The sequence below is a fragment of the Simochromis diagramma genome, unplaced genomic scaffold (assembly GCF_900408965.1).
Source record: "Simochromis diagramma unplaced genomic scaffold, fSimDia1.1 OVJJ01000321.1, whole genome shotgun sequence".
Classification (NCBI taxonomy): domain Eukaryota; kingdom Metazoa; phylum Chordata; class Actinopteri; order Cichliformes; family Cichlidae; genus Simochromis; species Simochromis diagramma.
In genome coordinates, this window is record NW_024386772.1 from 7260419 (window position 1) to 7332507 (window position 72089).

The window sequence follows — 72089 nt, forward strand, 5'->3', positions numbered from 1 at the left end:
TTGTGGTGGAGAAGCTGCACTATCTGATAGCTTCAGAAGGCTTTGACCCTTTGTTACTGTATATCCCTGAGTGGAATGAAGAAGTTAGCTTTGTTTGAGTGCTGAAGGAGTGCACACACATATTTAGACAAAAATCCACTCACAGACGGGCTCTGTCCTTGAGCGTTTAAGAGAGCATCTCATTGATGGGTGGAAAATTTATTTTTCTTATATGTCTATAGTAGTTTTCAAGCATTATTATTATTATTTTTTTTAAAAAAGGGTTGCCTTTTTTTTTCTTTTTTTGCTGCATATATTTGTTATTTATTTAATTTTTTGTTTTTACAAGGTTGTACACCAAATAAATATCCTGTAAGGTTTGCAATGTAATAGAAGAGCTGAACTCAAGGGTGCTACAGAGATTTAATTATGTGAGCAGAATGATCTTGAAAACCAATATATATACTTTTTAAATACACAAGAGGGGATATAACTCATTTTGTTCATTTTTTCAATTCAAATTATGACATCATCCCCTTTATTGTAGGATAATTGTTTTATACAGATTCCTTTTTTTGTTTATTAACCATTTTTATTTCAAACGTAAACACAGAAAAATTAAAAAGAATAAGTGTTTTGACACAAGCATAAAAGCTATTCTATCAATGAAGGCACAATTAATTAGCAAAGGCTTAATGAATAAATGCATTCATTATGAATGATAGCATTCATGAAGCATGTATCCTCACACGCGCTGGAGAGAGAAAAGTGTTGCAGACAAAGGTGGGCACAGATTATCTGCTTGTACAATGAGCTTACATCCTCAGAACACTCTGCAGCCATCCTGAACAGGTGTTGTTGCGGATTTCTACAAAGACAGCTTAATGATGCAGTGAAAGCTTATCCATGCTATCACCTACCTTTTTTCCTCCCCACCCTAGTGAAGTTCACCTGCAGTTCTTTTTGGAAAATGAGCATCCTGTCTGTACTGGATCTCTCCAGCATGAGTTTGCCCCAAGCAAACAACAGGGTTTTGTTTGTTCGTACCCTCTTGAAGAACACATAGATGCTTTTTCAAACATAATTTCTCGGTGTCTTTCAAAACTGTTACAAGAGTCTGTGTTGGGAACAAAAATGTCATGTATTCATCCAGTTTCTTCTGCTTAGAATCTCTAATTAACCTAAAATATATGTTTTTGGACTGTAAAGGATCTTAAGTTACAATTCCACAGCCACTAGAGGGCTTTGGCACTTCACCTTATGCATTTGTCATTCAGTGGCTCTTAGTGAAACAGCTAATGTCATTCTCACCTGCTAATATTTTCACTTATATTTCTCTTTTTGTGTCTTTTAACAGTAATACATTATTGTTCATGTAACTGTTGCTATATTAACAGAGGATGGTAAGTATTTCTAAACAATGGTACCAGTGCAATTTAAAGTCCAAATCTGAAAGATTGAACCCTGTCTCATTCTCTCCTGTGTGAGCTTTTATGTTCAGCTTTGGTTTGGTTTTTTAAGGTCTTTACAGTCCTGCTGTTGTTACGATTAGTCTCATATTTTAGTGCTGTGTTAGCACTGCGGTACATTGAACAGCAGTGCTGCTAATTCAAGTGCATAATTCTCCCACGTCTGGCTATGAAAATGTATAGCGTCTCCGAGCATGAACAGTCATTCTTATGAGATGCAGTCTCAGTTGTTTGACCATTATTGTGATGGGCACGGTTAAGAGATACAGCTGTCAAGAGGCCAAATGGAGAAGCTAAGTTCAATACTAGGTCAGCCTTGAAACAATTCATGGTAAAGTGACAGTGCTGTCATCAGTAGCTGCGTTTCAGTGACACATTGCAGAGAATCATTAGGGAGTCATGGAGAATGTCATATTAGAAATCCTTGTGCGCAAAATTCATTAGTGCTTATTGTTGTTGTTGTCGACGTTTTACCTTCCTCGTGGAGCCATAGTGTCTCCCTGATGACAATAAAATGCCTTGTTCGGACCTGCTAACCTGCTATTAAAAAATAACATTTAGTCAACAATAAGTTCCTTTTCTTTTTGAATCATAGACTGTAGGTCCCAGCAACTCTTCCACATATTGTAGAGTGTTAATGAATACCCTTCTGTCCCCTGCATTTTCAGCTCAAATTATAGGAAAGCAGGCCAACTCTCTTTTCAGTGAAGCTCTACTTAGTTTGTGGTTGTGGAATTAGAAAAGCAAATTTATAATTTTTTTTTGCAGCAGTTAGGGAGCACTGGTAATTAGTTTAATTTGTAACACATTCTAATCCTGATCACGTCTCAAATTTGAGACACAGTGGGTACTGTTTTTGCAGAATAGTGTCACCGGGCCTGTCAACTCACAAACGCAATGACTTATATTTAGATGTTTCTGTTTTACTCCCAACATATGTTGCCACTAACGGAGACAATGAAACAAGGGGTTTGAAGATAACCAGAAAGCAATCAACGTTTGGCAGCAGTTGTCAGCCACTGAATGATTTATGTCCGATCGCAGTTCTGGTTTACCTCTCTTCCTGCCAGTCAGCGGCCGGTGTGTTGTTGTGAAGCAGAGGTGCTGCTCGCAGTTTGATTGGAGTGGCGTGGAGCTGCAGCACATGAAAAAAGAGCCGGTGTCACCTTGTCACTCCTGGGCACGCCGCCAAACTGCCGGTGGGGGGGTTGGAGCGGGCATGTTGCCGAGGAGGGATGTGTGTTGAGCACGTTGGTGATGAATCATTGTGCTGCTCGACTCTCTCCTCTACCCCTTCTCTCCCCCAGCCTGTCCCATACCCCACCCTCCACCTCTCCCCATCACTAACACTGTAATTATCCGCCTACAGAGGGTGGGACATCTGCAATAACACTAGAGTTTGATCATTTGTGTGTGTGTTGAAGACCATAGTGACTCACTGCAAAAAGGAGCATGCTGAAGAGGGTAATTTAGGATTGAATCTGTCGTTTTCATAAGTCATTCAGTGAGTTTCGGTCTCTGTATGTCAGAAAGTTGGCAGCAGATGGACTACATGTTGTCAAGTCGGTATGGTCGGAGGACCTATGTGGTTTATTTCAAGCTTGCACATTAGAGGCCCAGGACTGCACCTAGTCAAGCTCCTGCAGCTGATCCATCTGGGGGTTTATGTGTGGCACATCTGATTAGAGACCGAGGGTCGAATGTGAAATCACTCAAGATCAAGGCTTGTGCTGAAATAGATGCTCTCATGGTAGCAGGGCTGTCACAACAGCTGAAGCTCTGTGGTGGAGAAGAAAGGTGGATGGAGGTGACGCTGGAGGGACTCTGGGTTGGTAACACACATGCTCAGTCACAGCAAATGCTTCTGGTGATCGGAAGTGATTTCCTCATATTTGACCATCCCACATCTGTGTAGAATCAAAGTCAGTGGCTCACTGATGAAAAAATAAATATATTTGTTAATATAACAACACAAGTATTTGACTAACTGAAGAGAATATCAAATAAAGTACGCAGTGGATTGTGTATTTATTGTATTTATTTATAGCTCGACATGTGGAAATATATGTTAAGACATCAACTTGTTGAAGGTTTCATTAACCTAACACAAATTTCGATGAATTCATAGTGTAGCACATCATATTCTTGTATATTAGCTACCACTAAGCATCCACATAATGAGAGGGCAAACTTGTTATTAATTTTAATAACAAGTGATTCGCTCATTATATTATATTTATAACCAATACTTATAACATTTTTAGAGGGTCTCTCTTTTTCACCTTTATATTAACTTTATATTACAAAAGGTTATTTAAAAACACAATCGCAACACAAACCTCCCATTGCCTTGCATGCTGTTGAGCTTGAGGTTTCATCATTATGATATAGCGCTTTACTATTATTCCTCCTCTTGGCTTTATTTCTGTGTGTCAAGACAAAAACTGTCTAAAATTTCTGCAACTTTTTTTTTAAATTTTTTTATTTCAAGAGGAAAATTTCAGGCTAAAACTTCCATGGTTCCTACCTCTCCCGGCTGTGGCCCAGCAAGGTCACTGAACTGCACACTAATTATCACCTGAGGGTGTGTAGTCTTCTCAGGGGTCTGGGAACCCCACCCCCACCCCAACCCACTCACCCAGTTTGAGCATTTAAGGACTTGGAGCAAGTGTTGCATGGGTACACATCTGTGCCTGCTGCATATGTGTTTTTTATGCATAAACTGTAATGTTCACCATTATCTATGCTGTGTGTTGTTTGTGCATGCGCGTGTGAGAGAGACAATGGGTGATCCCTCTCGGATTGTCATGGTAGTGAAGTCTGGTTAAGCACCTCTTAAGACAGCTGTGCTATCTGTCTTGTCTCGGTGGATTTCCTCCCAATTTCTGTGAAATGAGACAATATAAGAGACCAGCCAACATCTCATTTGAAGAGTAATTAGGTTATTCAGAAGGCGGGCGAGGGCGTGCGTTGCATTAATGGTTTAATATGTGCTCTTTGAGATGATGAATATTGAGTCACATTTATATTGCATGGGTGAGTGAAAATACATAATGTTATCTGTTATTTAGATCCTTGTAGAAGCAATCTGCATATCTCAGCTTTTAAATTCTCACAAGATAATTAGAGAGATAGACTGTATGTAACACTGCAGCATGTTTGCTGGCACACAGTTGATTTCTCAAAGTTGGGGGGGGGGGGAAGACAACTGTGAAATGTGTTTGGACAGCAGAGGCATTAACATCTGTGAAGTCAGGAGTGTGAAAATGTCTGAAAAAAATCCGAGTTTTTATCTGTGACTCTTCTTTTTTACCTCCTCTTATATAGACATGACAAGGTTAAGAAAATGTATAAATTTAGTGCAGCTGTAATGTGATATCTTTTTCCAATTAACACATGAGATGTTAACCGAGCAGGCATCTGAGCGAAGATGACATTTTATGCAATCCCTGCACAGCTTGCCCAAGAAGCAGGACTTGAGGGGGTTTAACTCGTGTCAACATATAGAAAAAGGGAAAGAGAGTATGATATGAAGCAGAGAGAGAGAGAGAGACAATTCCCTTAACAAGAGAAGAAAGAGCTTTCACATGACCTCCATGTACATCCACTGGTGCTACCTGGAGCACAAACACTGGGATCCAGAGGATATGGAAATTTCCCCTTGTCATCCATTATCGTTTATGGCAGCTCATGGATTTGATATTTCTAGTCAACTGAGATCGTCTTTCATCCATGAACACCCCTTGGAGAAGAAAAGCCTCAAATAGAGATTAAAAAAGGAAAAAGTATGGGAATTAGGAAGGATGAGGGAGAGCTGGACACTCATAACCTCACCTTATAACCTTCTCTGTTAAGCCATCAGTCTTTCTGACCCTTGTAATTAACACACAAAGCACAGGGATGGAAATTGGTCCCTGTGAGACTCTGGTCTCAGCCTACAAATAAGATATTGCCGCATAGGCAGTATTTTACAGAAAGCAGAGAATAGATTTGTCTCCTGGCAGACACAGCAAATATTTCATCCAGGGTATGCCTGCGGCTTAAAGCCTTGTCGGTATTAGCGTGCCTAAAAGTTGTCGGGAGCTTACAGTCCACATGGGAATGCTTTTACAATATCAGTTACTTCAAACACACACAGGCATTCAGAGGGATTTACACACACATTCGTGTCAAGTGGAGGAGAAAAAAAAAGCGAAAACAGCTGGAAATGACATAACAACTTCCTCTTGTTTTTCTAATTGGCTTAATCTTTAATTCTGTACTGTTACAGTGCAAAATGACGGTGATTTTGCTCCACGCAGCACTCCCATCTTCCTCTGTACCCCCCACTAGCAGCCCCAGGGAGTGGAGGCCAGCCGGATATAGTAATTGAATCACTAACGGCAGATCACTTTTTGGCTGACTCCAGCTTGTGGGGTAGACAAGGATGCTTCGACAGTGTTGGCTGGCAGGATGAACAAATAGTGGACGATGTGGATGCATGCTGAAGAAAGCCCGAGCTCAAGAATGAGAATGATTGGACTGCACATGTTAGCTACAGGGCTGATGGTATAAGAGCAAAGGATAAGGCTGTGCCAGTGTAATCTCACAAGGGACCACTTTAACACCATTTCTGAGTTCTTCTTATCATGTAGCTTAATGACTTTAATGACTTGTAGAAAAATTCTGAAAACTGTTAGAAGGCTTTGAAAATCAAAGAAAGGCTTTATGAAGTCAGGGATTTTTTTTTCAAGCGCAGCAAAAGCCTGTACAATCCGGTCTGTGTAGAGTCCGCTCAGGACTCTGCAACGCCTCATTTCAACTCTTTGTCTTTGTTCCTGTGAAGAGGACAGGAAGTGTTGCAATGTGGAGGAACTAGTTTACTTATTCATCAGGTTTTCAAGTTCTAGCGGACACAAGGTTTCTTGGGGATGATAAATGGCATTGGAAGGCCCAGGTGGATGGAGAGGGGGAGGAGGTAAATAATGGAACAGCCTGACAAACAAAGGGGGCTCCATGATGCATTGTCTGAATGTGAAGCAAAGCTACAGGTGTGTGTGTGTGTGTGTGTAGAGGTGTGAATGTGTGAGCAGAACTGATGGTTGTGGAAACTTTATCGTCTCTTTCTGTCTCTCCCTGATCCCTGTAGGTGTGTTTAGGCATTTTTTGAAGTGAGCCTTGCAGCGCCACCTCTGTGAAGTGACTGTGTGGATGAAGACGGCAGGGATAGAAAATAGAATAAATAAATATATAAAAGAGAGAACATCCCCCCCCAGAGTGGAAATGTAACTCTAATGCAGCAGGAGGAGGTGGACAGGAAAGCTATTAAGGCTAAGCGAGGGCCTGGGGTCCACTCAAGTTTTACATTCCTACTCTGGGCTGCACCGTGTGTTTCACTGACACAGTCTCTCTGTCTCAAACACACACACACACATAGACACACTTAGACACACATCCTCTGAACCTGCTCTTCCAGCTCTGTTCCATCTGAACTCTTTCTCAGCGCTGAGCTGAGCAGACTCAAGGAAACGGTTCATTTAAATGTACATAATTTGCTCTCCGAGGCTTACTCTTGGTCTTACTGTTCCCCTGTGGCGCCATAGAGAAACAGCCCAGGAGAGAGACACAGAGAGAACAGATTTTATCCTGGATGAATCCGGTGGCCTGGACAGAAGCACAGACTGGTAAAAGCCAGGCAGTGTGAGAGCTTCAGGTACACTGGACATTTATCCCCTTGAGGCTTTGACGCCAACACGTGTTTTCGTCTTGTCTCGCCACCAGATTCTGTGTGCTGGAGAAGCCCAAACACTATGCTGCACAGTTAGTTATTTACTCAGTAAGGTGCTCAATAGCATAGATTTTCATACATGTCACTATACAATATGTTGAGAAAATTATGAACAATAAAAAGAATCCTGACAGCGGACTAGCAGGAATTGGCTTAGTTGCAGTGCTCTCATTCTGAAGCAACAGGCCAATGAATAATAAATGTAACGTTCCAAAACCAGATGAAATGAGGAAGGCAGGAAAGAGACGGATTGAAAGAAAGGGAAAAGCGGTTTGGCCTTTGTCAAAGTCAACACTTGACCTTTTGCGGATCAGAAGGTGATTGTTTTGACTGTGCTGCACAAGCTGGTGTGTTGTCAGAGTGTGTAAGATGCACACCAGGGCAGACTTACTGTGAGGCGTCACAATATCACTCATCAGGCTGTTTGCTTATTTCGGTGTGTGAGAAATTTCTTAACCTCTGGATTTAAACTGGCTCAGTCTTTACACTAAGCGTTGAAGCTCCGAGCACATGTCTGTTCTCCGTGAATAAAGTAAACAAAGCAAGCAAATCCACATAATTGATTCCATTTGGTCTGAGTCAATTCATATCAAATAATGGGTAAACAACAAGAGGGATAAAAGGGATAAAAGACATGCTTTTTTTTTGCAGAGGGACTTCAAGTCACTACAGTAGGAATGAAATAAAATTAAAGATTTAAGATCACAACAAAAATAGTTTTTGCAAAACAAAAGCTTAATTAGGTGGTTCATTCAACATCACAGGTGCATTTCTTTGACTCAATTTTGACCTGAAAAAATAAATGAATTCAAGAGTTTAAGAGCTGATGGGCGGGTATACTCTTGACTTGGTTGCAATATACAGCTGAAATAAAACTGCTGGCACACTGGTTCCCTTCTGTACTTATCATTAGTGCAGAAGATGCATTATCATCCATTCTAATCAATAATAAAAAAGAAAGCAGTCCAGATTATGAAGAAGACTTCATCCCTTACATAATCAGTGAGTGTAACTGATGATGAGGTAACTTTTGATTGCTACTGCTAAATTGCTCTATATTTGTTCTTTGCAAGGCTTTCAAATGTTTAGATTAAAGGGAAGCAAACGATCGTTTACATGTGTTCGTTCAAAGATGTTCTTTAAAACAGCAGCAGGCAAATAACTGCTCCATTACTTCTTAAGTTCCTCAATCTTGGATTTCAGACTGTTTGCATTTGTTATTGCACATATTTGTTAAAATCATAGCAGCCTCTTTTAAAGCTCTTTAAAATCCATACTTGCTCAGAACTTACCTGTGATTAATTACAGAGCAAATATACTGGAGATCTGAGGTTTAATTATGACTTAACTTCATTTAAGCATTATTTTTATGTGTAAAGCAAAGTCTTCACAATATACTCCTGTGAAAGATGCCAATTATTATAAATTTAATTTCCTCTTAGGACCACAAATGGTGGCTGTTTACCCTCTAAAAGTAATAATAATAATAATAATGACATAATTTATTCAGTCAAGTCAAATAATCACTAAGAACAAGTTCTATGTAAATTCATTTGATTGCTGTATTAGTGCTTACGTGTATTGTCTCAGTAAATTAAACTAAACAAATAAAAGCAGTCATGAATTCCATTTCCAGACTTCTTATTTTGCATGGCACCATGCACTGGTAGATCTGGTCTTTTATCAGTGTGTCAGTTTACAAAAGACCATAACGCCCACACTCCCACTGGGATAAATCTGCTGCTCAAGCACACACAAATGAAAATATTTAAGAAGTATTTCTCAAGAATCCATATGGTGTAGATGTGTAAATGTGTCTCATAGATCACGGGGCTCAGTTGTTATTAAAGCCACAATAAGCAAAGCATTCACATTGAGTGTTGTTAGTTCTTGCTCCTTAATTGGTTGCATTCACAACCGATTACTAGATTACATTTCAAACTAAACAACACCTAACGTTAGCCTGAGATAACGGGAACTTGTAAATTCTTTTGTAGAAGCGGGTTGCTTACAATGCTCATCACTAATTTAAAAAGCAACTCCAAAAGGCATCAATGTATGGTGCTGTGAAAAAATATGTGCCCCTTCCTGATTTTTTTATTTTTTATTTTTGGCATATAGTGTCACACTTAAAAACAAACATAACCCAAGTGAATACAAAATAGATTTTTTAAATGATCGTCACATTTATTAAGGGAACTATCTGGCCCTATAAGAAAGTGTAACTGTGAATTAACTATAATTACAAACTTCTTTTGAAAACTGAGTTCAATTTCACTGGCCACACACAGGCCTGATTTCTGTCAGGGATGTTGAATGGAATAAATCACTTAAATAGAATCTGTCTGGAAAAGTGACGTAGGTTAAAAGATCTCAAAAACACCATGTTTTGTAGCATCTAAAGAACTAGATGAGAAACAGCCAACTTTCAGTCTGCAAAGGGATACAGCTGCATTTTTAAGGCTTTGAGACTCCAGAGAACCACAGCGAGAGTCATTATCCACAACCGTGGAAAAGTTGAAACTGTTATGTGAAGGGCTGTATGCAGGCAGGAAAAGGACCGAAAGTGCAGACTCCGGAAACAGACGTGAACTCAAAAAACAGCTTTAATGCTGATTTCAAAGTTAAAAAAAACTTCCAAAATAGAAAAACGATAAACGCAGGCAGGCAGCACACACAGCATACAACACCAACAAACTGAAACACAGGGCTTAAATACATAGAGGGAGCAATCGGGGAATGGGCAACAGGAGGGAAACACAGCTGGGGCAAATCAGGCCTAACGAAACAGAGGAAGCAAAACCAGATACATTAACATAAGACATGCACCTCCAAAGTAAAACAGGAAACATAACACAGACTGAACTACAGACACAGACAATTATGGAACAGAACAGAAACCAGAAGACACAACTCCGACAAGGAAACCAAAAAACTAGAAATGATAAATAATATAATAAACTCAAAACTCTGGGTCAATGACCCAGGCATCCTAACAGCAACAGTGGTGCACCATTCCAGGAGGTCGCAAAAGAAACCAGGAAAACATCCAAAGAACTACAAGCCTCACTTGTCTCAGCTGAGGTCAGTGTTCCTGATTCAACAATAAGAAACAGACTAAATGTGTTCCAAAGTGAAAACCATTTCTGATCAAGACTTGTCTTAAATTTTCCAAAGAACATCTTGATGATCCCTTCTGGAATGACTTTTGGAAAACTATTGTGAAGACTGACAAGAGCACAGTTGAACCATTTAGTAAGTTTGAGTCCCGTTACATATGGTGTAAAATTAACAAAGCATTTCATAAAAAGAACATCATACCAGCAGTTGAGCATGGCGGTGGTAGTATGATGGTCTGCCGCTGCTTTCCTGCTTCAGGACCTGGACAACTTTCCAGAAAGTACTGTAAGAGAATGTCTGGCAGTTTATGTGCCCTGAAGCATAAGCTTACTTTGCTTATGCAACTAGACAATGATCTGAAACAGCAAATCCACCTCTGAATGGCTAAATACATAAATAAATTAATTAATTAATTAAATAATAAATAAATGTGATGTTGTCAAATTCCAGACTCAAATCAGGTTAAGATGCTTTAACATGGCCTTAAACTGGCTATCAAAAACCCTCCAGTGTCTCGGTCTTGCTGTCTCAGATCGACATAGTGGTCGGGAGATTTGGAGTCAACAGTATCCATGACACACAACATAACGTTCGATAATGTGTCATGTGCAAAAGCATCAGCTCTAAGAACCGTGCTTAGAGAGTGCTTTGTAGTGAATCAGAAGAGTCGAATCCCATTGAGCGAGAGCCGGCTCCTCACTTCATTTGCTTTCGCTGCTCAGCTCTCACACAGTGGCTCTGCTATGCTCCAATCCCTCCATATTGTGGCCAATCACATGCGAGGATATAGGATAATATCATTATGTGAAAAACAGAGAGGGTGAGAAATGCGACAGTCAAGTGGAGCATGCGTCTGTCCTCTCCGTAAGTGAGTGAGACAGTAGACAGCGGTGAGGAGGGCTGTGCGAGTGCATCGCAAAAACACATAAATATGCCTGACACCCGTAAACGAAGCAGCATCTGGCTGCAGTTTAAAGACTTTTTTGTCTCGGTCTCAGTCTTGGTCTTGTCTTGGTCTTGACTCGGTCTGTCTTGGTCTTGGTCTTGGTATTGGTCTTGGTATTGTCTTGGTCTTGGTTTAGGCAGTCTTGACTACAAGTCCACCAATTACTTCTTCAAAAAAGGCCAGTCAGGTTTGGATGACTTTTTTTCACCTTAATAAATTAAATCTTCATACAAAAACTGCTTTTTATATTTAGTTATGTTACCTTTTGATTTGTTTGATGATCTGAAACATTTAAGTATGACAAATATGTAAAAAAAAACAACAACAAAGAAAATAATAATAGTTTGTCACAGCACTTTATTATAAAATATGTTTGTGGAGTCTTACTCTCTGCAGTCTGGTCAATGAGCTTTTTTAAATGACTACATACACTCTTTACTTTGAACCAATATTGGATACATGTACATTGCTGGAGCTGACGATACAATAAGGCCTTGTTAGACATATTACAAAGGAAACTATGACAGTATGATCATTAATTAAGATACGACTTCTTTCAGCTTTCAGTCAAATTCATATATCTTTATCACTTATTTGCAAAGGCACACATTTTCTGTTCTGTCTTCTTCTCTTCAAACCTCATCTTAATATGTTAATATGTTGTTAATATTTTAAGCTGCTGTAAACTTAGCACAAACCTCTAACCGCTGGCATCCACTAGGTTTTAGTCAAGTATAGTAATTTATCACATTTCCATAATAATTAGTCAACAGTGAGCTCCATAGCCGCCTCCAGGAACACAATCGGCAGCTGCTTCACACAATCGGGGTGCACCAGGAAAACAATGGCTGGCAATTGTCACTTCAAAGTAATACTATTTATCAAGTGAACAATAGCAAAGACTACTGGTTGTATACATAGATACTTTAGAAAATATTATAATTTGCAATTTGTTTTTATTTACAGAAGATTATGCCAGATTTTTATTTAATGCACAAAAATAGAAAACAGTTTTCACTCAAAGGACGGTGTGTTCTAAAATCATGTGCATGTATGCACTTATTAGGAACAAGTTATATGAAACAAGCATTTAATAACAAAAATGACTACAACTAAAAGACGTCATCAAATGGAGTGCAGAGTTGTGCTTGCCTTTTTTGTTTCATGGAGAATTTAGACCTTTGTATTTTGGCAGAAAATAAATGCCTCTGTTATTTCAACTGACACAGTGCCAGTGCTGGTGCCCAGTCAAGAACCAGTTACGCCTATTTCCACCAAAAAAAGATTGGTGCCAGTGCTAAATAGCTGGCAACAGAACAACACCACAAAATTGCTAGGTCCAAAGTTGGAAGCACTGGTGTTAGCAGAATTTCACCACAATGAATTCATCAATGATTGGCAGATGTAGCTATCAAATTGATGATTTTCTTTCCATGGAAATGATCCCAACCTGTTTGATGGCTGGTTTGATGGCTCTTTCCAAGGTACCATGTTGGTGGAAAAGAGACACAAGTGTCAGAGTTTATGTGTAATGTTATCTTGCTTCATTACAGGCCCGTGTTGGAGTTGATGATTTTTGAAGATGAAGTTCATTCATAATCATGGAATTTATCACAGTATTTAATATTACTCCTTGTAAAACTTCAATATGTTCATACTCAGTCTTAGTTTTGAAAGTTTGGATTAACATTATATTGGATTGCACTGTATTGAAATTAATTGAAGCTTAAAGAATAAAATGAATACCTATCTGTTTGTGCACCATTCTACATTTATTCAGCATTTCATATTAATCTTTGGCTCACTTCCACTGTGTTTCTTTTGTTCTGTTTCCTTCACATAACCCCTAACTTGTTGTGGTAGATGGGTGCCCTTTCCTGAGCCTGGTTCTGCCAAAGGTTTCTAATTTCTTTCTGTTGAAAGGGAGTTTTTCCTTTCTGCTGTCACCAAGTGCTTGCTCAAAGGGGGTTTGTCTAATCGTTAGGGTTCTTTTTTATTATTGTTGGGACTTATAAGTTACCCCGAAACAACTGTTGTTGTGGTTTTGCGCTATTTAAATAAAATTCAATTATATTGAAACTGAATGCTGTATGTCTGGATTCAAAACAGCAACATCACCATTCAAACAGCTAAAATAATGTTAGTTTTTGGGTTATTTTTTAAATCCTTGCTTCTGCTTACTGCAAAGGTTCTGCAATGTACATTGTACAACTGGCACTCCTGGAAAACAAGTTTTAACTTTTCATTTTGTTTGCAGTCTCTCCAGAGACAGCCTAGTTTTACTTTGGACGATCCAATCTGCAGTTCAAGGTTTTACCTTAAAAACTGATAAACATGAGCTGTTTTCTTAAACACCTTTTACCTAGGTACTCCCCTTCAGTTCTTAGCGAGCACTCTTTCTAAAAAAGCAAGCAAACAAAAAATACAACAACTGTATTTTGATTTCGTAAAAGCTTTGGCATCTGAATGATCACTGTCACTGGTAGAGTGTAATTTGGATATGTAGCGGGGTTATTTTCTTTGTTTTATATTTATACAGACAGATTCAGATTTTCCTACATATTTTTATCACACTTGTATACAGTCGTCCTACAAACCCCAGGCTCAATTAGTTGAAGCAAATAATCTGGCCTTTGGCAGACGCACTCTACTTCTTGCCAAACTTTGCCGGCTGTCATGGCAACAGGTGACACTCTGACATTTTCAGTCGGATGCGTTTATCACCTCACACCCTCCCTGCTATAAACACCTCTGACATTTTGGAAGGGGTGGAGCTGGCACTGGGTACAGCAGCTCCACTGCCTCAGGAGCCTCAGTTGGTGTCTTTATGTGTCCGTTTGCAGAATACAGAATACTACATGCATATATACTCATGTGTATGCATGTACGTAAATGAATGCCACGATGCCTTTATTTCATTCAAGACCTGATGTCTCACTGAAGAATTTCGGTGCATTTCATGCCCACGGTGGAATAAATAAAAAAAGAAAGAAATCTAAACAAGCTGTGGTGCCATGTAAGTTATCCATTATGAAAACATTGTGAATAACACAGCCTTGTTTCAATGATTCATCTCATCCCATATTGCGTACATGAGTGGAAAAGTGTTTTTCTATTAATGTGTGGAAGTGCTCAAAAATGAGTCTACAGACCTCGTGCTTAGGCCTCTAGCCCAATAATTGAAAATTGAATAGAACAGTGAAGTCGCGGGCTTGTGGCTCATGGCCTAATTTGGCAGATGGCTCACTGAATCTCTCGGTGGAACCAATCCCTCAAGTGTGTGTGTGTGTGTGCGTGGTGTGTATTTCTGTTTGTGTAACTCCTCAGAGATAACAACTACTCAAAGTGTCCTCTTAACGATTCAAGTTTACATCAGGATCAGCAGTTGGAAGCCATTTAATAGTTTGGGGTATTGGCGTTGGTTTGGCTTTATTCTCTCTCAAACCTCTGTTGCCCCTCTGTCCTCCCCTGCGGTCTCCTTCACCTTGCAGGGGCTCATTACCTCCTCTGTTTGTTTGAAAGCTAATCTAATTCCCAGCCAATCAGAAGTTTAATGTATTCAGTTTACCAGATGTCATTCTGAACATTTGTTGTTGTACTTGTCTTTACTGTCCAGGAATATGTCTGCTAGAATAATGTTAATATTATTCATAGGAATGGCAGTCAAGGCTAATGCTCTAATGTACCGGTACCTCAGTGTACAGTAACTGTGATGGTAACGATTATTGTTAGGGGGACGAAGGTGCTATCTGAACATATGGCGCTGGGAAAGGATGATTAAATTGTTGCTCCGAACCTCCAATCCTCCTAAAACTGGCACATCTCCAGAGGTCCTTTCATGTTTCTAAATAACACTAAAAACAATTCGTTGCGCTTCCAAAGGCAGGTGTTAAATGCACACATGTGGCTCTATATATGCATACAGCACATACTAATTTCTCTTGCACTCCACGTGAAATGCATTTTTCACTCAACATATTAATTATATTCTGCTCGTGTAATTTAATCCTTTGCGAGTCTATCGGTGGGCTCATTGTGGCCTCCCAAGAATTTCTCATCCTTTCATCTGTGTCTTTATTTAGTCAAACTTTTGCCGTCAGGAGCAGGTTGTGTGTGAGTGTTTCCCAGCGCGCCTCCCCGCAAATCCTCCACACTGACACGTGTCTGTATGTGTTAATCACAGATGTCTATTTCACCCCCACTCTGGCCTCCTCCAGACCTCCCATGGCTCTTCCCCTGTTTCCCTGCCCGGTGCAAGTGCAGCACAGGTGACACAAGGCAGCATGACTAGCGTGCCACACATCCATCAGTCTGCAAGAAGCAGCAGGAGAGAGCAAACTGAGCTAAATTGGGAAGTTATTACTCACTACAAGCAGCCTGCTCAAAGTTATCCAAGAATCTGGTGGCTTTTATATTTTATTAAAGGTTTGGCAGAATTACCATTTTGTGGTTTCACTGTCTCCCTCAGACATGTTGTTAAGGTTTCATGTATTATTCACAATATCTTAATTTTCCAGCGAATACGTCTCTCACTAGTCAATATTTGTCTTATCTGCATGCTACTGTCTGAAATACAACATGTAATGGCCTATCCTGTTTGAGTGGGAGTAATGTGGGGGGTAATATCTCCTCTTTGACATATGCCCTGTGCAATTCTGAGCTTATCCACCTCGCCGCGGTTTCCTGCCGTAGGCCCTGTAGCTCCGTCTGATGTCCGCTCACGCAAACACGACTGCGCTCCGCGCACATAAGCATCCATACACGCACAAACACACTCACTGCAATTAGAGTCATATGGTGTGAGCTTACTGCCTCCCACGATACTACCCAATAAGGTCATTTTGTAGATGAAGAAAACAAATACTTCCATTTCTGCAAGAAGCCCGTTTCGAATGTGCTCTCCAGCCTTTCTTTTCCTTGAACCAAACAGTAGATTATATAGTTGTATTTACAGTATCCTGGTGTCTTTCCTCCTCCATAGTTATTGTTTCTTCACAATCCTAGTCGTCTGATTCCCATTTGTACAAGAAATAAATGCGAAGCAGCTTAGCACGGATATTGTTTTACCTAATGAAATAGAACCACAGCGTCATCCAAATGGTTGAACAATAAGTCAAGGCAGCACTAAATAGTAACACAGCATTTTATTTTTGCGTGCTTGTAGTCCTCACCCAGCACAAACTTTCACTCATTTGGCTGCTGTTTCTGTACAAAGATGTTTGTTTGTCTTGGCTACATAATTGAATAGCATTAATGTAGCAAGAGCTGCCTCATAGCCAAGAAATTGTTTGATCTTTGTTTAAAGTGTGTCAGCTCTTTAGCCCTATTAGTAGTTTGTTCTTCTTTGGGGTGTGTGCAAAGCGCTAGGGAGGCTGCACTTTAAAAGGTCACTAATGCACTCAGCCTGCTGAAGGGGAAAAAAGGCATGTTGGATGTTTGTTTGTGCTTTTTTATCTCTCTTTACAGTGAGTTCTCTGGAGATGTGGCACTACAACATGTGAGAATACCACAGTAGTTTTACAGTGAGGGAGCGGGAGGAAAAGAAAGCGAGAAATATTTACCGCATTGCATCCTGTCGTTCCTGCCTGGAGCTTCTAATATCATGGTCCCAGGGTCTTGGACCCAAGGCTTTTGCAAGTTTCACAAGTTCATGGTTCCTTTTTATCTTGAGCATGATTCATATTTGAGTTTGTTCCTTGTTATTCTTGAAATTTTGTGTTTTTGTACTCTGAGTTTTGATATTTTGGTCATCTTTTTGGTATTTTCCTTATGTGCTTAGCTATTCACATTGATAGTTGTAACCTTGAACCTTTTAAGTCTTAGCTTTTGAGTCTGCATCTTGTTTCCTTTCCCATAGTTTATTTGCCTGTATATATTTTATTTGTCTGTATTTATCTTTAGTGTCACAGAAAGGTTTGCCTTTTTGTGCTCTTAATAAATGTGTTTTGGTTGAGTTTCTTCTTAGATTTTATGCTTATACAGTGTTTTGATTTATATCCTAAGTTATCGTGAACCCCTTAGTTCTTTAATAGTTAAGTTAAATTCCTCTGAATTCTGTCTCATCTCTCCTTTCTTTTGTCTTTTGGTGTTTCTGTCTTCCCTGCATTAAGTTACTTTACTTGCTCTTTTCGTTACTTCTTTTTGTTATTGTCTTGGTCGTATTAAGCTGTGTTTGATTTCCCTGCTATTTTCACTTCCCTTGTTACCGTTTGTGTTTATATATTGTCTCAGCCTTCCTTTATCCTTTCTCCTGTTGTCCATTTAGCTGTTTGTCTCCAGGTGTATATCCCCTGTATTTCCCAAGCTTCTGTTCCAATCGTTTCCGGATATTGGGATTCCCTGGCTTTGCTCTGTGTGTATTCTTGGATTTGGACTTTGTAAATCTTTGGACTTGATCAGCATTAAATGCTTGCTTTGTGTTTGACTTCTGTCCTGCTCTTTGGTCCTTAACCCTGTAAGACCCAACCGATCAAAACATAGCCAGAAAATTCAGATCTTTTGGAACTGAGATGTTTATTAACCCTTATAAGAAAATCCAAAAAATTTTTTCTATATCATGTTGTGTGTGATAGATTTATAATATATATTTATTATATATTTTTTTTTCACATTTGATACATTGGGTGTTTTTTGACAACTTTTTGTTAACAACAATGTTAATTTTAAGGAAAAAAGGAGTTTTGTCCATAACATTTTGAAATTATGGCAAGTATTGATCATGTTGATGAGATAGCGGTCTCAGAAACTCACGTATCAAATATGATACAAACGGAATTATAGGGTTAAAGTAACATTCTACACAGCTCATTATGATAACTAACACAGAAATTTAGAAGGAACAAAAATAAAAGACAGACATGGTGAGTTTAATGAAACAAATGAGGGTTATCAGTGTCTAAAGTTCTGTGGATCAGTGTGTTGTTGCAGTGTTAAATTAGTGCATATAAAGCAGCAGAGTGGTGAGCTGGGGTCAGAATGTCACAATGAGCGAGGGTGGGTCTGCAATAAGCGCCTGGGCAACTCAGCTCGGCCAGCTCCCACAGTGCAGGGAGTGACTGCAGAGTACACCTGGCCTGGCAGCTTCAGAGCATACAGGGACAACTGAGAAAGGCTTCTTCCTCGGCCGCAACCCAAACTGACAAAGGGAATCATGCGCTGTAGTTGAAGCAAATAGAGCAAGGGTGGCAGTGTTAATGTGTGACTGTGCTATCATGCAGAGGTTTTTCCACGTATGCTTATGCATGTGCGTGTATGTGTGCGCATATAGTAGAGGCTCAAGGGTGGCGGGAGGAGCCCCGTCTACTAACAGCTGTCTGCTTTCCTAACCTTTGTGTTTGTCATACCAGGTTAAAAGCAGGGCACAGTAAGGAGAAAAAAAAAGTGAGGGAAAAGGTCAAACTGAACCAAAAAATGATGGTGCTAGAGTGCATGCATGTCAGATTTCTAGAATGTATCACTATATGAAAGCAGCGTTTTGCAAGCTTGAACTGGCTGCCAAACCACTTATGAAACCGTGTCGGGAAAGTTGCTAAAAACATTAAAAAAAAACCCAAACTGTGAAGCTTACGTCACTCAACATCTTAGCACTGAGAAAAATAACAGACTGTGATTTAGCAGCCTTTTTTCTTACATAAATAGTGTAACTTATTGATTCAGATTCCGTTTCTTGAAGAGAAAATTAATAATTCAAGAAAAAACATGCAGTCCACTAATATACATTCAAAATACTCCATCTAAACATGCATATATATATATATATATATATATCACCTGATTGCTGGGAAGGGCACACTGCCTATATGCATCTATAAGAGATCATGTCGATATGGATGCATAACCGAAAAGAAAAACAATCAAATAAATAAATACACTCTGGGTATCGGTTTTATATAGGTAATGCTCTATTACGCACAGCAGTAATTTAGGATTTATTGAATATAACACAATGCATTGTGGGATTCAATCGACATTGTTTTTTAATGAAAGACCGTTTAGTCCTCAGCTGCCAGTCTTATATATAATGCATATTATTCACACTTATGACTCGAACACTCAAATCAAAAAGAAGCCAGTAAATGAATGCGTGTTATTCTGGAAATAGACTTATTCTGTGTTTGCTTGTTTGCAAGGGCAGAGGCTTATGCAGCAGGGCCCCTTTAGCAGCATGAGAAACATCTGGGCTCAGTGTTCTCTCGTGATGATAAGCAGGTGACATTACCAGTGCAGACATTGCTACAGTTGCACCTCAGTAATTAGTTAAATAGGCAAACAGTCAACATGTTTCAGGTGCATTCACAGGGCAAAACATCGGCAACACTGCTGACGTAATCAGAAGCTTCTGTGAGATCCACAGCACAAAAACAAACAAATAAATAAAAATCGAGAAAGGGCGCTCATACAAAGGTTTCACAAATTTGGGCATTTCACAAACAATAGAAATAAATGAAGCATCTCATTTTTTAGTGCTATATCTTAATTACAAGTAAAATGTCTCACATTATTTTCACAATCCTTCATAAATCATCTTTCACGTAACCTTTTAGCATACATCATACTATAACATATTCTGATTGTGTTGATGCATGTTATCAAGTTATCACAGCACACACTGTTCATTGTATTTGCAGTGATACTGATTTGAGTACAGTGTTATGTTGCATTAAAAATGAATGAAAAATTTAGTGTTTCTTTAGTAGAAAAACAGGTTGAGTTCCAAAAATATCTCCTCCTTGCACAAATTAATTCATTAATTTAGAATTAATTATTTTGGTTGCTGTTTTCACCATCTAATCACTACTCTCGTTATTTATAGCTAATCTTTCCTGCAAAAAATATATATAATTACATTTTTAGAAGTTTTTTTAGTAACATTTTTTTAGTTTCACCTATTTCTCCTGAATATAATGCTACATGACAGTGATAAATATGAAATAAAATTGTCCTTTTGCTACCTTTTTACCTTCTGACTGTGAATTGAGATTTGATGTTGTTTAGTCTATTTGTGCTGAAGTAAATCTCAGTTTTACTTGGCACAGAATTTAATCCTGAAGACCTTTTCTTTTCCCCTGCTGATGGCAATGTCTTTAAAATTAAACCTGGAACAATTACAGCTGTTAAGATGCTCAAGCACTCTCAATATCACTGATGTGTTTGGAATAAACTTGCTATATGCTTGAGGAAATTTCATAAAATGATACAGAGAGGGGTGAATGCCCCCTTAAGAGCAAAGTAGTGCAGGCGAGCATGGCAGCCAGTGTCACATCCCATTCCTGCCAGGTCTGAGGAATGTCCAGTCCTTGACACTTGTCCAATCTAAGCTATCTCAAGCTCTCTCCTCCAGCTTCACGCTGGCTAATCTCTCCTGACACCTCACACAGGCCCGACAGGGAATCACTCTACCCTGAAAACAATCCACCCCTCCTCACTCTTCACCCCAAATCAGTACCACCCCCTTTTATTTCTGTCTTCCTTATATTTCCCTTTACCTTCTCCTTCCCTATCTATCCATTCCCCATTACTTCTCTGTGGCCTGCTCTTTCTCTCATGTTTCCATCTGTCTTTGTCAAACCATATTCTGCTCCTTTTCTATCGTTCTCAATCTTTCCTCCCCCTGTCTTCTCTTCTCCGTCCTCACTTCCTCGCTAGGTATATCATACCCCTGTTGATGTGAATCTGTGAAAAGAAACTGTGATTGCAGATTGAGGAATAGCCTGCATTTCCCTAAGGGCTCATCTGCATTCAAAAAAGGCATTTTACTCCACTGGAGGATGTTGCTAAAGTTGGAGAGTCTTTATCTCCAAGAGCACCTTTCCAGATGGAGAGAAGCACCACAGGATCACTTCAGGATGGGACGTGGCGGGGGGAGCATAAACACAGACATCTCTCCCTGGATGCTCGTCATCCTGGATACACTTTGCATTCTCCAGAGAAAAGAGAGATAAGGGATTTGCTGATAGGATCTTTTTATTGTTTGCACTGAGTGTCCATTATTCGAATTCTCGCTTCAAACAGAACAAGAAACGCACATTTCCAGTCATGTTTTTTGCTGTCGCTGCAGTTAGTCTCACAGAGCGAATGAGCTCTTTTACAGATAATTTGCCTTAATTAGTGTATTTGGGATTCAAAAATTCTCCTGAGACAAGTCACTCAAAAAAATCCCATTTATTATTGAAATGTATTCAACAATTCCAAAAGATAAGATAGACAAACAAGTCATAGATTTCAATTACAAGCTGTTTGTTCTTCTCATCATATCTATAGAGGCTCCACCCTACAGAGCACAATCTCATTGGCTGCTGCGTAAAATATATGTCATTGGCTGTAGCACAGGATAACTCTGAAAAATAACAATGTAATTATGGCACGGCACATGCTAGGATGCAGACACTCACTGGTATGCACAGAATACACACATACGCGCACAAACGCAAACACGCATACACTCAAACGTGCGGTCATAATAGGCCAAGTCACTCACCCAATCAGTTTCATTCTCAAGCAAGCCATCAGGCAGCCATGTCGAGTAAATATTACCATAATGCCTGTGTGTCATTGAATATGCAGCTAATGAATGGATGACATCCAGTGAAGACACTGAAACATAAAAATTGCCCACTCACTTTCACTGTGCTTGAACGCCTCCTCTACCTTCCCATCTCACTCACTTCTGACTCTTTCTCTGCATTTGTGACTTTCTTTTCCTTGCTCGCTGCTTCTTCTTCTTCTTCTTCATTTTTAATACCTCGCAAGAAACCTTGGAGGTCGGCATAACAGAGAAGAGGAAAGGATTGGCGTTCTTCAATTGGGTTACCTCTGAGTTTGAAAATTTTCTGTATCACATAACTAGTTGTGCTGAGTGGAACATCTACATGAAGCTAGAACATTGAAAAGATTATTTATGCCCTCCTTTAATCTGAAGAGCAGCAGGACATTTGTGACAGTGCCAGAAACAGTGTGAGGTGGTTTCTGGATAGGGTATTGTCTATATTAGATGTTTTCTTCTTCAGATACACTGGAAGTGCAGAATGTATTGTTATTCTCCACATGAATAATAGTTACCTTGTTTTACCTAGAAATGAAGAAAAACACACACTGCTATGAAATAGTGAAACTCTTGATTTAAAGATTTGTTTTCCAGCTGTTAGAGCTCTGAGCTGCATCACAAATAACATCTCTCAGTCAAACAGGATATCTTCACAAGGGACAAATATATTCTCTTTTATTTATTATTTTTTTAAAATCTTGCTCGTGTTGAATATTATGCATGTCTACAAAATGAAAACACAATCTAAGGAAAATTTCACGGAACAACACTATAAGTTTCAGTCACTTCAGTCCACTGATACTGCAGCTGACTGCTGCCGCTGTGGAGAGAAGAGGTGAGATCATCCACTTAGCAGGGTTTTCATATTTGTTGATATTTCTGTGCAATGGAGCAGGGCTAAAGAGGAGAGACACTGAGAGTGAGGAGCTTTTGACCAGTGGCACTGTGGCAAGGAGTGTGGAAAAACCGGCCCACCTCCACCTAACATCCCACTCCTCCCACACACGCCCAACCGAGCTCCTCTCAGTCCTCAGGAGCTTTGCATCCAGACTTGGCTACAGAACCTGGATGTCTTGACTGATGGATACGAAGCAGAGGTGTCCGTGATGATGGAGAGAATTAGGAAAACTAGAAAGCATTCCAGGCTTTTAACACATACACCCCCTCCCCCCCGTCATACTACACTTAGTCTGAGTCTCTTCCTGTCTGACTGTCTCTGTGTCTGTGTGTTCTCAGTCTGCGTAGAGGATGAAGCCAGAGAAGGTGCTGTACTTGTTGTTGTTGCCACCGTGGGCTTTGCCTCCATCCAGTTTGATGTACACTTCGTCTCCTGCATCCAGATGGAGGATGACACTGTTGGAGGCGTAGTCATAGTTCTGGTCAGCATCTTGGGCAATGGCACTGGCACGAACCTGCAAGGCCAGGAGCAGATAAACACGTAAAGAAGAGGTAGCCTTCATAGTTGCTAAAGGTATCAGTACATTAGCTTAATGTATTTAGCAAATGCTATGAATCAGGTGTCAGTCTCTCATGCTAAGACAGATAGACAGATATTATATTCACTCTTACATGTCTATATTACTGTAAATCTAAACTAAAAGCACTTAGCGCATGTAAGTACTCATATATCTCCGAGGATGCACAGACATTACATTTGCTATTTTGAGCAGGGAATGTGTTTGGCATTTGAGCATAGAAGCTTGTAAGAAAATACACATAGCAAATACAGTTTTGATTACAATGGTGAATATATTCAGGAAACCCCAAGCTTACAGTATTAAAATTACATTATTTTTAAAGTCAACTTAGATTAACATTTAAAATAAAGCTAGCATCCTCTTCCTGTCTCCATGGTCTAAAGTTCATAGAATTTTTTTTATTGATATTCTACTAATTAAGAAGCAGAACTGCATTATTTATGACATGGAATAATGAAAGTGCAAAAAAGAGAAGCTTTTTTTTTTTATCATAAGAGAGCAATAATGTTTATTCAACAGGAAGACAATTTATCATTTAGGACATACATTTCGATTTGGTTTCATTTTGAAGAAGTTTTTTTTTTTTGACAAATATATCTTTTTAATATTGATATTAAACCTACAAAACCGACCCAAAACTTTAGCCTCTGTGTCAGGCAGATTTATGGTTTCAATCAAGCCAGGGGTCTTTTGCAGAGCTATTGTTCGACCTTGAAGCAAAATGCGCTCCAAAAGTCTCAGAAATGCAACAACAGGGCTTACTCTGGGGGGGTCACAGTGTGGAGGAAATTAGAAGAAACAAAACATAAAAGATGTTTACTGAGTATAAGCAGAAATATCTGATAACTAAGAGGAGTGATGGGAATCGCTGGAATGAGTTTGCATCAAAAAGAGGAAAAAAGAACTTTGTTGTTGTTGTTTTTGGGTTTGCAGCTTCTGTCTGGCCACATGTGTGTATGTGTGTGTTTGTGTCCCTGCGTGCCTGTGTGGTTTGGCACTCTGTCTGCAGGACATTTGGAGCAGTTTCTAAATAACCTGTCCGGGGTAATTAAGACATCCACTACAAACGTGCTGTGTTTTTAAGTGTAGGTGCAGTCCCACATGAGTCTTGAAACAATAGCTGTGGTTTATCGCATGTGTGTACTTGTGTGTGTGGCAGAGAGCTGTTCTAACAGTGATTATTTAAGTAGGAATGAGTACTGCATAATGCTTTTCAATTCAATTCAATATTTATATAGCTAAATCACAACAAAAGTTGCCTCAAGCTGCTGTATAGTGTAAAGTAAAAACCCTACAACGATGCAGAGAAAACAGAGAAACCCCCAACAACCATATGACCCCGTATGAGCAAGTGCTTGAGCAACAGTGGGAAGGAAAAACTCCCTTTTAACAGGAAAGATCCTCCAACAGAACCAGGCTCAGGAAGTGGCAGCCATCTGCCACAACCTGTTGGGGTGAGGGAGACAGGGTATAGACACGCTGTGAAAGGGAGCCATACTAATAATAACTAATGATTACATGCACAGAGATGTATAAACACATAGGGAGTGGAAAACGTGACTGAAGAAGAAATACTCAATGCATCATGGGAATCCCCCAAGAACCTACACCTACTGCACCGTAACTAAAGGAGGATTCAGCGTCACCTCATCCAGCCTTAGCTACATGCTTTTTTTTTTAAAGGGACAGTTTTAAGCCCAATCTTAAAACCAGAGAGGATATCTGTCTCCCAAATCCAAACTGGGAGCTGGTTCCACAGAAGAGGGGCCTGGAAGCTGAAGGTTCTGCCCCCATTTTACTTTTAAATACCCTAGGAACCACAAGTAAGCCTGCCATCTGAGAGCAAAGTGCTCTGTTGGGGTGATCCATAGCTATGAGGTAAGATAAGATGGGGCCCGATGATTCAAGAACTTTCTGAAGCTACATTTTAAAGACTAAAATCTTTAGCCTCCCTGTTTTCCAGCTGAAAGGTAAAGAGTGAAATTAAAGGCAAACCAGCTGAATGAAGATCCTAAGTTGGTCAACAACAGCTTTTATGAAAGCCTTATTCTCAATTCTCACTTCAGTCTGGCAGTAGTGCCATGCATTATTTTGTGTTGTTTTGCTTCTAGCACATTCGATTTTAAATTAAAAGAGTGCTCATCCAATTTATTATTACACTCCTACAGTGTCATTCTCATGATGGTCTTTTTTATGTCTGCAGCAGTAGCAGAGATATTGTTTGTTTTGTTTTTTTGTTGTTCACTCAACAGAGTCTGCTTCCTTGACAAAAATCTGGCACCAGTTCAGCTGGAGACAGTGGTGTGTTGCACAAGTAGCAGCTAATATAGCCTCGAGCTGTAAGCTTTAAGCAGAGATGAGGAGTGGGCTCAAAGGCTCTAGTATTCCAACTTCTTTCTAACTTCACACCTCCAAATTATTTTTCAGGTTTAAACTTCATTAGTGACACCAGTTGAAGAAACATAAGGCTTTATACAACCTTTTAAAAACACATTCAGAAATTATTCTCAAGATCTGAAAGTGTAAAATTGGCTTTAAACAATGAATATTAGCTCAGAGGAAGCGTTCGCTTTAATGTGGAGTTAACAGACTCATTGCTCTTCTTCACCCTCTTTTATTTAGGACTAGAGTAATAGGCTGGCAATCCTGATATACAAATGCAGACAACCATGTGGATTTTACAGCTTAATGGTAGGATGATCAGTCACGATACAGGGAACAGCCAAGAAAAGGAAAAGAAGAAGAGGTAGGATGTTCTTTATGGGACAAGTCTGTAGCTTCAATTATACCAAATGCTGAAAATCAAACTTAAGCCAAAAGGCAGAGAAGGAAGCATGAAGTGGATGTGGATTCAGTAAATATACATAAACCGGTAATGGTAATTAACAGCAAAGGAACTGGAGCCAAATATTCTTTTTGTTTTACGCTAGAGAAAATAATGACACCAACACAATCAGCATGTCCTTGATATATGACACATGCCTCAAACAAGGAAGAACCACATCACTGGTAATCTGTGTTTGTCTTTCATCGCTTTCTTTTCTAGACTTAATTGTTATGTACATCACAAAAACATCACAAAAGCTACGATGTGATGGCCTTTCCACCATAGACCTCAGAGCTGGTGTAGATCCCCATGTAACACTCTGACATAGAGGTGTGCCTATAACAAATCATTTTGTCGGTGTTTAAATGTAAAAAGTCTGTGATCTAAATATAAAGACAAAAAAAAAAACAGCTTTAATTTTCATTGCATATTTACCACATATGCATATTGTCGACTTCGTATCAGGTAAATTCTCCACTATGCTCACCAGCTAATTGTGCAAGAACATGTCTACTGTTTTTTAGAAAACAGCTGCTTCTTACCTGAAATGGCAATAAGAAGGCAGTGTGGGTGAACTAAAACAGTAGATCTGAGGCCAGAAAGCTAAACAATGAACTGTAACTAAGTATAACACTCTGTAAAGCAGAAGTCAACTAAGAATTCTCCGCATTTTCATTGTTAATTACGCTTGTCGTGGTTTTTAAATCGCTATCGTTTATAATCTTTTTCACTCAACCAGTGTTGTGCTTGGTGTAGAGGACAAAAACAAAGACAAAAAGCAAAACACACACAAAAAAAGTGTAACTCTCTACTTAGCGTCTGCATCGTGTCTCAGTGCTATTAAACAGTTACTAACTAGACAAACTGCATCATATGTAACTCAAATGGAGCACAATCGAACAGGAAGATCATTAATTCTCTAGAGATGGAAAAAAAGAAAGCACTGTACATCCTTAAAAGTATCTTGTGGTTAAATAAGCCTATTAAGCACTTAGTCTGGTCAGTAAGGTTGAATCCAAATCAATAGTTCGTGTGCATTTGCAGTGTTTCTTGTGGCTCATTATGGGGTCTCCAAAGTCTATTTCAGGCCTATCTTTAACTCAGTGTCCACAAATCTTTAAATCTGGGATTTTTGAGTGGGAGTCGACAAGCAGCTCAACAGGCATGCCCAATAATGCCGAGAATGCCCAATAATTAGTTGCCCTGTTTAAAGGGAACACACACAACAGGCATATTGACAAATGTTTGGGCAAGCCAGCTACTGACAGAGCTCTCCTGCACAGAAGGTATCACTGGTGCCAAATCTAATGAGGAACCTAAAACAGATTTTCTTTGCATTTAAATGTATAAAATAATAATAATATATAGATTATTTGTGTAATTTAAATATATACCATTGACTAATGAAGCATTTTTTAAATTAAAAAATGTTTTTCTATTGTCTTTCCTGCTACAACAGCTAATGCTGTCAGCACTAAACTCTTAGCTCATCTTCTGTTGATTTTTGAAAACCTGCTGTTGGAAACATAAAAGTGTGCAGAGGATGTGCAGAGGCGTACAAGTCTTATTAAAATAGCAAATGTAAAGCTTTCATGAACTCAGCATTCAGTAGTTTGAATAACTGTTACACGAGCTCGACCTGACAATTACGTGTATTTATAAAATGATTTATTTAAAATTCTGCATTTTTAAACTTTACATGGTTCAAGATTGAAAAGCTTCTGATAGAAACCACAAAATTCTTTCAGGGAAGCTTTTTGGAGCCAGTAAGTGCTTCTCTGCTGCAGCGATACAATGATGAACAGCCCGGCGTACACAAAAGGCTACAGTGGGTCGTGAAATCAAACACAGAGGTGTTCTTTAACCGCAACTGTAAAAAGCATTTGAGTCTCAAGATGTCCTATTTAGGACACCGTATTTACAACCTGTTTTGTATGCTGTTAATGCTACATCTTACTTTAGGTGCAGCTACATTTCTGCTAATACCTCGAGAAATAATAATAATAATACCCCCACAGTGAGAGAAATGGCTTGGTCAGTATTAACATGTGTGATAACGATTCTGCTATAGAGTCAACATAATGCAAAATCTTATACATTGTTACTTGCAGATGTGTTTTATGAACTCTTCTTTGCATTACCTTTAGCTCACTGCTTTAAATTCAAGTCAAGACTGACACTTCTTCAGCTTTCCACTTTTAAAAAAAATGTATCGATTAAACAAATGCTTGATAAAAGACTGTGAAATTCATAATTAACAAGTGAGATAGACGTAAGAAAGGTGGAAAGTTGTGGAGGGCCTGACAAGTTCTCTAACAGCAGTGTGGACAGTGTCACACTAGTACGAAATGTGCAAATAATGTAAAGGCTAATTTTGGATAATGAAATTCCGAGGAGAGGTTTTAAGATCCAGAAGTAATATATGGAATATTGTACATTTTTTTTCTTATTGTTTATCCTCCTGATTAAATCTAGCGCAGCTCATATCGATGTGCAAACAAAACCTCCTGTTCTGATTCTAAGATGCCAGCGTCCGGTGCATAGTAATACGAAATGATATGCAATGAGTGTGCAAAGTCAACACCATCTTATTAGAGGGTTACCGCCTTGGATTGTAGGGGAAGCAGGTGATGATGGCTCTGGAGGATTTGTCAGCTGAGATTTTTAATGAAACTTTACCAAAATATTTGCTTTGCAGGCAGTCGCACAGAAGCGGAAAACCTTTGGCAATGTCACAGATGTGTAATATCGTTAAGTTATTCTCTTTTCTTGCTCTTTAAAGGGCTAAATTTAGGCCATCTTGAAGTAAATGATTTATGGGATTTTTTTGGGGGGAGGAGATGAACAATACAAATATAACGTTTTCTTTTGGCAGAGATGGAATGAGCAAAGCCCTGGTGAAAGCAAACTTCCCTGAAATCCTTCTAGTTCATCCACAGTGATATTTTTGTTTTGTTTTGTTTCTTTGCTCTAATGGTTTTTATCCCCTTCTGAGACTAACTGCCGCAGTCTAGACCTCCTTCGCTTGCTTTCAGTGATAAGCATGCATGAATAAAACCTCTCACTATTTTTGAAATAATGATCAGGGAGCTCCTATTGGAGCTGTTTTTCTTTTTCTCTTTTCTCTCCCCCCCCCTCCCGCTTTCACTCCTCTGCACAAAACTTGCTTGCGATATGAGCCAGAGGTCTAAATTCAGGGTATGGCAGATGTATAGCCAGAGATGAGCAGGACAAACAGCCAACTGGCAGTGCGTGACCTTGACACGGAATATGTAGAGGAACTTTGACAAGACAAACAAAGCGTGAGGCCGTAAGCGGCGGCTCCAGCAATGGTAAATGAGGTGTCAGGCGATGTTGTCTTCCTCGTGGCTGCTCGTGCATGTTTGAATCCGTCATATCATCAACATGATGGCCTTTATTGAATAATATTTAAGACAAAAAAAAATACAGGGCTGTGCTTGGACTTAATAATACATGCCTGTAACAGTGCAGTTTCTCTTAAATGTGAATGTTACAGCTATCAGTAATGATAGCATTAATCTGAAGGATGAATTTGTGGAACATTATTAAAACCGTCACTCATCCTCAGTCACTTGGGATTTCCTTTACAATCAACCTATTATCTAAAAGGCGCTTTGCATTATTTGCATTCAGCTGGCGCAGCTTGCTGAGTTTAATTGTAAACTCTGTAAAAATTCAGTTTTTTTTCTTTGTCTGTTGTCTGCCACGAGACAGGTCTGAAACATCTCAATGGGACAGTGATCTTACAAGAGGCTTTGTCACTGTGACAAGGACATGTCTCGTGGCTTCTCTGACAGGGATTTGTTGACTTGATGTTGAGCCTCCATTTTGGATCAACGAGTCTATTGGTCCCCTTTTAAATCAAAGTGTGCTGCCATCTAATTGTGTTTGAACATTCCAGCCGTGAACCGCATGCCTAATGGCAGCTTAGATAGCACGCCATCTCTACCGAGCCCTATTCAACGCATTCCTGCGACACACGTGCAAACGCATACACGCACCATGACAGAGCGACACAAAGAGAGACATGCTACATGGAAATGCATTTTTATGCAGCCGCGTGCGCTAGAGACACAATTTTACTAAAGTAATGAGAACAGGAAAGTACGAGGGGTTGCAAGAGAATTGTACTGTCAGAAAGTGGCATGTGTTTACACGTTCATTTGTTGGAGACCTAAGTGAAAACATGATAAGAGAAGTGAAATGGTAAGAGCAGATTTGCCATCTGTCAGAAGCGAGTTAAAAAACGGTCTCCTGAATTAATTTCACCAGCTGTTCTCTTTGTACCTGCTCAACCTGCTTTGAAACGCAGTGACTTTACAGCACAGACCTCTCACTGTTTATGAAATTGCCTACAGTAATGCTTAAGGTGAGTTTGGTATCAGGTGTTAGTTCATTAGTTTATAGCATGTAGCAGCAGTACGTGATACAAATACCGTAAAACCTTTTCCCAGGGCCTGATTATTAGTATTGCAGTTTATCAGTGGCGACAAAGAGGATGAAACTCGGGCAGCTTCTGCTGAAAGAGCCACTGAAAGAAGCCTGTCAGAGGAAACAGTGGTGGGGGAGAAAAAAAGAGGAATGAACTTTGACCCGCAATCCAGCCACTCTTTTCTTTGTTGTGTCTGCTTCATCGCGGTCAGTTAATTACCGAGATACACAGCACAGTCTGCCTCGAGCATCACCACCAAAACCACAATCACTGCTTCTAGCATTGTCTGAAAAGACACTTTCACTGCAAAATTTTCAACCTTTGTTCACACTGAGCCTGTTTTCCAGTTTGTTTCATAGTAATCCTCGAGGCACCGAGAGTTTCCTTTATTCTTACCGAGAAAGCTACAAAAAAGGCAAAGTGGGTTTCTGTATATGTGTTGGATGAGAGCGAGAATGTCAGCTTTGTTATGACATGCATTTTTTCGTATAGTAGTCTGTGTCGTTCTTACTGGGCAGTTGTTGATATTTTACCCATACTCATTTTAAGGAGGGCATGAAGTGTTAAACGCGCTGAGTTATGTAGCAGACTGTGAGTCATTTGGAGCCATTGACTTGCTGCTTTCCTGTGAAGAGGGAGAAAATAATTGTGGGTATCAGTGAAGACTGAAATCGGGGGACGTCTAAATGTCAGGGGCGTGAAGAGAGAGAGAGAGAGAGATGTTTGCATAAGAGGGCCAGGGGCACTTGTCTATCTCCCATATGGCCCTCATTATAATGAAGAAGCCTTGTGAGTCAACACCATAGCATCCTTGAGTCAGCCAGTCACAGGAGACAATCCATAGCCTATTTTGGACCGTATGTTTCAGATCTCTCAGTACTTGAGATATTAGACATTATCAGTATTTCATGAGTTACTTAATCTGAGATGCCAGCTCAGATGGTCTGTGCACTGCTGAGCTGTAATAGCTCTCTATTTGAGAAGCTCAGTGTAAAATGTTTTAAAAGTAATTGAATGATTACTGACAAGTGGTGGGCAGCTTTCGAGCAACTTTTGAAACTTCACCAATAAATGATAGATTTTCTCTCAGTGCTTTCAGATGACAGCCCGATGTCATCTTGACATTTCCAATCTGTGTGGTATTTCCTAACAACGTGGGCCAATCTTCATTTAATAGCCCTCGCACCTAATTAGGCCAGCTCTAATGTTCCACTCGGCAGAGTGTCAAATCCAATGTCCAATTACACAGCAGATCAAGGCCAAAGGTCCGCCTTCACTACCTCTCAGGCTGATTATAGAAGAAGTGCCATGATATACATCACATTGAAACAGGTCTGTCAGAAGAAGAAAGAAATGCACATACATGGGCACACACGCTTCCACACACACGCATAAGGGGATCAATACCGCAGGCAAAGAGGGACTGAGGGTAGCTCACTAAAACCCCGCCTGTCTATTTCAGACAGAGTCTCTCTGTTACACCAGGCGAACGCACAGAGGCCTCTCAGTGCTGAAGTCTGACCACGATGAAGAATAGCAGGTCTGAACATTACCAGAATGTTAAAATCAATCAAGTCGAAGTATTGCTGTATTTGTGTGCAGATAATCCACGAGAATGCAACGATTACTCCCTTTTTTACACTTTAAGAATGAAAATGACTGAAAATCTGCCTTCTTTTCTGAAATCTTATTTGGTTTAATTAAAACTTAACTTGTTTGTTGCACCTTTTTTTCTTCTTCTAAAACATATGTCAATAATCGAATCAAGCAGAGCAGACCTTCTCCAGATGGCTCAGCTTCCCTTGTTTAATGTTGGGATTGACACCAGATGCTAAACACAATGCGTGGGTTTCACCTGGATACACAGCAACAAGATAAACAGCCTTGTGCTCATGTGTATCAGAGCTGAAGTCCCACCTGGAGGTGTCTTTATGAGAAGAGATGGGCTGAGGCAAATGGTTTGACTGAGAAATGACATGTGACTGAGATGGGTTTTGGTTAAAAAAAAAAAAAAAAATACAAAGATTTTTCCTATGGATGAGTTGAAGGATGGTTCACTTTAACTTATTCTGTTGTAGTGCAATGCATCACTTGAAAGAGCCGAAGAATATTGATGGCATTGTGTTTTAGGAAATCGATCCTGTGATACAGCAACCTGGATTGTCTTTTTTAAAAAAGTTTTTCTTTTTCAGAAGATGAAAACTTTCTGCTCCTTTAAAAAAGTGAGCTTCTGTAGACCAGATGCAGAGGAGAGATGGAGGGCAGTGCACAGTTGGGGTGGGTTGAGGCTGTGGGTTAGAAAGGAGGGGCAATCATGCACGCGTGTGTGTGTGAGCATGTGCGAATGTGTGTGTATGTAAGGAGGAGACTGCTGCGGTAATTGCTAGGGAAGAGCCATGTGCACGAAGGACGTTGAAGCTTATTAAAGGAGGAGACAGAGTGATTATTCACTATGGTCCTCTTGAGAGACTGACGCTGAAGTCATTGCTTTTAATTAACTCTGAAACGGTTTTGCGGATTAATAACAATATTAAGAAGGGAACGGAGAGGAAAAGCGCAAACACATCCTGGATCTGGTTCAAGCTTTTTAATTACAATTAAATAGACTCGATGGCACAATAGCACAATAACTATCTCTTTTCTGTCCTCTTTCTTTCTTCTCCTTTTACTGCGTCTATTAAATTTATCTTCTTATAGCTGCTGCCATGTCTCTCAGGATGTGTCCAAGACAGGTTGTAGCAAAGCATTGATTTATTGGAAAGAGTTTAGGATCGGTTGGGATATTTGGCACAAAAATAAAAAGAACATGCAAAGAAGAAGCCAAAAAAAAAAAAGTGTGAGAAGAGGAAGCTGGAAAGTGAATAAAGTGTGCTGTGCTGAAAATAGATTTTCCTTTTGTTTGTTTACCAAAAACTGCAACTTTTTGCTCTAGCTTGAAAAGTGTCAAAGTTCTGGAGACAGTGTTTGGATTCCACTTGGTGCCCTTTGCCAAGTTAAAACACAAAGTGGAAGAAGCGGAGAAGAAATAAAGTAACCTCTGGATGCTTATGTTCGAAACAGCTTGTAAGAACCCCAGGAGTAGGAGGTGCACATGCTGGAGTAAAACAGTTCTGCAAGGCCTGGAAACCCACCACTTCAATAACGCCAAAAGATGATAAAATACTAGTATTGTCTGCAATTCCCTGGCCTCCCCTATCCCAACTCACAGTGTAGCTTTTTGCTGCCTTAATGAGCTGAGTAAAGCACCAGTGTGACTGTAGGAGTTTCAGTTTGACTCTGAACACTTCAGCAGAGATGTAGCATAAGTTGCCCAACATTTATAACTATTCACAGTCATTTACACAAACTAAGTCTCTGGGGCGTCCTCCATCAGCCAAGCAACCTAATAAACACCATGGAAGGACTGAACATTTATGCATAAGCTGTGCATAGGACACAAGAAGACAGAGAAAGAGAAGCAGTTACCACTTTATAAACATTACGCGGGTCTCTGGTGATGCACACTGTGCGTCTAACTTAAGTACCTCCACACCCTCCTCTTGGGAGCACAATGAAGCGGGAACAGAAGGCGTTTTATAGGAACATATGTTCTTCTTCCCCTATTATATATCAATGCTTTTACGCCCACCCAGAAACATTACTGTTGAGTGAGACATTATACTGTATATAGAAGGCAAATGTTGTAACTCTTTTTTGTCTCCCTGGGCTTGAACTTGGTGAGGTTAAAGGATTTAACCTCTATCTCCCTGGGTGACACAGTAGTTTCACACCAAATCTTATTTCATCTCTAAATCTCACATATCATGACCACAGCACTTGTTATTGAGCACCCCATATTAACTATTGCATATTTACATTTTTTAAACAGGTCACTTAACATTATAAAAGGGAAAAATAGCCATTATATGTTTTATAGTATTTAATAAATGTGAAGCAGGTCTTTTAAATTGCATTTGGAGGCTGAGTCTCAGAGGATCAATCTCATTGCTGTGTACCAGGCTGTGAATCACTGTGAAACTCTGAATGTGGTCCAAATATAATACATTTCATGTGACTTGAAACAAGTGTTCTCATATGATGTTAATTTAAAGCTGAAATGTCTGTCACATTTCCTAAACGATGAATATTGTGTCTCAGTTTGGGTAAAGTATTCTGACCATGCATGGTGGCAAGGAATTAAGTGCAGCAGAGCTTGTAACGCATCCAGTTTCAGCCCACATTAGTAAAGCATAATAATGTGTGAAGTGCAATGTGAAGGTTATTATTTTTATTATTGTTATTTGCCATGATTTCTTCACCTATAATAGAGATTTTATTGTTTCGTGTGCAGGTTGCAGGTTGAAACGTGAAATCAGGTAAAATAGATCTGTTTTTATAAACACGGATATTAATTTCTTTACTGCAAATACTGCTTTTTGGTGTCTGTGATTACACTTGCAGCAAACTACAGTGTTTGATATGGGCTCAGCCACAAGCTGGTTAAGCAAAACAAAGAATAACTGTAGCATGGCATCCGATCTGCTTACAGGCAAACCATTTTACTGAGCCGTTTTGAAGATAAGAGATCTGACGGCGGGTGGGAAGCCTGATCTGGTACGCATTGCCAACCTGAGAAGACCCTCCGGGGCGCACAATAATGTTAGCTCCCCATTAAAATGATGCATCAAAGAAAGCGATAATAGATCATGCAGACGTCCTAATGCATTTAATACGACTGTAAAGGCAGATGGATTGGTCCGCGGTGTCCGCTAAGCTTCCACATGTAATGTACAGTTAATATGTTGTAAGCGAAATTTCACATTTCCCCATCTGCTACTTTCACTCACAGCGACTATGAGTAAGTTATGTCGCAACAGAATGTTATAATAATAATATTATTAATAATACTTACAATAACCCTCCCTACTGACATTTATATGGAGTATAATTCGTCCTCCGAAACTGATAAAATGAAAGTAAAGCCCTCTGGAAAATTCAGTCTTGTAGGTTAAAAAATACTTTCTACTTCTGCAATTTGATTTAATAAACACTCGAGCGTTTTCACTCTAAAACAATTTAGATACTCAACTCCTTCCTCACGTTGCTTCCACTTCAGGAAAATCGATACGCACGATAGTTTTTTCCTTTTTCTTTCTTTCTTTCTTTTTTTTTTTTTTTTTTGCTAATTTTACAGTGTACAAGCAAAAAGATCGGTCGCACCCCACGCTCAGTCCACACCGTGACCGTCCTCTAGATCGCGGGACGCGGCAGTGTCAGGACGCATCATGCAAAGAGGGGACGCACTTGCAAACGGTCAACACATCTTTATCTCTAGGCGCGGTGTATGCCACAGCTGCGCGCTCTAGGCTTTAGAGGCGGACGACAGATGCCCAACTTGTCTCGCAATGTCACTTTTTATTTGCAGGGTGTGTCATGAAGCTACTTCTTTAAGCAGGAGAGCCACAGAGAAAGCGGGAGAGGACAGGAGAGTGAGCATCAGAGGAGTCAGATAGTCTTACGCTGAGAAAGAAAACTCAGAAAAAGTTTCAAAGCACTAACCTGGCCATTCTTGCAGAGGTCTGCCCACATGCTTGTGCCGTCCCCTCCTCTCATCAGCACATGGTAGATGAAGAAGTATGTACCCGGTATGCTGCAGATGAACTTGCCCGAAATGCCATCATAGTTGTTGCCCAAGTTGGTGACCACATCGTCAAACTTGAGGATCTCGTAGCCTTCGTGGGGATTTTTAAGCCCTGCATAGAAGGCCACCCGAGGTACTGTGCTGTAGGTGGCTGTGCTGATAGCTCCGTTACCCCCCAGACCCAAAATCCCAGTCCTTCCTTGATCTCCTCTGTCACCAGGAGGTCCAGCTGGTCCTGGTGGCCCTGGTGGCCCTGGTTCTCCCGGCGGTCCAGGTGGTCCCGGCTTGCCTGGCCTGCCAGGCTTCCCCTGTGGGCCCTGCAGTAAGGTGGAGGGTGGAAGCACATTGCTGTGGTCACTCAACGCCTCTGCCTCAGCCTGAAGACCGGTGGAGCTCGTGCTGCTGGCTGGAGTGCCTTTGTTCATGTAGGGATCACACACCATACGGCAGGTGCCCAGCATCTCATAGTGGCTGGCATCTGTACCCACGGAGCTGACGAGCACGGGGATGAGCACCACCAGCACCAGGACCAGCATAACCCCTACGGCAGCCGCCACCAGGGTCTTCCTCCCGATGCTGAGTCGGGGAAGAGGCTGCGCTGCCAGCGTGGGTCTCCCGGGGGCGGAAATGGTGACTGCTTGGTGTGGGGAGCCTGTCACCGAGGAAAGGGATCCACAGATCCCAAGAAGAGTTGCAAGAGGAGCGGCGAGTGTGTGAGGGTGAGACAAAGACCCACATACACTTGATACACCTCACTGCTCCACTAACTCACTCTAAAGTAACCAAGCAGTCACTCACACACACAAAAAAATAGTTAAGGAAACCCAAGCATCCACACGAAGACATTCAGCACGTACTTACAAACACAATCTGACTTGTGAGAAGAAGCAAGAAGGATGCAGAGCCCAAAGGAATGGAGTGAGAGACAGAGGGAGCGAGACAGAGAGAGTGAGTAAGAGAGAGAGAGAGAGAGAGGATGATGAGAGTGGGTGAGTGTGAGAGAAACAGAGCAGTCACTGGATCTCTGTGACTGTGTGTCTGTGTGTGTGCGTGTGTGTGTGTGTGTGTATGTGTGTACGTATAGTGAGTTAGTGGAGCCGGATTCTCAGGCTTGGCTTTTTATACGGCAGAGCAGCGGAGCCTCCCCCCTTCCCCTCTGCTCCCCTACCGAGTGAGGGGCTGGTGTGGCTACGTCCCCTTCTCTCTCTCTCTCTCTCTCTCTCTCTCTCTCTCTCTCTCTCTCTCTCTCTCTCTGGCTCACTCAGTAGAAGGACTCTCATCACACTGCATTTCTTTCAGCCACGCTCCGAAACCACAGAGGAACCACAACAACCCCCTGACCACCTTGCTCCCCCTCTTTCAACCTTCTCGTTCCTCCTCTCCTTGCTTTCCCTCCTTTCCCCACTTGGGATGTTGTTTCTCACTCCTTTGCTTTCTCATCTCTCTCATCAGCATCCAGTCTCTAAAAATAAAGATGGAGCTGTGGAAAGCCAATCTTTTTTTTTTTTTTTTTCCTGGAGGTGGGTTCTAAAGATTCATGCATATATGTGCAGACACAAGACAACATTTAAGTCTTCCATGCCAGGAAATGCTAGCAGCTTCTCAGGAAAAAAAAAAAGGTGCTAATTATAAAAGTTAATGCCAAGAACAGACCAATGAGCCAACAGAATGACCATACAACCACACATGTAACCTGTTCTTAAAGGTTTGAGTGTGGGGTTTTTTTTTTTAATGATCTCAGTGGAACATCACATGTCTACCCCACTCTTCGGGGCAGCCGGCATTGACGCTCCTCTGCTGATATTTTTTTTTTCTACTCCCCTTCCCCCTGTGTCAATAAGACTGTTTCTCCACCTGAATGTGCTGACACCATTTCTTATTTGTGTCTTTTTTTAGGTATCGATTTCATGGTTTTTATCAAATTAAGGGTCCTTGTTGGGAGGAAAAAAAAATCCATATGCAGCAGTGATGTCATTTGTTTGACATTTTCATCCCTTGGTGTGATGAATGGTAAAGTAAAAAAGCAAATGACAAAGTTGGTAGATGGCAAACGTAGTCATCATGAAATGTGTGTTTGGGTTGCAGCAATTTTGTTTTGCTTGTTTTTGGTCAACTTTAAATCAGAACACAAAAAGAACTAATATGTGATGGATGGAGAAAATCTGGCAAGTCTGTTCATGCAAATGGAAAGCTATGAAAAATAGGATTCATAGGATTTTACAGAAGCAAGCGTAAAAACAGCAGGGGTGGGCTTATCCCTTTATATCTAAATGCATATTTTATGTATTTAAGCCAATGCAGCTAATAGAGTAACAAAATGCATTTAAAGTTCAGATCCAGATCAAGTTGACTGAATTGAAAACATGTTACTATTATAGGTCTCATTGATAAAATGGCACAGTATGCTTTAAAGTTGCAGTAATCCAGCGTTCCCATTTTTAGATTATTTTTGCCGTGGCATATGCACACATATTTGGTTAAGGTCAAGTTTTTTTTTAGCACACCAGGTGTTTTTATAGATAGATTCCACTAATCTGTTTAAACTTGTGTTAATTAGTGAAATCAGCCCATGTGGTCATTGGTTGGAAAATATTTCCAGACTCTTGGCTTTCTCAGCGTTGCCTATTTCTGGCTTTGATAGGACAGTTTGTTCCTGAGCTGGACTGCGCTCTTGTGACGGATTGAGATGGATCAATGAGCAGGATGCCTGACTATTTGTCACCACTACACTTGACATATCACCAGTTATTTTGCTGTATTTCTGACTCTTCATCATCATTAAACTTCAGGCACAAACTTATGGCATCACCAGTTGGTTGTCTAATTTATCACAGAGCAGAAAGCGTGAGACATATCCAAATAACTGGCACACCAGGTGCACCTGCAATGCATATTTGGCTGTTTTGTTCTATTCCTCATAACAGACATGGAGTTTGCCTATATGACGAAGTACACAGGGCCTAAATTGGTTTTGGGGTTTGCTTAAGGGGTCATTGTTTGTTCTTCACACCTGCCGGCTGTAAGTGACAGTCAGATCACTGTGCCCCAAATCTCTAAAGCTCTGCACCACAGAGATCAATGCACACTAGAGAGGACAAACAGAATGCTATAGTGATGAAAGAGAGATGAGAAAGACAGAGAGCCAACCAGTAGCGATGGGAGCAAGAGGTACAACATAGGCGGGCACTACCTGCTGTAACAGCTGAAATATCTGTCAGTGGAGCTGGTTTGTTTTGCATGATTGCATATAAAGAGATCATCTGTAGGTGTAATTAGAGGTGAAATTCAATTGAATGTTGCTGACATCATGCTTTGAGACCTGAATAGCAGTACGACAGAGAGATAAGTCAACTGAATTTCTTCTTTTTTTTTTTATGTTATAGTTATTAGTTGTTTAACCCTGTGATTTCTAAGTCATTATTGGTCGTGACCATAATCCCATGGTGTCAGAATATATCATTTTTGGTTTTTTGCTAATATAAAAAACTGAAACGCATCTAAAATGTCAAATTGTTTTTCCAAAATTGACTTTTCACATCACTTTGAGGTTAGAGTTTAGAGGTTGGGTTTGTGTCATCACCACTGACGAGGTTAGTTGTTGTTTACACTTGGATGTTAATCAGTGCTTCACTACCTGGCTAACTTGGAATCCTTGGTTGGGGTCTTTGTGGGGACTACTGGGTGACATTAATGTTCACATGGGCAAAGACAATGAAACCTGGAGGGACTGCCTTCCTGATCTGAACCTGAGTGGTATTTTGTTATGTTTGAGTATAAAGATATTTATAAATGCGCTTGGCAACATGGCCCCCTAGGCTGCAGGGCGATTAAATTTGTATTTGTCCAATAAGGTCTGTGGCTGTATGTCCTGGAAAGTTTGTTGAAGAAAGGAGCTGAGCCGTCAGATGACTTTGATGCCGAGGAAAATGCCAGGCAGGCTTGGTGCACCCAAGTGTGTAATGATGGTGTACTGGGTGAATCTGCAAGGCCTGGAACTGGAGATCTTCAACTCCCACATCTGGCAGGATATCAACAGCAGCAACTCCTGAATCCCAAAAGTGGAAAGAGAGTGGCGCAGGAGGTTAAGAGCTAGATTAGGTTATTTACCAATTAACCAATAAACATCAGAATCAGAATCATCTTTATTTGGCCAAGTGTGTGCACACAAATAAGGAATTTGACTCCAGTCTGCATGCAAAAAAAGAAATATTTTTTTTCTATCTTTTTCTAGATATTAAAAATTCAGGGAAAGTGAACCAAAATAGTAATGTTAATGTTGCCTTTGAGTTTTTCAATAACTAGATTTGTTAATCTACATTCTCACTTGCTCACAAGATAATCCAAGTATTTTTTTTGACCTGGTTTATTGGAGGGAGTGGTTAGCACTGTCACTGAACAGCAATATAGTGCTGGGTTTGAATCCACCAGCCAGCTGGGGCTTGTCTTTGTGGAGTTTACTTGTTCTCTTGGGTATTTCTGGTTCTTCGCTCAGTCCAAAGACATGCTTGTTAGGTTAGGACTGGATATTCTACACTGGTAGTAGAAGTGTGAAAATGAGTGGTTGTCTATTGGTCTGGGTTAGCCCTGCAGTAGCCTGGCAACCTGTCCATGGTACAAACTCCACCCTTTGCCCCATTACAGCAAGGATAGGCTCCAGTCTTCTTGTGCAACCCTGAATTAGATGAGTTGAAGAAAAATGGATGGTTGCGTTATTGGAGTAAATGTCAGAGCGCAAAATATATCAAAGAATGGTGAAGACATGTTTAAGTATAACAAATATACATGTAATAGAAACAAATGCAATAAATAAAAATGCAGAAAAATATGAATGCATTTTTGTGTAACCCTGCTATGTTACTCTGAAAGACAAAGGGGTTATCCTTTAAATGTACAGCATGCTTTTGGGGGTTTTTTGGGATGGGGTTGCACCGTTAAGTGTCGTTAAAAGGAAGCACAAACAGGTTTTGTACTGTACTACTGATCGAACTGTGATGAGAGCAAAAGCTTTTGAAATTTGAAACGTGAGCAGATGCGAGGACATGGCAAGAACAGGAAACCAGAACCTCAGTAGCACTGCGTCCAGACATCAGCCACATCCAAACACACCTCAAAAGCTTTTAATCACTTTGTTGTTCTCCCTGGTTACAAAGAGATGGGGAGGAAGAACAAATGTGTTTCCAAGAGTTTCAGAAGTGCACAAGGGAAAACCACAAAACATGGAAGAATAAAAAAAAAAAAAAAAAAAGACTTTCATGGATTTTTTTAAGAGTGAAGTTTAACAGGTCAAAGAAACAAAACAACATCACAAACACACAAGCAAACACAGTAGATGTCTCATCTCTAGTTGAGTTTGTGTCTCTGATTGCTTCCCTTGTGTTGCTCCTGGCCGAGGCTTATCAAAGAGCTCCTTTCATAAGTGCCAGGATCAAGCCACTGCTGTGACTGCTTGGCACCCACTGAGGTGGTTTGGAGATGGGGAGGGGGTGTGAGCTTCAAAACATAGGCAAGGCAGAGGAAGTCAAAATTGAAGGCAGTAAGTGAGGGGGAAATGGTGCATTTGTGCATTTGAAGGAAAATGGGAAAGGAAAAAGGCTGATTTTAGGGTGGGGACATAGCTTCTGCAAAATGCCTGGAATAAGTGTGTGTGTGTTTGTGTGTGCGTACAGTTTTGTTTATGACAGAGAGAGAGAGACGGGAGAAAGAGGGCAATCTTTCAGTCTGGGAGGAGTTATTTTATATATGTGCTGACAAAATTAATATGTATTTGCTTTAAGCTTTCTCTGCTTCTGTGATTTCTTGCTGACGCACACTAGAATGCACAGAATATCCAGGTGAATGCAGAAACAGTGAAGGACATGACTCCAGAGGAAAAGAGCAACACACACACAAATACCCTGGGGCCATGTGCTCCTCCTCACTACAGCAGCTACAGTCCTCACAAGCCCGATATCTGCCCTGTTTACTAAACCATGTGACAGCATCGCATTTTTACAAGACATAATAACTGACTTTGCAGACTAGAGCTCATCCACTAATTGGCGAGTCAGTCTGGTGTTCCTTCATGTTGGGGGCTCTTGTTTGCACGATAAATCCTGACACAGAAGTGATTATGACATGTTGTAACCACTTTGCATGTTATGTCACACGTATAGTTAAATCAGCCTTTTTGTATGCGCTTTTCAGTGCAGTGGGCTGATTATTGTTGCATGCTCTGAAAGCAAGGTTATGAAATATTTACTAGCTGATTACACTGACACACATCACCATCCAAGAGTAGAATACTGTACAATTTAGACATTCAGGCTGAATTTTGTCATCCATAACTGTGGGTTGATTTTTAGTCTGCTTATATATTGTCTATTTTTTCTTTTTCACTTGACTGAACAGCAAAGCTTCAGGCAAGTTTCATTTATATAGCACCAATATAACTAAGGGATGGTTTAGGGTCATTCATTCAGCTCTAACTATAAGCTTTTTTACAAACTTGCTACTTCCTATGATCAAAATCAAAATCTCATAATGAATTCGATTGGTAACTGTGTGTGTGAGAGAGATTCATTTGTGCATGCTCTCAGTCTGCCCTGCATGCTGCAAGCTTGTTGTCTGCCTTGACTCCTCTCCCTCAAGGCTCCCAAATGATGAGGTGACCTTTCCACCTCATCCAGGACTGCAGTGTCACTCACAGCATGAACTGAAAAGTCATCCTCTCGCTAAACACCTCACATCGCTCTCTGCTTTCCTCCTCCACTTGCATCTGATTTGAACTGTGCTTTGCAAGAAAAGGTCAGAATTCTCTTTGGAAAATTACACTTATACTTAAAACTAAGCTGAGTAGAGTGGCAGCAATTAGTTTTTAAATTAATTACTATTGATTCACTAGTGGTAATAACTACTTTTTCTGAGCATTAAAAAAAAACAATTTCCAGAGTTCATGACCTGGTGACTCAAAACAGTCCATAAACCTCGTGGTGAGCAGCAGTAATGTACAAACTGTTTTCCCTTAGAGAACCGCGCCCTGTATCACTGTGAAGAAAAGAAGCATTCATCTGGGTTAATGCAACTGACAGCATGAAATTATTAATGGTGTCCACTCTAACCGCAGCTGCAATCATCACTAGCTACATTCTTCTTTTGGTTGAAGGATTTAGACAGTAGAAATTGTGTCCTGAGTGTTGTTTGAGTGCTTTTTAGATTTAACGTAGACATGTGATGATTGTTTTGTGTTACTTTCTCTCTCTGATTGTTTTCCTTCTTCTTGCCCAACCCAGGGGATGTCCCGGGGTGGCTTCCTTCATCTACCCATTGAAGACAAGAGTCTGTCAAAATCTCAGCTGGAGTCCAGCAAAGACTCTCTGTGGTCTGGTTTCGCTCCCAGCATGGCAAAGCTTGGGCAGAAACTCACAGAGGAATATTCTGTTGCGAGGGAAGAGTATGAGGCTTTGTGTGAAATAGACAACTTCCCCACAGGTGAGATAACAAGAGAAAAAAAAGAGCGTTAGAAGCGTTAAAGTAGCAAATTTCCTGTGTTCTCTGCATTTGTTATCTTGTGATTTAGCAGGTGTATGCAAGAGTGAGCAAGTGATATCTTAAGAGGTATTAAATGTTTACAGTTGGTTAATGCAGCACCAAAACTGTTGTTTCTGAAACTATGATTGCAACAGTAAGATTGTTTAAGGTTAAATGAATAGTGTGACATTTTGAGGCATAGATTCTCACGCTTACTTTGCTTCTAATCATTAAGCGAGATGATTATTAGCATTTTAATCTCTGTGCAGTATCTACAAAGCTTTAGCACCACTAACAGTGGGGAAAAGCTTCCCTCATTCTGTCCAAAGGTAACAAAGTCTGCTCTTCTTCAACGCTAAACCTCACTAATTTATTGTTGTCATGTGTTCATTTTACATTACCTGTTGAATTCAATTCAATTTTATTTACATAGCACCCAGTCACAACAACAGTTGCCTGACAACAAGAGCTAAAGAAAATAATACACAGAAAACATCAACAATCATATGAACCCCTATGAGCAAACGCTTTGGTGACGATGGGAAGGAAAAACTCCCTTTTAACAGGAAGAAATGTCTGGAAGTGTCACAGTTACTTTGCTTTTTTCTTTCTATCCATCAAAGATCATATGCCACGTCTTTGGTATTTACTGTGCAGAAATATATGTAGTATTTGTCGGGTAACAAGCAGTAAGCCCCACAAGACAGGAGAATTTACTGACCATTTACCAGCTTGTAGTTTCCATTTTGCAGTGATTAAACACAGCTCTCAAGAGGAAATTTAGCAGTAACCCTCACACTCGCATGATTGCAAATAGAGACTATATAAAAGATGAATGTTTCCATCAAGATGCTGCCCAGTGGTTTGCTAAGTCCTATTTTTGTAGTCTTTTTGAAACCAGAAATCACAAAGTGACATGTCTGCACTTCTGAATGAGTTTTCCCCTGCGGTGTAATGTAAGCCTGCATTTCTGGTACACAGTGCTTGATTTGTTTAATGACTACAGAAACAATATGCAGAGTTTAACAAGAGGCTATCTGCTGGACAACTTCTTGACCAAGGAAGTTGCTGCTCTGGAGAAAAATCATGCAGTTTTGCACATGAAACCCTAGATTAAGCAGAAGGCACAACATCTTAATTAGAGAGGTTTGAGGAGCTGGCAGATGGGTTTTGTATTTGGCATCGGAAGCTATTCCTCACTCCCTCCAGTATTTATGGTAACTTCATAAATGACACAGCTCTATAGAAGCCAGTTTTTGGAGATTTCCATGGAGTGGTGTATTTTCATGTTCACAGTTTTTCTCCCCCCCCCTCTTTAATGCCTCTGTTCCTAACTAAAGTAAAACAGTGCAAACCCGAAACAACTATAAATTAAACATTATGATAAATGCATCACCTTGTAATATTATTATTAAAACAACAGAATTATAACACAATAACGGCATCCCTCTTTTAGCACAACTACAATAATTCTGCAAAAGTACACTAAAGGTCAAGGCTCTATATGGGAAACAGATGCATAATGAAATCACCCCATATTTCACTGCAAACCCACTGAGCCTGCAGGAGAAAATCGAGAGATGTGTGTAGGCACACTATGTGTGTGCTTTGATGGTAGAAGCAATAAAGCTGCTGGTAGAGCATCTCTTCATCAGCAAAAAAGGGACTAATACTGTACAGGAAAGCATATGATTTATGTAGAAAATAAACTAAAAGTAATATATCTGTGACTTCACATATACAGCGCTTATATGTTGTATAAAACTATATGATTTTCTTACAGTGGGATGTCACATGGAGTCATCCTCACTCCTTATTCCCCTCCCCACTATGTACCTTCTTGCCTCTACCCTTACCCATGAGCCCTTAACCTTGAACCTCTGACTCCAGCTAGCTATTTGAGCCACCCTGAAGCCGCTGTCTCAGGGCATAGACTAGCCACACAGCATTAAGTATTGTGCAACAAATATGTATTTAAGTGTATGAAGTCTAAATAAATTACATGTGTCACGGTGAAAGTTTCTGATGAGCTCTGATGAGGACTCTGTCCTTTAAGCTTTTATGTCAGCCAGCTCAGTTATATATCTTATTGCCATCAGGCAATAAATGGTACTATAAAATGTTATGAATAAGAAAATAATTAAAAAGGATGTGGGAGCAATGCATCTTAAAATAATTAGAAATCCATGATTAGTAATGCTGTAGCTCCACATTTCAACCAAATCTATTATTAATTATTCATAAATTAGTGTGGGAAACACACATACAGGGTATTTACATATACTGCGTTTTGAATGGCATTTACTCTGGGTAAATTAAAGGAGTACCTACGTCCAGCACCTTCTCAGCAGTAAGTGCTGCCCTTGACCTTGTAGATTTCCTTGTTATGAATCTGCTTACTGGAAGAAAAGAAAATGTTTTCATCGGACTGAGCATCTTTTCCTGTGAAATTTTTCAAAGTCCATGAGTGAACTGACCACCTGAATCCAAAAAGCAGTACAAATTTCCCCCACGAGAAAGAGGGAAACAAGACAGAGTGGGAGAGAAAAGACAGAGAGAGAGAGATTGAGAGGTGGAGTGCAAAGGGGAGCAACCCAAAAAGCAGTAGTAACCTCGATCCTACCTCTGTACAGCACGGCAGTTAATTTAAATTCTGCAAGGAGACAACCCATAAATCACCTCCATTCTGACTAATGGCTTCTGCACTGAGGGAAAACTTGCCTCTCTACCTGGAGACTTTCTGCACTGCAAAAAAATATATGCTACATTCATTTTGTGTGTGGTGTGTGTGTGTATAAATATATATATATATATACCGTATATGAGCGCGTCACTCAGACAGACAGTTTTTGAAAGAGTCAGCAGCACAACTAACCCCACCACGTGAGCAGCTATCACTGGAGGCAGAAATCCCCCTGTGCTGGTCCATAATTAGCCCCCATAACTGCCTGACGTCAGAAGTATGTGGCATAAACCTAACCTTGGACTGGATTCCAAAAAATCACCCTGGGTTAGCACACAAGCACAGCTCACCCAGATTTGTGAGTCATGTGAGTCATAAAAGCTTCTATAAATGTGCTTTTTAAGTGCTAGTACTTCAGAGATTTCGAGATGTTTTTTTTCCTGATTACTTAAGAGAAAATGTTTCTTTTGCTGTGTGTTTGTGTGATTTTGCAGTAATACTGTTTTTTTTCCCTTTAAGGAAAGAAAACCTGTTTAATTACAGTATAAGGTCCAACAGAATTACTTTAGATTTAAAAACTGTTTTACCAGTTAGTTAACGGAGCTATGAGCAACAAAATAACCATAAAATTGTAGTTTTTGAAACCCTAATAACAGTTTCTTAGTATGAATATTTGGTTTCACTTTTTCTAAAAAGATTTGAGGGATTTGGTAGTCTCATATTTGCCCCTATTTTCGTGGGGGTGGGTCTAGATGGTCATAATAGGCTCGCATGTAGTCGTTGTTTAATGCTTGGTGGTGGCATCCTTCGTGTTTAGGGAATTGTCTTTTCGGGCGGTGATCCTGATCGCATTGTGTAAATTTACAAGATAAGCTGACAGAGTTTCAACTTGCAGCTGACTGACGTCGATACACAACTCTCCAGACACATTTGTGAATGTTTCCGCTACAATAATACTCCCTTGCTCAGCTCCTACAGTCAATGCATCTCAATTTCCAACAGATTCTGTTTTTTGTTTTTTTTTATTAGTAATTGCTGCTGTTCCCTGTAGCCGTTAGACTCAAGCTAAGATGATGTGAAAGTTATAGTCATGTCAATGCTTTGTGTTTTTCAAAAGGGGAATAATTTTAGTATCTGAGAAACAAGGACGCGGAAAACAAAAATTCATACTTTTGCACTACTTCAGTTTAGTAGACAATTGTATACTGTATGTGTGTGGGGACACAGTGATGTCACTCACTTATGTTGGGGATATCCTGGCCGGAGTGGAGTAGAAAGGGTGGGTTGGGGACAGTACATAACTTCTTGCTTGGGGCACGCGGTCACTTGCTTGTTTTTTTAGCTGGTCCACAATTTCCTGACAGCAACTGCCCTTTGCTCTGGGATGACACACAGTACCTTGAGGCCATGTTTGCTTCTTTGTTGCTCCTTCATGAACTGTCACTACTCATTTCAGAGTTCAGTGGAATGACTAATTCAAAACATGCACCAGTCTTTCTAAATACATTTGTTCTATGATATGTCTAGACATCAAATTAAAAGACTGGAGTTGTTGTTGCTAACAAAAGCCACCTCGCTTCCCTTTATTCTTTAGTTTGGACTGGCACCTACCCAGATCTGGAAATAGCTTTTGTTCAGTGACACAGTATGGTCAAAGCAAGTGGAAAATCATTATGAAAATTCTCTAAACACCATTGATGGACACACACGCGTAGGCCATTTCATCAGGCTTGAATATCCATTGAGAGCCCAGTGGAAGATTAAACAGTGTTTTGTAATTTGTTACACTCTGTAGGCATTTAGTCTATACACTCCACATGAAATTGGGCGATTGCTTGTGCAGTGACCTGGAGTAACTGGCTGCAGCCTGCTTCAACTCTTATTCCATCCCAGTAACATGGGTGACCTCCAGCTGTGATTGGGACCACTGTTTCCCCTCGTGGTTAATAAATGTGCTTTAAAACTCAGAGATACGCTTTCCTTTCCCCACCTTTCCCTTTAGTCTGTTCACCTCCTGCTCCCCATTTTAACCCCCTTTTCTGGACTGTAGCTTAGGCAGGCACAGTTTACAGCTGGATTCTGACAGAGCTTTAGAGGAGGTTTCAAGCTGTCGGTGATGACACATAGCTAGGCTTTCCAGTGCTCTGGACCACAAGGGTACAGCTTTCTTACTTCCATGTCAATCTGTGGAAGAGACATATGACTGTGTCCTTAAGCTCCGCCCAGTTTTACCCACAGTTAAGGACCCTTACTGCCTTAAGATGACCTGGTATACTCTAGCACTCTTCAGTTTAAAACAGCTGGTCTATGTGAGACAGCCTAATGACTGTAGTAGCGGCTCATTGCAAAGAGCCCTTGCACTGCTTACCCATCCCACTGATTAATAATGACTATGATCAATCATATGTGAGACTTCACTGCAAGACTGCTAGATCACATGAGATAAGAGCCAATACATAAATCCCCACTAGCCATGCAGGTGCTGAGTTGTTCTGTCCCACTCAGAAAAACAGCGGGAAAGGCCTGTCAGGCAGCACATGGTTCAAGGTCATGCTTTGCATCTGAGTCCTCGCCCCTAGATTTTTCTTATTGTAAAATCTATTTTCTTTCTTTCTAGCTTTTTAAGTCTTGTAAGTATTCCCTCTGCTCTCTGAAGCCTTGGTCCTGTAATCCAATATCATTAGCCTTACGAATGGAAGGCTCTCTGCGTGAATCCATTAAGAAGGCTTCTCTGTTACTCCTTCTCTGTAATCTCTCTAACCCCGTGGGATTAATCACCCACAGAGAACAGAAATCGATCCATTTAATCACTAAAAGATGTGACAAAAACACTATAACTCGCGTATATGGTGGGAAATTATTGGCCAGTTGAAATCCATTGGGGAGAGAAGAGAGAAAGCCTTATAGAAAACAATACTCTGTTGCACCTTAATCAGGCAATCATTCCACTTATTTGTGCTTTGTATTTATACAAACAAAGGAAACCTTCTATTGTTTTTGGGAAACCAACAGTGAAGAAAGTAATACCTAAACAAATTAATGATTAAGAATTTATTTTAAAGCCCAGACTGCGAGTTTGACCATGAAACACCTGTCTTATTGTACAAACGGACAAGGTTTTCGTGTAGGAGTAAATCATGTTTAGTGCCACTCACTTTGCTTGTGTATCTGCATGTTCAGCAGATGTATTTTAGAAATTAGGCCAGGGTCTGCTAAGAGGTATTGTAACATTTACAATTTGTTGATGCCTCTATGAGCCTATAATGATAAGAAATGAGGGTCGTGCGGCAGTGTTAACCCACTAATAAAATCTGCCTTCCTTTAAAAGGTGTTAGAAAACCACAATTACCCCCCTGACATTTTTTACTGCATGATTTATGAACTGATTATTGCATTTCTCTCTCTAACCCTTATTCTAGCTGCGGAGTAATAAAGGGAAGTTAAGGGGCAGTATTGATCAGGTAAAAAGTAGTCTTTGATTTGCCATAGATATGCAGCTGGAGAGGAGAGGAGAGGAGAGGAGAAAGCTATTGATGAGTTTTTCCTCTCCCACGGCCCTCTACCATGTAGCCCCTGGCCGTCTGGACACCCGCCACGTGTGAACAAGCTTTCAGCTCACATCATCTTCTCCACTTCCACCTATAATTGGCCATATGTGTCACTAGCACCCTGCTGCTGCTGCCACTGCTGCTTCTAGAAGGAAAGAAAAGGAGATCACAGCTTTGACAAGGTGATTGTTGGATGGCTCTTGCTTTGACGTATCAGGTAAGCCTTATCTTGGCAAACATTTACTTTTGAGCCCTTCTATGACAATTATTAGATACATGTTGTGTCACAGCAGTTGGCTTGATTTTAACTGTTGCTTAACTCCTCTGGTGGTAAAGTTATCGCCATACTATAGCATAAAAATAACACACCGAGGGTTTTTAAGTTTAAGTGCTTGTCCTTCACATAGAGGCTGGATATAACGAGACATTTAAACTGTCTCAGGAGGATATTTCTAGAAGCGCTAGACAGAAAATGTACAGTAGATCGTCAGTGGGCCAACAACTGAATAAGCTGAATGCATAATACCCAAAAGTGGCCCATGGCATGTGGCATTCAGTGAGCATTCATTAACCTTTACAGCAGCTGCAGGAGTTACCTGAATTAAATAAGGTAATAATAAGGTATAGTGTTAAGATAAATAAGGGTAATTGAATCTATATGGGCCGACTTAAGCTCAAACAACAGATATGCTATTTTTTTTCTGGTGTCTAAAATGCATTCTCGCTTAATTGGCAGCAAACCTATTAGTGATGCCAGAGAGGGAGAGGGGAGAAAAGGTCAGAGTTTGGATAAGTGTCGCTCTGCCGTTGTCTAAAAGGCAAATGTCACACCATAGCAGGGAGGCTGCGGAGAGAGGGTGGTAAGTGAACAAGCTGGTAAAGTGAGTACAGAGAGTATGGTTAGGGTGGGGAGAGGAAAGAGAAGTAAGTGGAGAGGAGAGGTGAGGAAGCATCTCTTCTGAGATGCTACAAGGCACATGTAGATGCTAAGTGGTGAATGGGGATAGGGAACGTGCCGAACAGAATTCCAGAGCAGCCACAGGGCAGCCTGGGGTTTTGCCACAGGGGAGTTGGGAGGCAAATTTCATGTGACAGAAAGGCATTCACAGTAGCTCTAATGCTCTTTTCTTGGGGAAGACCACTGGTGTCATTTTTATCACGTGCAGTCTTCACCATCTAGAGTTGTTCAGGAATTGATGATGTCAAGCGCAGTTTTACTTTGGATTACAAGCGCAAAAAAGAAAGGAAACAGTCCTTGTGACATGTAAACAGTTAGGAAGCCGCTCTACTTGTCTCAGTCTCAACACTTCATTAATTCATTAGACCTAAATGAACATGTTGGGGCTTGTATGATAAGTCAGACTTGCCTTTAAGTTTTAGCTTTTGAAGCAATTAACAGGCTTGATAAAGAATTGAACTGGTGCCCTCATAACAGGAGAAAGCTCCAAAATTAAAACAAAGCAATTACCCATATAATTTTCACTGTCACTAAAAAATAACAGTTAACTGTAGCTGTTTTTTAATATATAATTTTTTTTTATAGCCAACAAGTCCTAAAAATAAGTTGATCCTGTGGATTCTTATTTTTCTGTACCTTTGAGCTCCACTGGTCTGTCATATCTTGTAGCTCCTGCAGTACAGGTTTCAAATCGTCTCATTCACCGGAGCTTCTACACTGCACTGGCATTGCTGAGTGGTGGATACATTGCTCATTGCTCTGCTGAATCCTTCACCCATACAAGTACATTGTGTGAGTATATCCCATCCAACTCTTTCTTCTTGTGAATTACACATACACATAGTGATCATGCATCTCCAAAATCATCAGGACACCAGAGTGTTGGAGTCCTATTGAAAACTGCAGCGCTGATGCATAAACATTGCCTACACTGGAGTCTTCACAAAGAAACCTTATCTGACCCCACATGATAAAAGTCACTCCTGGAGTTGTTTTAGGAAAAAAAAAGGTTTTAGAGAGCTGAAGTTCTGTTAGGAAATTATTATGCTTTGGGGTTGTGCGGCTTCTTGTGGCAGACGAAATTACACCAAAATATCAGCAAATTTGGTATCCGAGTGCGATGCAGTTGGTAGAGAAATTGAGACTGAAAGGAATCTGGCTTCAACAGCAGGACAGTGATCCAAAATGCACCTCATAATCAGCAAATTCACTACAGGAAGAAATGCAAGCTGTAGCTTTTCCAGTGGCCCTGAAGGTCCCCTGATTTGAACCTTACTCAGTTTCTGTGGCTATATCTCAATTATTTTGCACACATGAGATAAGCAAATTATTTCAGAATTTGAAATAATCTGCAAGGAGCAGTGGGTGAAAAAAGTGGGTGATCTCACACGCCTGGATGAAAGCCAGCGGAGATTTTTTTTAATGATGTTGTTTACTTCCCCCGTTGTTGTCACATAGATTATATCATAAACCAAGAAGTGTGATAATGCATAATCATTTAGAACAAAAGTAGCAACTAAATAGTCGCACTTCTTTGCTTGTGCACTGCTTCAGTACAAATATCTGTCTGTAATTTTAAATTGAGATGTTTAATTTTCAAAAAAACAAAGGGGTAGTCGAAACTCCTGTTGGAAAATTGCAGGTTCTGCATGACAAGCTAAAAGGGGAGAACAAATAGTTAAATAGTGATATCAGTAGGATGCTTTGATGGTTTGACACAGTTTATTTGTGCCATCAATGGCCTGTAATCACAGAGCACACAGCAAGTCCTTTGAGCTCCTCAGAGAATGATGAGTTGTTGTTTTTTTCCTTTGGTGCCATAGCAGCAATTTTCCCTGTCTCTGACACATCACAAAAGCATGTGGTATGAGGGATGTTGTGATGTTATGCTTGTTTCTTTCTCTCCCTTTTAATCTAGTGATTATCTAACAGGCTACTGCCTTTAACAATGGTGATGAGACATTTCACTGAAGCATTCTGAGATTTCATCTTCAACTTTTGACACAGGATGTCAACAGCATAGTGTGTGATATGCTGGTGTGCACAGTGTCTAACTGTGGAATGCCAGCATCCTGATGTCTTGTTTAGAGGACACATCACATACCCATGTGACAGCTATAACTGAATTCCCCTCTGGGTGCTTTTATCTTCTGTTATTTTTGTTCATTTTCTGTATATCCACATAAAACAACAGTCATACTGCGGATACTGGAAAAAGACAATCAGGCAGTTTAAGGGGCATTAATTTAGCAATAGAAAGTCTTTGATTGTCAAATCTAAATGGTCACAAGAACTGAAGCAACCATAAACTGCACAAATTCATTTTTGAGCTGTCTGATATAAATAAAACTTGGATTAAAAAATGTTTTGGTCTTTTTTTGTTCAATAAATGTGTTGGGTTTTTTTTGTGGTTTTGGATAGCAATTTATTTACCTAATCATTATGTGCTCAATAATTAGCAAATACGCTATATTTCTAGGTTAAAGAATGAGTGATGATTAGTGTGAATGTTTTGTCTTGCAGATGTAAGTAATGTCTTTTTCTGAAATTACATGAATGAAGATAAACTAGTGTAAGGTTCACAAGACTCAAAAATGATAGATTATAGCCATTGTGTTTCTTTTTTTCTGATTCTGAGCATGAAGGTTCAAATGTTGAGGAGTTAACCTTGGTAGCAAGGGTGGGGGGTTCAAATCTTTAAAAAAAAAACAGGATCTGATGTTTTGCTTTGGATATTTTCAGCCCCTGCAGTTTCTCTGGTGGCAAACAGCACCTGAGAGTTGCCAGCATCACAGAAGTGGAACCAGGCCGAGACATCGGGGAAGCCGAATGAGGTGGCTCCATCCTCTTCTAAAGGAATGGCAGAGGAGGGCACTGGCACAGCGTCTGGCCTCATGACTTAGTGAGGCACATGAGACCACTGGAGTCCGACAACCATCTGGTGTCTGTCATTGAATTAGATTGACACCATGATGAGAAACATGGAGGATTTACAATGTATGTCTGCGTCTCTGTCAGTCTCTGTGCATCAATGGCTTAGGCAAAGATTGGCAACCACCGCCCCCCTCCTTCCTCTCCTAGTCTTCAAATACTCCCACCCACCCCCACTCTCGCTCTTGCTCCTCATCCCTCTCTATATATCTCAGTCTGGTCTGAAGATAGACGAGAATCTGCTGTGGGATTATGTACTGCGAGCTGCTAATAATGTTGAAGAGCCTCCTGGGCTCTCACTCCCGAAGCAACGGAGCAATAAAACCAGAAGCTGGGAAATACATGGCTATTTAATAGAAACCGAAGCTTCTGAGCTATTTACAGGTAGCCTTTCTGCTTTAGTTTTTTTGCATCCTGCGCTTGTCTGCCTTGCCTGCCCACCCGTCAGCCACCTTGGAGGAGACCTGGTACCTGCTGTTCCTTGCTCCCTACAGCCTCCCACGCCACTGCCACAAACACGCTCTGCTTGTAGAGGCAATAATGCAAGAACCGGTGCGAGTGCAGTCATTGTGATTGTTGTTAAAAGTGACACTGGGTTATGAAGCATGGAGCAGGTGACAAAGAAAAAAAATGATGGTGCTATTCACAAAACAAGGAGAAAAGGGGCAGAATAGAATGCTCTCTTCATCACACTTTGTTGTTTGTTGTGCTTAGTGATGCTGCCCAGTTTTCCAACTATTCAAATCTTGCCATTTAGTTTGTACCATCTGTCTCACACCGAAGTCAGAATGGGTATGGGACACAACAGGGCCAGTGTTTTGTTGTCTTGTTCTATTTATTCCTCGATAATGAGAAATCAGCAGAGGAACTGGCATGGTGCTTGCTGCCACACATATACACCCATGAAAGTCTTCCTGGGCCATATGGCTTGTCTACAGGGGGCTATTTGACTCTTCTGACTCTGTGGCACCAAAACCACAGATCTTGATCTCTTTTCTTCAGAGGCGTATCATGAATGCACTCTTATCACGCATCCTCACTGAAACTGAATAACCTTTTGTAGTATTTCCAGTGGATACTCATCTCCCTGCAACTGCTTAGCCGTGAGTGACAGGTGGCTTGATTGTCAAACAGCAGCATAAAAAATCAGTCAGAGGATGTCATGAGAAAATTATTGGGACGTGCTGTGGGACTTAAATTGTCATAATTGTCCTGCCTCATTGTGGGACACTCTGTCTATGCAATTCCATCTTTAGCCTCACGTGTGTTCATTGTGTCATTTCTTCAAAAGGGAAGACGGCACCATGTGACTAATTACGCACTCTTGGAATGTTTGAAGTGATACAGATTGAGGATGGCATGCAAGCAATGTTTAATTCACCATCCCCGCATGAAGACTTTTAAATCTAGAGCTTGCTTGACTTTGCAGCAGCAGGCTCTGCCACAAAAAGGACTTACTTGTAATCCCCAGTGTCACAAACAATAATGTGCACTCTCTCCCACAATGGTTTACAATGGTTCAAATGTGGAAAGGCACACTCACTGCAAATCATATGCACATTTAATTAAAGCTTTACAAAAAAAATATGTAAATTCTGAGTTTAGTAATTGTGGAACAACATCCTTATAACTTGAGAAGTTGCTACTGTACGAATGTGCAATGTCCCCGTTTCAAAACATAAGAAGACTTTCGACTTCAGTAGGGTCATGTCACAGAAGCTAAATCCATCTTTATTTACAGTTTGTGCTCTCAGTTTATTGTCTTGCTTAAAGTTGGGACACAAGCTGGTGTGCTCCTGTTAAAAATGAAGCAGACCTTATGATTCAGCATCTGGTAGAACTTTAGCAGTAATAACTTGAAGTAATCTCTTTCTGTATGACTTCATCGTCTGTCACATCATTTTCCATTTCTAAAGAAACTGAAGTAAATTTCTAAAGATTGTGGCCCACTCTTTAGAAATTAGCCTTAGTTCATTGAGGATTGCGGGCATTCTTGCTCGATTCTTTTCTTTTTCAGCCATTCTGTTGTAGCAGACGAGCTTTAACTGTTAAACAGATGGCCTCACATTTGACTCTAGAATACTTTGGTATACAGGAGTTCATGGTTGACTCTGTGACTGTAAGGTACCCAGATTCTGTTGCTGCAAAATGAGCAAATCACCCCTCCACCACCATGCTTGACAGTGAGGTATTTGTGCTGATATGCTGTGTTTGATTTTTGCCAAATGCGGTCCTGTGCACTATGGTCAAATATCTCTAGTTTGTCCTATGTGTCCAAAAGACATTCTGCCAGAGGTCTTGTGGTTTGTTCAGATGCAACTTAGCAAAGCTAACCCGTATTGCCATGTTGTTTTTAGAGAGAAGAGGCTTTCTACCGGCAGCCCTTCCTCATGGAGGCCAGTAGGGTCTGAGATGTGTTTTATTTGCAATTTCTTTGAGCATTGCATCGCTGACCTTGGGGTAAATTTGCTGGGACATCTATTCCTACAATAATGCAGTGGTGTGTTAACAGATACATGAATGGTCCAGTAAACTGTCAATGCATATTTCAGTGCGTATAGACATGATCATACTTCCTGATGATCAGTTAATGAAGTGCATTCGCTTAACTGATCACTTACTGGCTACTACTAACCCTCTTAATTCCCATGGAAACAGTAAAAGTGTACTTTGTTTTTCACAAGACAGCACAGAGTGTTGTGATGTTGTGTTACTGTCCAGCTGTGATTACAGATGCTCCATCTCCATTCACTTTTATTTTGTTTTCACTTGATTAATTCGTCAGAAAATACAACATAAAATAAACAACTAAATTTGATTTTTGACTTGAATTTGATTTTTAATTTTTAAATTTTGTTTTTGTTTTCATTTCTGTGATATTGTGCCAAAGTAGATACAAGACAGGGTTTTTTTCACATTAACGTTACTCATGCTCACTCTCATCGCAATACTCTGATTCAAAAAGCCAAGCCAGTCACAGTTTATTTATAAAGCACAGCAATTAGTGATCAAAATAAATGGAAATAAAATGACAACAGAAAATAAAGGCATCAGTACAAAACTGGGTTGAAGTACGATCAATTTAGAGCTTAAAAACAGAAAAAAAAATTTTAGAAATGGACAGGCAGCCAGTGCTGTGAGGATAAAACAAGAGTAATATGCTGCAGCATTTTGCACTAGGTGAAGACGTTACAGGGAGGATTGGCTAACACCGACATACAAAGAGTTACTGTACAGTAATCTATCCAAGTGTGATAAAGTCATGGATTACTGTTCAAAGCTTGGAAACAGGCCGAAAGTTGAATAATGCAGTGGGACAGGTTTTTTAATCAGTGGAGGGACTGTCACAGTCAACACAATAAAGCCTTCAGCTCATGTCCTCCATCTTCCAATATGTCTGTCTTCATCATGTTAAGAGTTCAATATTGAGGAAGGGTACAAGAGGTGATTGAAGAATAACCACACTGATCCGGCCAGGTGAAGTCAAACGATGATTTTAATGAATACACGCGTGGGAAGACAACTCTGTACGCAGACAGCAATTGATCTTCGACTTAATCAAAGCATAAACAGATTTTTATAGCATCAGGGTTTGATTTACTGACGCCCCCTCATGCGTCACAGATACATTTTATACATACGTCAAATCAACACCACAATGACTTTTAAGAAGAACATCATCTTCTATTTTCATGGCTGGCCCTTCCTGTCTACCTTTCAGTTCTTGTCTTGTTCCTCTTTCTTGCCGAGACACCAAGGAACGGTTCCTCTTTCACCGAGACACTTTCGCAGTTAGCACCAGACATGTCTAAACTCTTTCCTATAAATAAATCTAACTAATGTGTGTGTGTTGACCTCACTCAGCCTCTGTCACCTCTCACTTACTGTCTTGTCCTTAAATGCTCTTTCTCAATTCACCTGTTGCACTTCTGACCTTTCACCAGAACAGAGGCTCATCCTAACTGAGACTATGTATATGTCATCTACTAAATAAATGTTTTAATCAAGAGCCTCTACTAAGAGCTTAGTAAAATAATATAAAAGTATAACAGACAATTTAAATAACCTAGACTTTCAAAATAGCCTCGTCTAACCTGTTTAATTGTTTAATAATTTAGGATCATTTTAGGACCTTTTGGGTTTTTGATTATTTGGATATGGTAAAACTGAAACTGTTATTTTTATCTTAAGGTTAAAGGGTTAAAGTGAACTGAATCCTGTTAAGAAGATACAATGCCAGTGTTTTTAAAGCTGTATACAAATCTTCGAGGGAAATTGTGGGACACGTTGACAAAAAGATATGCTTTGGGGAAAATTAGGGAAGGTTGAAGGAGTAGAAAAGGTTTGATTTCTTTTTTGATTTCTAGAAGAAGTGGTTATAATGTAGGCTCACATACAGATATTACATAGATTTATTTTTAGGATAAAGGGGAGAGCTTATAAGTAGAAATGATTTTTATACATATGGCATTTTGTGCTTTTAAAGGAGTTGTGGCTCAATCCGTCTCTTGAGGGTCACGAGCCTTTGGCTAGCGCTATGATTAGCCAATCTACTGTGAGGATGATATGAGTCATTGAAGGATTGCACACGCTTACAGACACAGAGTCCAGAAACACACATGACAGTATTGATTCCAGGCAAAAGGCCTCAAATTCATTTAGCTTTTAACTGAACTTAAAGAAGGACCAAAGAGGAAGGAAAGCATATATTTGGTTAAGTCTGATACACTAGAATTAGAAGGTATTTTTACATTAAAATGAGCAAAATGAAATAAAAGGCTATACCAAAAACAGGTTATAACATAGGAAATGTGAGGTTAAAATGAAGTTAGTGTTAACACACAGGAGTTGTTTTTCTTATATGCTTAAACTTAATTGATTAAAGTGGTTGTTTTGTTTTGGAGCTTTTAGTAGAATAGGCGCTTATAATGATTTTCTTGTTAAAAAGGTGTTTTTAGGTCAGAGCGAAGGAACTTGCAGCAGCGACAGTTTGTGTACAGGATGTTGATGATCAGATAAGGGAAAATAGAGCGAGCAACCAGACGTTTAAGAGTTTTAAAGTTATGAGTAACGTTGAAGAATATATATTGTTAAGAGTTCAATATTGAGGAAGGGTACAAGAGGTGATTGAAGAATAACCACACTGATCCGGCCAGGTGAAGTCAAACGATGATTTTAATGAATACACGCGTGGGAAGACAACTCTGTACGCAGACAGCAATTGATCTTCGACTTAATCAAAGCATAAACAGATTTTTATAGCATCAGGGTTTGATTTACTGACGCCCCCTCATGCGTCACAGATACATTTTATACATACGTCAAATCAACACCACAATGACTTTTAAGAAGAACATCATCTTCTATTTTCATGGCTGGCCCTTCCTGTCTACCTTTCAGTTCTTGTCTTGTTCCTCTTTCTTGCCGAGACACCAAGGAACGGTTCCTCTTTCACCGAGACACTTTCGCAGTTAGCACCAGACATGTCTAAACTCTTTCCTATAAATAAATCTAACTAATGTGTGTGTGTTGACCTCACTCAGCCTCTGTCACCTCTCACTTACTGTCTTGTCCTTAAATGCTCTTTCTCAATTCACCTGTTGCACTTCTGACCTTTCACCAGAACAGAGGCTCATCCTAACTGAGACTATGTATATGTCATCTACTAAATAAATGTTTTAATCAAGAGCCTCTACTAAGAGCTTAGTAAAAGAATATAAAAGTATAACAGACAATTTAAATAACCTAGACTTTCAAAATAGCCTCGTCTAACCTGTTTAATTGTTTAATAATTTAGGATCATTTTAGGACCTTTTGGGTTTTTGATCATTTGGATATGGTAAAACTGAAACTGTTATTTTTATCTTAAGGTTAAAGGGTTAAAGTGAACTGAATCCTGTTAAGAAGATACAATGCCAGTGTTTTTAAAGCTGTATACAAATCTTAGAGGGAAATTGTGGGACACGTTGACAAAAAGATATGCTTTGGGGAAAATTAGGGAAGGTTGAAGGAGTAGAAAAGGTTTGATTTCTTTTTTGATTTCTAGAAATCATAGCCATAAAACATTAAAGAATAATTTTAGGAACATACAATGTTACTGTTTAAGCTTTAACATTTTACATAGCACTTCTGTAAATCAAAATCTGTAGAAGCTCTTGAGTTTGTGCTTTGAGTGCTAATACTACCGGTATATATAATAAGTTACAAGATGATTATATTATGAAACTTACAATCTTCTGAAATCTTTATAATACTAATAATTACAGTTGCATGCTACACTATATATAAACATTATATATAGGGTTTCAGAGAAAACCTTGTCAAACAATGTAACTCTTCAGATTCAGAGAGGTCTCAACAGGCTGTGGTGACCGTGAAAGCTTTCACAGACACTTTAAATCTAAGCCAGATTTGAAACTTGAATGGTAGCTGACAGAAAAAAATACGTTTTTTTTTTCTCCTCAGCCTTGAACTAAAAAAGGACAGCAGAAAGGACAAGTACTGAACAATGTGCAAAAGAAAAAGAAAGATAGTGTTCGAAATCATTGGAAAACACAAGGTAAAGAAAAACATACTCCCAGCAAGCCTAACATCTTTTTAGCCACAAAATCTTTCTCAATCTCTGCACTAATGCTTTTCCAGTATTGACTTTAATTACATAATATATGGAACTTATCAATGATCTAATCTTTTGTATAAGTAAAGGTACTGGGCTACAGCTTTTAAATTTGGAATTCAGGTGATTACAGTTCCATTGCTACATGTATATAAAAATTAAGTATATATCCATGCAGTCTGCCATACATATTTTTGTGAAAGAATAGCTCACTCTAAAGAGCTCACTAAAATGGAGCATGATACCGTAATAAGATGCTATCCCTGAAACAAGTCAGATCGTCAGTTTTCTTCTCTCCTAGATATTCCACAATCAGCTGTAAGTGGTATTTGATTTGATTTGAAATACCTTTATACCTTTATTAGTCCCACAAGGGGAAATTTCATAAGGCTGCCGACCTATTGCACGCAATGGCGGCGCCATCTTACCCTCCGACCATACATACATTACACAAAACATCCCATGGGGAAGACAGGTCAGAGAGGTATAACACTGGAAAAATGCACCACATGAGGAAAGATAAGGAGAAAAAAAAAACTCCCCCCAGACTGAGCTCCAACAGGGAGATCAGTTTGAGAACAGAAAAAAACACCTCTGCACATAGCACATGAAAAAAAACTCTTAATACACCAAAGAAACACATGACAAGCAACAGGGGTGGGTAAAGGGTGAGGGACAGCAGATTTAGACAGTACATCCGGGCCTGCAGCCTGTGCGCTGGTCTCCTTGATCCACCGTCAGCATCGGAAGGGAATAAGTGTCGAAGGCGTTTGGAAAGGGAGGGGGGATGAGTGTGTGCATATCAGTGTATATGTATGTGTGTGCGTGTCCAGAGTTCAGCTGAGACAGTGTCCTTCGCCCTGCTAGGCTAAGTAAACAGTCTTCCAGCCAACCCAGGTGGCCTTGCATAGAATGGGAAGGAACAGTCAAAACACAGTCGTTATCAGGGTGTTGTTGTTCAGCTCCAGCCTTGTGACCGCAGCTGGCGCCGAGAGGGTATCCGCATAAAGTGATGGTGGTTTTTACGTTAGTGCGAACAGCTCATATGAATTTCAAAGCAGTTCTACAGTCCAACACCGGTCTCTCAATCTCCCGTTGGAGAGCTGCGAGCTTCGCCATACTTGCGCTCTGTGATGTTGTCATTTCTTGTGCTCAAGGAGCCGATTCTGAGAACTCACGACAGTGTGCCTCCCCGAGATGTCATACAATTTGCCCTCAGAGATGTTATTCCGAGCTAGCCCTTCCGAGATGTAATCCAGTCTGCAGTCAGAGATCTTATTCTGAGTATTCACAGCAGCCGTAGCCTTTCCAAGATCTTATCCGTGCTGCACTCAATGAGCCCATTTTGAGAAACTCACGCCTCTTCCCATCGTTTCAATCCCAGCGGGCAGCCTTGTGGGGGTTTGAACAGCTGGTTCCGCTTTCTTAATTCTTTGATAAGTCAGGGCCAAGCCAGCTCCGATCCGCCAGAACCCTGTTACCATGGTTCCGAATAGGTAGATATCTTCAGCACTCAGGCTCACCCAAGCCCAAACTTCTCGTTGAGAAAGGGGTGTCAATTGCATTTAGGGACCAGTTGATCCAATCCATAATTCCTCTTTTAGGTTTTACAGAACAGACTGTGAGAGAGTGTTCCAGGGAAAAGTAATACAAAAAACACGAGACTAGACAAGGATATAAGAGGCTAAGCAGGGAAGCTAAGGAAGAGGAGGAGGAGAGGAGAAAAGTGCGACCGCCTTCGTCAAGAGCAGAACAAAGATTACGGCAAGGTGGAAGCATTTAGGAACCGTTTAGCAACTCAGGCAAGAAGTGGCAAACCACATAAAGTTACAGAGCAGGGTTTGCCAAGTGCTGAGGCAAATAATGTGTAAAAGTCAGAATTTCAAACCTCCTCTGGAATAAACATCAGCATGAAAACTGTGCACCGGGAGTTTCGTGGCATGGATTTTTATTGTTGAGTAGCACCTATGTGTGTAATGTTTGGACAGCCTGATGCTTTTCTTCATATAGTGTGTAATACTGACTCATATCCAGTGTGTCTCTTAAGAAGTCTATTCAATCCCCCTGGACCTCAATCTCTATAAGATATATTTTCATTTAAATATGACTTTGATTCTGTATGCAAAAGATACAAGATTTTGTATGAAAAGCTTTTTTGGACACCATTTCTATTCAGTAGAGTGCTAGTGGCCGGCCACATTTGAGCAGTCTCTTTTTTGTTTTTACACTATGTAACTAAAAATTCAGTTTGGAAAGCACATTGTTGGCCATTGTCTGGTGGCAATTTAGCATTTTATTAGCTTTCTTTTTCTTTCTTTTATCTCCATTTATAAACAATAGCCACTGAACAGAGCAGGAAGTCTCATCCTGGACACATGCCAGCTGCACTGGCAACCACAAGATATTGGCAGTTTCCCACAGGGGCAAACTCAATGAATGATGAATGTAGACTCTAATGTCAAAATGCCCCACATCTTTACTCTGTCTATAATATTTCTTAAAAGAACATAAAAGGATGATTGACTTTATATGAAGTCTATCATCCTGTCCTACCCCTCCATGAATCGCTACTTTATTATGGCTACGGAGTTTGTGTGACTGAGTGTGCCCAAGTGATCCCAGGAGCCATATTGCTCCAGATTGGGAAGCAGTCAGGGCACGGTCACAGGAGGGACCCTCAACTCCAGGCCATGTTTAAAACATGATGGGAGTCAAACATTTACAGTAAGATTCTAATAGGGCCACCACATAAAGTAGTTTAATGACCTGGCAATCAGTGAGGGAGTGCGGTTAAATACAACAGGCACACCCACAGACACGACAAAGATCAAGAGAGAGGGAGAGGTGGAGCAAGAAGAGAACAGAGAGAAGGGCAGGTGCCACATCTGGAGTACACAAGGGACCATATCAGGAGAGGCCTCAAGTAGAGCTGTAACTCCTCTACATTGAAAGGAGCCAGTTAAGGTGCTTCAGGTATCTATCCAGGATGCCTCCTAGGTGCGTTTTAGGCATATCCTACTGGGAGAGTGGCTGGGTAGATGGAGATCTGGGCAGATAAGACATGGATGGATGGATTGTCCTCCCCTATTTAGAAACACACTGCATCAGATGTCATCCCAGTGGTCATCATTTCAATTTATTATTACTTAATGGGGTGAAAACGTTGCAGTTTTTAAACTAACTGATAATTTTTTTTGTTTAGTACTCAACTAAAAAGAGAAAAGGAGAGTTGTTTTAGCCTAACAAACATTATTTTCACTCCCTCACATCTGGAAGAGTCCACATCCCAGTAGGGAGCCACCTCAGGCACAGCCATGCTGAGCAGAATTTCCCAGCAGGACCAATACCATCACAAACAAGGAGCGAGGCCCCACAGAGCACACATGTGGAGAGAAGGTCACAGACCGTGCTGAACCAGCTGAACACAAACAGTATCAACCACCCAGTCCAAAACCACAACTTGTAGAGCTGCACCCGGTTCAGACTATAAAAAGTCCCCTGGTGGCTCCATGCCTGTCAGGGTTTATTATTGTTATCTTACTGCTGTTTGGCCTCATGCTAACCTAATAAAAATGTATGGAGACATTTCAGTCCCATGAAATCTATTATTCCAGTAGTAGTAGCCCATACTTCTAAGTTCTATGTGATATGTTAAACCGTGTTATCTTGCATATATTGTAGCCTACTTGGACATATCACAAGCTGCAGCCACTTCAAGTTTAGCCCAATATCCTGAAAGTATGGAAACCTTACGACCTAGAGTCACATTTAAAATTGAGAATATTCTATTGAACAGAGGTGAAGAGAGGTGATCCATAATCAAACAAATCACCACATCTAAGATTTCTTTAAATGTTATCATCAGTGTGACTAAATTGTTCAATTTCATCAAGACTGAACAATTTAGTAAAAAGCACAGATTTCATAAACAAATGGTCAAAATGTAACAACAACATATATAAGTGTTCTAACATCTGACACCACTATCCAAAAGTCGTGATTATTTCTCAGTTTAAAAAAAATCACTGTCACAAACATGACGTGATAACACTGTTAGGTATATGGAATATGCGAAAAACTGCTTTTCAATAGTTTTTGTATCTTGTGAATTTTATTATTTGCTTGTTTTATTCAGCGTTTTAGTGTTACTTTTGTACTGATTATTTAATAGGAAGAGTTTCAAGACCACCTAAATCATGGAGACTCTCCATCTGTAAGTCATGTACCAGTGACCATGCTAAAAAACAACCCCCCCCCCCCCCCAACAATACCATACTGTTTTGTTAACCTATATGTGTGTGTTAGTTTTATACCTTGTTCATATAAAACTTATTCCCATTAGAGTAAGATTACACAGAGTGAGCATGTTAGCAAGTATGTGTGTTTTCTGCTCAGCACTAAGCATATCTAAGCAGGTGTTAGGTGCAACTCTTACAGTGGTGTTATACTCAACCCACTTGCACTCAATATCTCTAGTGTTATCTTGCAGGCAGTGCTGTCATTTGATGTGGCCTAGTTTGCTTTTTGTTTGTTTTTTGTTTTTTATTAAAAAAGGTTAAAATCTAAGGTCAGCTGTGTCCTTTTTCTTATTAAATGCAAATGTGCAAAAGCTTCTTTCACTCCATGGTGCAGGTAAATAAAATGAGAAGGTCCTGCAGCTTGACAGCAAAGAGATGAAAATCTACTCAAACATAAAGAATGCTGATTTCTGAATGTTTTACATCCAATCAAGCACCCCTCCTTTTTTGTTGAGCCATGTTAGACAGGTGGTGCTGTGTGCCGTTTCCTGGGATTGAGTGGCATTTTAAACTGAACTCGCCATTCTTACCTGCACCTGTATTGTGTCTCCAGAGCAACTGCTTTTCCATTTAGCACCTGACAATATCCAAGCTTTCTATTCATTTCCCGTCTTTCAGGCTGGAGGAAATGAATCACTGGGCTGTCAAGGAGAGGCACAGGAGCAATAACAGAAGTGTGTGAGAAAAGAAACTTTGATATGTAAGGTTTACTCACTCTTTATTCCTCATGGACCCTTGGGGTATGTTATGGGACATCACACTGTTAGACTCTGGCTTCTAAAGCTAACAGACCTGCAGGTGTAATTTCATCTGCCCATCTTTCTATTCCTTGGCTCTGCTTCCCACTTTCACTCTCAGTTTTTGGCATATTCTCTTTCTTTCACACAGGCTGCCTAACTGTCTGCCCTGTGTCACTTCCACTTGCATCACAACCATCATGGTGATGATTCTCAGCAGTAACGTGGAATAAAAAACATTTCAGAAAGAAATTACTCCAATGATTTTTTTTTTTTAAAAAGAAAAGAAATACAGATTACATAAATGGTAATGAATAATGATAATCTCTCTCTCTCACACACACACACACACACACACACACTTGCCATATGGCAAGTCTTTCAACCTTCAAACTTGGGTCCTCTTCCAGAGACTTTGAACTTGAGGGTCCAAGTTTGAAGGATAAAGTTTGTGCAGTATCTTTGCTGTTCCTAGCAAGAAAACAGCTAAGAAAGTATCCCCTCACACCATTGCACAAAGCAGTAATGCTATGCGGGACACAAGACAAGATGGTTCAATTTTTTTGTCTTGTTTGTACCAGTTTTGACCCTACCATCTGAATGTTGCAGCAGAAATCAAGTCCCAGATCAGGCAACATTGTTTTTGTGTTTTTAGCTGACAGACGTGGAGCAAAGTGTGGCCTTTTGCTGATTTAGCACATATGCTTCAAGCAAACTGTTTTGAATTCAGAGATGCGCTTCTGCATTACTTGTAACTAGTGGTTATTTGAGTTACTGTTGCCTTCCTGTCCTATCCTCAAAACTCTCCTCTAACTTCAACAGCATTTTCACTTAAAGAACCAGCACTCACCCTGGACATAGTTGTGCAGGAAAATCCCAGTAGATCAGCAACTTCTTAAATACTCAGAACATCTCGAACAACCAACCATGTCGCACTCAGACCACCTTTCTTCTCCATTCTGATACTCGGTTTGAACTTTAGAACTTCAGCAGGGTTCAGATTAAAAAGTCAGCCTGAATTCCAGATGCCCTCTGGTTATGACAGTTTTCTGAACATGTTTATTTTTTTAAACGATTCACCATATTATCTATTAGTACAGACTTACTTGTGGTTCCTGTAGTTTTCAGTAGTTAAGTGGGAGGTAGACTCTAGCTACCAGGCTTCTCTGTGGCATCGGGCCAACATGGAAGTGCCAAAAACTGCACTGTATCTGAAATGGACACTTTACAGCCTGTTCCAAAGACAAATCAATCAGCTGCACAAAACCCTAAAATCAGTGAGTGATGATGGGCACATTCACCTTAAATTCATTGTGTGTGTGTAGAGACAGCTCACATTTTGAGACTAAATGGTGTCTGTCATTACTCTCTCTGCCTTACTGTAGGTTTTTCTTTATTTTTTATTTATGTATTACTTTAAAAAAAAAATGCTTTGACTCTGAATGTGGCATGGTTAGTGGTGCAGTAAGAGCAGGATCAGGTGACCCTGAACTATGCCTTAGTTATTCTATACAGGCTTGGGCCACTACCAAACCAGTGATGCAATGAGCACTGCTCCCCTACTCTCTCTTCCACTCTCCATGTTTTCATGTGCTTCTTTGGCATATCATTAACATCTATTTCCTGTAGGTTTGCCTTTGTTGTTTCTCTATGCTTTTTTTCTCTTTTTGTTTTCTCTTCACTCCAGTTGGTCACCATAGACAGCCGCTCCCATGAGCCTGGTTCTGCTGGAGGTTTTTCAGTTCTTAAAGAAAATTTCTTCCACCACAGTTGCGAAGTGCTTCCTTGTAAGAGATCATTGAAAATTAGGTATCTATCTATAATGTTGTTGGGTTTATAACTTACAATATAAATTAGTGATGTAGTGATTTGGCACTATATACATAGGCTAGTTTAAGTCCCCATGATAATTCTGTCATGGGTAAAAGTTTACTTTTACTTGATATCATGGCCGTGCAAATAAATAAAACAACAACAACAACTGAGAAGAAATCAAAACTAACAACAGTAATTTGAGATAATGACAATCAATTTTTGAGGCATTAAAATCAATGACAAGTGAACAGTTTACGTTTTTATTTTTCTTGTCTCACTTATTTTTCAATGTCATGTGAGTCTCTGTTACTGCTATAAACTACATATGGGTCTTGTCTTCAGACGTTTCAGTATCAATCTTTACCCAACAAGACTACAAGAACCACCCACTACAGACCAACTTGCTATTACAGCAAGTGACCATTCATGCCTGCCACTCACCTAAAGACAACACTGACCACTGACCACGTCATTACAACGGTCAAGTTAATGAAAAAGTAGTGTGTAAAATGAACCTTATTATGGTCTAATTGCTGATGTCTTAAAAGAAGACATATATGAAGAGGCTTACCCTGTCTCCAGACCCCAATCCTATAGAAAATCTGTAGAAGGAGCTGAATCATTGAGTAACCAAGCAGCAGCCAAGAACCCTAAAGGATTGAGAGTTTCTGTGAAGAGGAGTGGGCCAGAATCCCTCCTGAGATGTGTGCAAACCTGGTGGCCAAATACAAAAAATATTTTGCTTGGGGATAAAATATGTATTTCATTCAGTGACATGCAAATCAATTTATAATGTTTATATAAAGCGTTTTTAATGGGCTTTTGGTTGATATCTCTCGCTATTAAAATGACAGAACCATAAAAATTATTTGCAAGTTAGCAATCTGTATTTGAGATGATCAGTGCATGTTTTCAGTTTTATGCTGATGACGTATAGACTAACGTATACCCTGGTATGTTAAATTCTCGTAATAGCTGCCTTTGCAAAGTTTCAGACTGGATATCAAATAATTTCCTCCACCTGAATTCAGGCAAAACTGAAAATCTTCTCATTGGGTCGACTCTCACTGCTGAACAGATTCTGCTGTCAGTCCTTTTAAACCTGTACCAAAACAAATCTTGATGCCTGGTTTATTGCCTGGTAAATTTTGAGCAGAATATGTCAAGAGCACCAGGCAGAGTGGACTCAATGGCAGGATTTAGAGAGTTAAAGTTCATTTATTTACAGTAAAAAAACACCCTGGTGACATATACAGGTCGTGATGGGGGGGAATAGGGATCCAGGGAAAGGAGCGTCCAAATAATCCAACTCTTCTCACTCACTCAGCTCAGGCAGTTTCTCCAAATACTCCAATTCAGGGAAGGTCTGTATACGAGAGGAAGAACAATGAGATTATTGACAAGGGAAAAAAAGACAAGGAAACCAGACTAAACAAGCGAGCTGAGGCTTTACTAACAACATAATTCAACAATCCAGCAAAGAATCAGCCCCAGCCACCACCTTAAATACTGGCCTGCTGATGAGCTCATCTAGAACAGGTGGCTGATTCCCGCAGGTGTGTTAGCCAGAGGCAGGAACCCACAATGAGTCCTTCTCATGAACAATGCAGGCTGTGTATAAATCAGTTATCAGACTTTTAAACAGAGCGAAGCGATATCATTCTCATTTTTGCCATTTTTATACTTCTCATGTTTTAGAATTGATTTTAAGATTTTACTCATTACTTCTACGACCCTTTGTGGCTTTAAGCTGCATCTGATCTCATTGTATCATATGCACCAGCACGCACCTTAAGATCCTCTAGCACAGGTCTTTTGTCTGCTCCAGGGGTTGACTGAAAAATAAAGGTGACAGGGCGTTTGCACTCAGAGGCCTGAGGCTCTGGAATGATCTGCCCAAGAAAAACAGTTCGGCAGATTCAGCCACTTCAAGTCTTACCTTAAAACATATTTTTTATAAGAAGTTTTGCTTTTTTCTGTTTTGAGTTTTAATCTGATGAACAGACGTCCCTAGAATTTCACTCTAATATTAGTGTTTGTTCAGTGGTTGTTGTTTTCTTTTTGTTTAATCTTTGTTTTATTCTGTTTCTCCTGTGGTGGTTTTGTAACATTTTTATAGAGCACTTGTCAAAACCAAAGTTATTTCAGTTATTGGGTAGAGTTATTACAAGTTGGTAGTGCTTAACATTCTCTCTTCTCTCTCATTATTTTGTTTAGATTTATACCTGCCTGCAATTACATGTGATTACAATTATGCATAATTAACTATAATCACACATAGATGTAGTTTGCTATAGTATTCTGTCTCATTAAAAGGAAGTTGGATGTTAGGTCCCCTGTTTCTTGGATAGCAATAACCCCAGAGATCACACACCTTTTGACAACCAAAAGAAGAGTATGACACTGGAAAGACTCAAGAAAGGAATCATGGAAAAAAAACAACTAAAAGACACAGGTCATGTCACGGTTCTGGGTCATTTTGACCCAGCATTTTCTGTTTCTTATACTTTGGTGTTTTTCTAGATTATGATTTATGTTCCAATTCTTGAGATGTGCTGTTTTTGCTTATTATTATTCTAGGTTTCAGTTTGGTTCTGGTCATGAGTTTAGTTTGAAGTTAATTCTTCTTTAAGTCTCTGTCGTCACTGGGTTCCATGTGTTATATTCTTTCAGTCTGCCTCTCAGTGTCAAGTTTGCATCTTTGTGATTTGTTTCGTGTTTCCTGTTTTATTTTGATAGTCCCAGTCTGATGTCAGAGTGTTCAGCTCTACTGCTCTCCTTTCTCGTTAGTCTAATCCAGCTGTGTCTCCCTCCTGTTTCCCATTCCCTGATTAGTGTATATAAGCCCTGTGTTTTCCTTTGCTCTCTGTTGCATCTTAACGTCTGCTCACCCTCAGATTCTGCTATGTGTTCCATTACCTGGTTTGCCTACCTGTTAGTTTATTTCCCCCCAGTATAGTTAGTCTTCTGTTTAGTCTGCAACCTGCAATAAAGCTGTTTATTTTGAGTTCACATTTGCCTCGGTGAGTCCTGCATTTTGGGACCTTCCTCCCTGCCTGCCTGCACACAGCCATTACAGGTCAGACAATATAAGAATTTAAAAGTTCGTATAGCATAGGTACAGCAAGTTTGAAGTTTTATATCAAAGTGTCCTTTAAAATTAATGTTTCTGTTATGGTTCCACTATGGAAGTCACTTCCTACCTTTGCATGAATATTGCAACAAAACTGCTTTGAGTGTGTCTTTCTTCATGGTAGGATGAGCACAGAAAGCATGTATAGTCAGGGCCACACTGTAAAAGGAAAGGAAAAAAATCCATAAAAACAGTAATATATTAGCAGCTGGGTTATAAGAAAATGGCATAAAGAAATGGAAATTTATCATCACAACAAGTGCAGACTACCAATGTAGTTTTTATGTTAAATAAAAGGTATTTACATATGTAACACAAATGAAATTACAAATGTTAAAACACAGTTCTAATATAAGTACTCAGGCTTAAAATTGCTTTTAAGCTGTCAAAGGAGCTTGCAAAGAAAAGCGTCTGGACTTCTTTAAGTTGCTTGAAGACATTTCACCTCTCATCCGAGAAGCTTCTTCAGTTCTAAGGTCAAATGGTGGGGAGTCCCAAATTTAAACCTAGTGGGAGTATCCCCCCAAAGAGGGACAAAAGGACCCCCTGATGATCCTCTAATCACCTGAGCCAAGGTGTGAAAATGGTGTGGGTCCCAATCAGCCAGGGTTTCGGGTGAGCTCATTGTGAAACCTGTCATGCGAACAATTTTAAGTTCTTGTTCTTTTATTGTTCTTTTATTCTGTATTTAATGTAAAAAAAAAAAAAAACCCACAGAAAATCTAGATACAGTATAATGTCATAGTTATTATATTACACTGTTATTTACAGGTCTTATTAAGTACATATTGACTGATTAGATATGATTCCACATAAAACAGTGGCATATTTAATGGACATGAACCCTTAAAGAGTTGCACTTAATGAATTATTAGCTTTACTTTGTATAATAATGTCATAATAGTGCAATTACACATTACTATATTTAATGTAGCTGTATTTGTCCTTAAAAACAATTGCTTTTAACTATATATATATATATATATATATATATATATATTAGGGGTGCAACGATACACAAAATTCACGGTTCGGTTCGGTTCGATACTTTGGTGTCACGGTTCGATATTTTTTCGATACAAAAAAATGTTCATGCCTTTTTAATTTGTCATTTATTAAAATTATAAATATATATTTTAACTCAAAAGTACAGTTTTTAAATTTAATGTTGCTGAAACAAAAGTAATTAAAAAAATAAATATATCTCAGGGCTCTCAAAATTTCAAAATCCCTGGTAGCCCTTCGGGCAGGGACTCTTCAGTTTTTGGTAGCCCAAAATAAATTTAAGTAGCCCGAATAAAAAAGAGAGCAATTTTTTGATTGATGTTTTGTTTCCTTTACAATATTATACATTAAAGTATAATATTGTAAAGGAAACAAAACATTAATCAAAAAATTGTTGAAAAACAAATTACAACATTGTATAAAAATTACAATCATCAACTCAAATACTTGGTTCTAATTGAACAGAAATTTCTATGAACTTGTAAGAACTGTGTAGGACATGAATCAGTCTGTGTCAGATCCTGAATTTGAAATTTCCACTGAAGTCACGGGTAAGAGACAAGTGGAACCAAGATCGAGGCCATTTGCTTTTTGAAGTTTGCAAAGACTGCTAAATTTTGCCAGTGGTAGTTCACTCTTTGCAACATAGTACGCTGT

The 72089-nt window shown here is 39.9% G+C and overlaps 1 protein-coding gene across 1 annotated transcript; it reads right to left on the bottom strand.

Annotated features, from left to right (window-relative positions):
* Positions 1–21423: 21423 nt before the first annotated feature.
* Positions 21424–37545, bottom strand: LOC120742628 (C1q-related factor). The gene is made up of 2 exons (XM_040046052.1): positions 36121–37545; positions 21424–23236 (listed from the first exon to the last, which is right to left on the bottom strand). The coding sequence occupies exons 1-2, from the start codon at positions 36736–36738 to the stop codon at positions 23057–23059; spliced, it is 798 nt and encodes a 265-aa protein (XP_039901986.1). The 5' UTR covers positions 36739–37545; the 3' UTR covers positions 21424–23056.
* Between the last annotated feature and the right edge of the window lie 34544 nt (positions 37546–72089).

Coding starts and splice junctions, on each gene's coding strand:
- LOC120742628 (XM_040046052.1), bottom strand. CDS start 36,738: ATGCTGGTCCTGGTGCTGGTGGTGCTCATCCCCGTGCTCGTCAGCTCC. Junction 23,237..36,120: donor ACCTCTGCAAGAATGGCCAG/GTTAGTGCTTTG, acceptor CTGGCCTTGCAG/GTTCGTGCCAGTGCCATTGC.